The sequence below is a fragment of the Nicotiana tomentosiformis genome, chromosome 6 (assembly GCF_000390325.3).
Source record: "Nicotiana tomentosiformis chromosome 6, ASM39032v3, whole genome shotgun sequence".
NCBI classification, from domain to species: Eukaryota; Viridiplantae; Streptophyta; class Magnoliopsida; order Solanales; family Solanaceae; genus Nicotiana; species Nicotiana tomentosiformis.
In genome coordinates, this window is record NC_090817.1 from 35,594,073 (window position 1) to 35,649,818 (window position 55,746).

At 39.1% G+C, this 55,746-nt stretch overlaps 3 protein-coding genes across 4 annotated transcripts in view; 2 read left to right on the plus strand and 1 right to left on the minus strand.

The window, feature by feature from the left end:
* The first annotated feature begins 9,525 nt into the window (after positions 1–9,525).
* LOC104119591 (protein TIC 20-v, chloroplastic) lies at positions 9,526–11,428 on the plus strand. Of its 2 annotated transcripts, XR_691488.4 has the most exons (3): positions 9,526–10,221; positions 10,914–10,986; positions 11,097–11,428. XR_691488.4 is itself a non-coding variant. In XM_009631141.4 (2 exons), exon 1 carries the CDS (start codon positions 9,607–9,609, stop codon positions 10,210–10,212), a length of 606 nt encoding a protein of 201 aa, XP_009629436.1. In that variant the 5' UTR covers positions 9,526–9,606; the 3' UTR covers positions 10,213–10,221; positions 11,097–11,428. The 2 variants fall into 2 exon arrangements, 1 of the variants encoding a protein (XP_009629436.1); XM_009631141.4 differs by lacking the exon at positions 10,914–10,986.
* Positions 11,429–26,456: 15,028 nt separating this feature from the next.
* Positions 26,457–27,617, plus strand: LOC104119590 (fasciclin-like arabinogalactan protein 1). The gene has a single exon (XM_009631140.3). It carries the CDS (start codon positions 26,555–26,557, stop codon positions 27,365–27,367), a length of 813 nt encoding a protein of 270 aa, XP_009629435.1. The 5' UTR covers positions 26,457–26,554; the 3' UTR covers positions 27,368–27,617.
* Positions 27,618–54,822: 27,205 nt separating this feature from the next.
* The window catches only part of LOC104119595 (nudix hydrolase 2-like), a 3,338-nt gene continuing 2,414 nt past the window's right edge, over positions 54,823–55,746 (minus strand). The window contains exons 7-8 of the mRNA XM_009631143.4: positions 55,289–55,397; positions 54,823–55,037 (exon numbers count right to left, since the gene is read on the minus strand). Of these exons, the coding sequence (XP_009629438.3) occupies positions 54,831–55,037; positions 55,289–55,397 (316 nt within the window). The 3' untranslated portion in view covers positions 54,823–54,830. The remainder of the gene's footprint in view (positions 55,038–55,288; positions 55,398–55,746) is intronic.

The following is a 55,746-nucleotide window of genomic DNA, read 5'->3' on the forward strand; positions in this document are numbered from 1 at the left end:
TGTGAACTTTGAAGTGTCAGGATCAAAGGATATCTCGGCCGTAAATGGAATTTTACCCCAAGCCTTTAATTATTGATATTTTCTAATCTTTTTAGGTTTAGTGTTAAATGAAAATAAAGGTTTCACGGTAAATTGCATTACTCTGTGTGACTTCACCTTAATTTGTATTCCTCACTATTAATGATTATTATAGTTTTATCTTGGGTCGATGTTGATATTACTTGTGTTTAAATATTGAATTGGGCCACATATCTAATAACATTATTTCCTTTTTTAGGCATGTGTCTGAGTTGGGCCTGCTGAGTTCTCAAAAAACTCAGGTCCAAATTTCTAGCCTGAACTTGGAGTCACCTAAAGCTGTTGTTGTTTACTCATTGTCTGCTGGGCCTAATTCCTCTCAGGCCCAAACCATGAGTCCATTTCTTTTTCCCTATTGCTTTATAATTCTACTATTGTTCATATATGTATCAACACTGTGATATTGATTGAGTGTTTTACTTTTATTTTCTTTCAGTTATATTAACTACCTAGGCAAGCCTCAAAAGAACGTAGGTAAAAAAAAGAGTAATACTGAAACTTAGTAGTAATTAATTCTAATTGTTAATCACTTCAGTTATTCAACTTTCGTTATTATTTTTACTAACAATTTTCATGAAGTTTTTAAGCTAAGACAGAATTGAAAAAGAGTCAACAACCTTCTCTTTCTAAAACAAGAAAAAATCGTAAACCAGAAAATGATTTTCAAAAGCGGGCTATTCAAACAAACACTCATGCAATTAAGGTCCTTCAAATGGTTTGAATTGGAATATGAGATTTGAAATCAAAATTTTAAAGGTATATCTAAACCCCATTTTCTCAAATAGTTATTACTTTATACAAAGAGCCATTTTGTTTCAAAAGTCAAATATTTTAACCCTAACCCCATTTTGTTATTCAAGTAAGTGTTATATACACTCTTTCAATTGTATAGACATTTTCAAAGGCATCTCTGTTAAATAAAACTTACACCTTTTCAAAGTATATACACTATTTTTCTTTTAAAATTGATAAGTTTTACAACGTAACATAAGGTAAGCTGCACATTTTAAGCACTAACTAAGTACGATATAGACATCTAAATTCCCCGAACCTAGTCTAAGTCCAATGGAGCTACCTTAGTTAGATTCTAGAGGGTGCCTAACTTCTTCCCCTTAGAAGAACAATAACCCTTACCCAAATCTCACTGGTTAGCAGACTAATAGGATAATTCCTAACCACTAAATAGGTACCATAATATACCTTTAAATATTAGGTGGCGACTCTCTTTTATCATCAACAGAGAAATCACTAGTTGAATCTTATTTTGACTCGTGCAAAATAGGGTATAACATTAAGAATGTTTAGTTTTAACCATAGTTTAGGGATTGCTTAGTCCAAATAAATTTTGGCCTTTGGATTTAAAAATGACACAAATGTCATTAAATTGGACCTGCATTGATGGAATTGGAGAGAGTCTATACAGGTGGTGAGCGGGATCCTTAATCTTCCAGTTGGTATTTGTTTTCTTCATATAGTCAATAATGAACTGGAATTTTCTAGCTTTAGGATTATTTATCATGTAAAATGAGAAAGCCAAGGTATCTAGCAAAAATAGAATGTGTCAAAAGCCTAATTGAGCAGTCAAGGAGTCTCTTATCAATTGGGTAGTTCATATAGAAAATAACTTTGGATTTAGCTTCATTAATTTCTGGCCTGACAATTCACAGAAGTAGTATAAAGTGTTGAGAATAGGTATATTTTCCTTAGTTGCTTTGCCGATAAGAGTGAGGTTGATACGATTCTAGATTGCCTGGGCGGAGCAGAGAATATTTGACCCCAAATTATCTAGTAGACCATTGACTCGCTCCAAGTTCAAGAACGCCTGAGGGATGCACGCTGAGAAGCTACATGATCTTCAATAATTGACTAGAAGATGTATGGAGACACTTTGAGATTTCATGCAAAGAATACCATGTTTGGTGTCTTGAAAATTGAAGAATCAAGACCCCAAGTCAAACTGTGTGACACGGTTTCATAAATCGTTGACTACGATTTAAGAGGGTCCTGAAGAGATGAATAAAATAAGCTTATGAAATTCGACACGGTTCAACTGTATGTTACGGTTGGGGTTACGGTTGAGGTTACAGTATGGCCTAACGAATTATTATTTTTTGTAAAACTAACTTTGAAATTTTTTCTATTTTACCCCTTAGATATTTATAATAGCATAGGATTATTTCATTAGCCACGTAGCATATTTTGACATAAAAAAATTCTTGAGAGATATATGGAACCTCTTGGTTCGAGTTTCACTTTGGTTTACCTATTTTCAAGAATTGGGTTTTTCAGGGTAATCTTCTTTTCCTTTCTTTATATGTAGAGTTTCTAATTTGTCATTTTTGGGAGGCGACCAGATAGTTTTTTGATTGTTTCTTGAGACGTTCACTTAGGGTTCTAGATTTTCCTTCTATATTTTATTATTCAGACTACTGTTTATCTTAATCAAACCTATCTTTAATTTTGCTTTAAATTTTGTTATTTTAATATTCGGATGTTTTGTTTATCTCTGATCGTATCAGTTGGTATTAGAGCGAAGGCTCGGGTATTGTTCTAACAAACCGATGTTCCCCCAGCCTTAAAATCAAGATTCGAACTAGTAAAAAAAAGCAAAAAAAAAGTATAATTCTTGTTTTCGACTAAACCCTAGTCGAGTTACTTACAAATAAATCAAAAACAAATTTGTTCTTGAGTTTCAAACAAATATCAGAAAAAATATTATTTAAGTGTTCTTGTTGATTGTTGGAAAAATATTGCTTTGGGTAAGAAATATTTATTGGGGATTCTTGTTAAGGACGAACTAGTGCTAGTTCGCATTAAATCGTTCTTAATATTTTAACCTAACTATTTCTTTCGTACCAATTCGTTCATGCTTTTCTCGTTATTTTCTTAGAAATTTCTTTGCTCCCCTTCTTAGTTTTTAAAAGTCCGTTCTTGATTACATAAACTCCACTCTTAAATTATTTTCAAGAAAAACTCATTCTTGGATAGGTGATTTATGAATTAAGCTCGAACTTTGAGGATTTACAAGAAGTGAGGCAGAGATTATATACGAGTGAAACATGAGAATTCATAATTGTGAGAGAATATTTGTCGTTGATGATAGTACCAGTGTCACTAAGGCACCGGCTCAAGCTAAAGGAACTAATGAAATGTTGCAAGCTATGATGCAATAGATACAACATCTGACTTTGCAGGTAGAAAACTTGTAGAGGGCTAATCAAACAATACCAGTAACTCAGATACCCGCAATACATCAAGGTCCACCTCAAAATGTAAGGAGGGATCCACCACAAGTTAAGGTACCTCTACAATATGACCTATATGAAGAATTTGAAGATGGAGATTTTGCTGACTATATTGATTATGGTCATCAAGGCTTGAGAGGGGGTAAGAGAGGAGCTAGGCATCACAGAGTATTTGAGATGCGACAATGGAATCAACACAACCGAGATGAAGGAGTTGATAGAAACTTGGGTAGCATTAAGATGAAGATTCCTTACTTTGAGGGAATAACTGACGCGGATGCATAATTGGAGTGGGAAGCAAAGATGGAAAAGGATTTACAGAGTTCATAACTACTATGAGGAGAAGAAAGTTCAAATGACGGTGACTGAATTCAAGGAATATGCCTTTGCTTGGCTTGAAAAAACTGAGCTTGATCGTAGGAGGCTTGGTGACAGACCAATTGAGACTTAGGAAGATTTGAAGAGAGCAATGAGGGGTAGATTTGTACATTTAAATTATCATAGAGAGATTATCAAGAAGTTTCACAGCTTGGTGCAAGGTCACAAAAGTGTTGAAGAGTATTACAACACCATGAAGGTGCTTAGGATGAAGGCCAATTTAGATGAAGTCGAGGAAACCATTATGACTCGATTTCACACTGCGTTGAACAAGTACATTACTAATCAGATTGAACTTTCAGGGATTGACATTCTGTAGTAGAGATGTTGCACTTGGCTACTAAGGTAGAGAGGATACTTAGAGATCAAAACAAGCCGTCCTCTTCTAGTTGGAATAGACAAAGAACTACTTGGAGATCTTCTTCGAGTAAGAGTAAAGAGGTAAAAATTGAAGTCAAGCCATCTCAATCAGTTGAAAAAAGTAAAAATAATGTAGAGGATAAAGAGGGAGGAAACTCTATTCAATCTAAAACTTACAAAATTCAAGTTCTATTATTTGTCATAGATGTCAGGGGAGAGGACATATGCAATATAAATATCTTAACCGACGAGCTATTTTGATTAAGAAGAATAGAGAATATAAATCTGATGATGGTGTGGAAGAATATGATGGAGAGGGATCTACATATGGTATTACTAGTTGTAAGAAGGAAGAGCCCATGAACACACAGTTAGTTGCTAGGAGATTAATAAGGGTTCAAGTGAAAGAGGTTTATTCTGATCAAAGAAAAAAATTATTACATGCTAGATGTAACATTGGTGGAAGAATTTATTTCGTGCTTATGGATAGTGGAAGTTGAACTAATGTGGCTAGTGTGTCTCTTGTTGAGCAGTTGGGTATTAGGACCTTGAAACATCCTCGTCCTTACAAGCTTCAATGGTTGAATGATAGTGGGGAGTTGAATTTGAATAAGCAGGTTCTTCTATTCTTCAAAATTAGGATGTATATGGATAAAATTTTATGTGATGTTATACCTATGCAGGCTTGCCATCTATTGCTTGGGAGACCATGTCAATATGATAGGAATGCGCTACATGAATGGAGGAGTAATATCTATACTCTTGAACTGAAGGGTAAAAAGTATCTCTTAAGCCCTTGACTCTACTTCAAGTGTATGAAGATCATAAAAGTGTTAAATAATTGGGTGGAGAGAAGGTGAGAGTAGAAAAGAGAGAGAATGAGTGTAAAGGTAAATTTTCACTTGTTAAGGTTGAGGAAAGTGAGGAAGCGAAAAAATTAGAGGGTAGCCGAAAGAGGAAGAATGAAAAGAAATCGAGTAATGGTGAGAGGAAAGAGGCGAACGGAAGAGAGTTGAACCTTTTTGTAAAAACCAAGGAGTGTGAAAAGAACCTCAGTGAAGAAATACCAATTTTACTATATGTGTATAAAGGAGTTTATTGAACACTAACAAACTCTCTAACTCTTTGTCTAGTGATTTTATCTCTTTATTGCAGGAATACAATGATGTCTTTCCTGAGGAGCTACTTGAAGGATTGCCACCACTTAGAGGGATTGACTTTGTACCAGGATCTCAGATTCTGAATAAACCGGCTTATAAGAGCAACCCAGGGGAGGCTAAGGAGCTTTAAAGGCAAGTAGAGGAGTTTTTAAATAAGGGGTTTGTGAGGGATAGCATGAGTCCTTGTGTTGTACCAGTCATTTTCGGTACCAAAGAAGGATGGCTCTTAGCGTATGTGTGTTGACTGTAGAGCTATCAACAAAATCACAGTAAAGTATCGATATCCCATTCCTAGATTGAATGATATATTGGATGAGTTGCATGGTGCAAATGTGTTTTCAAAACTTGATTTGCGAAGTGGATATCATCAGATTAGTATGAATCTTGGTAATGAATGGAAAACAATCTTTAAAACCAAAAATAGTTTGTATGAATGGTTAGTTAAGCCTTTAGGGGTTAACTAATGCATCTAATACATTTATGCGCTTGATGGATCATGTTTTAAAGCCATTTAGAGGTAAATTTATCGTTGTCTATTTTGATGATATACTTATTTATAGTTATTTTTTGGATGATCACCGTTTGCATGTTAAAAGTGTGCTTGATGTACTTAGGAAAGAGAAACTCTTCAAATCCTAAGAAATGTGATTTTTGTGTGGATAGGGTTATTTTCTTGGGTTTTGTTGTGAGTGAAAAGGGCATAGAGGTTGATGAAGCGAAAGTGAAAGCCATTAGAGAGTGGCATATTCCGAAGAGTATGTCAGAGGTAAGAGTTTTCATGGTCTCTCTAGTTTCTATAGGAGATTTGTTAAGGGTATTAGTACCGTAGCTGCTCCTTTGGTTGCAGTAATTAGGAAGGATAAGGGATTTAAATGGGATAAGGATCAAGATGAGGCTTTTGAAATATTGAAGAAGATGCTTAGTTCAACCCCTTTATTACAACTACCTCATTTTAGTAAGACTTTTGAGGTTGAGTGTGATGCTTCTAGGGTAGGTATAGGTGCAGTTCTTATGCAAGACCAAAAACCTGTAGCTTCATTTAGTGAGAAATTGAGTGGAGCAACCTTAAATTACTCTACTTATGATAAAGAGTTGTATGCCCTTGTGAGAGCTTACGCCAGTTGCCATCATTAATTGTGGCCTAAGGAATTTGTGATTAGGACTGACCATAAGAGTCTCAGATTTCTAAAGAGTCGGTCTAAGTTAAACATAAGACATGCTAAGTGGGTAGAGTTTATAGAGACCTTTCTATATGTTATCCATTATAATCAAGGCAAAGTAATGTTGCGGCCGATGCACTTTCTAGACGATATGTTCTGATAAATGTATTAACTGCTAATTTGTGGGATGCGAGCATATTAAAGATTTTTATAATAGTGACCCAAATTTTAGTAGTAAGTACAAGGAGTGTGAGTTGGGTGTGTTTGAGGGATTCATTAGGGATGATGGTTATTTGTTTAGGAATAGAAAATTTCGTGTCCCTGGATGTTCTTTGAGGGAATTGTTTGTAAGAGAGGCACATAGTGGTGGATTGATGGGGAATTTTGGAGTTTCTAAAACACTAGAGAGCCTAAAAGAAAAATTTTATTGGCCCTGCATGAGGAGAGATATAGGTAGAATTTGTGGTAGATGTATCGTGTGTCTTCAGGCTAAGTCTAAGGTTAAGCCACATGATTTATATACTCCATTGCCTGTTCCTGAGGGTCCTTGGTTAGATATTTCTATGGATTTTATTTTGGGCTTACCAAGGACTAGGAAGGGACATGATTGCATATTTGTTGTGGTTGACCATATTTCTAAGATGGCACATTTTATTCCTTGTCACAAGAAAGATGATGCGTCTTACGTAGCTACATTATTTGAGAGATAGGTTTTGAGGTTACATGGGGTGCCTAGGTCCATTGTTAGTGATAGGGATACTAAGTTTGTTAGCCAATTTTGGAGAACCTTGTGGTCTAAGTTGGGAACTAAGCTATTGTATTGTACTACTTGTCATCCCCAAACTGATGGTCAGACTGAGGCAGTCAATAGGATTTTGGGTAATATGTTGCGAGCTACACTTAGGGGTACAAGTACATTTCTTGGGATGACAATTTACCATTGATTGAGTTTGCTTATAATAGATCTATTTAAGTTTGAAGCATTGAAGAGGGTTCGTGAGCAAGTGCTGTTGCAATTGGAGAAGACATATGAAAAGGTTGCCAATTGAACTAATAAAGGAAGAAAACAGGTTATTTTCAAACCTGGTGATTGGGTTTGGATTCACTTGAGGAAGGAACGATTTCCTGATAAACGCAAGTCGAAGTTGCATCCTCGTAGAGATGGTCCATACCAAGTTCTTGAGAAGATTGGCGACAATGCGTACACGTTGGATCTCCCAGGCGAGTTTAAGGTGTGTGCAACATTTAATATTTCTGATTTATCTCCTTTTGGTGCAGATATGTTGGATTTATCGACGAATCCTTTTCAAGAGGGAGGGATTGATACGACCCTAGATAGCCCGGGTAGAGCGGAGAATATTGAAGATGACCCCGAAGTATCTAGTGGACTGTTGACTCGCTCCAAGTCCAAGAACGCCCCAGGGATGCACGCTGAGGAGTTGCATGATCTTTAACAATTGACTAGAAGATATTTGGAGAGTCACTTAGAGGATTCATGCAAAGAATACCAAATTTTGAGTTTTGAGAATTGAAGAATTAAGACCCCAAGTCAAATCGTGTGACATAGTTTCACCAATCGTTGACTACGGTTCAAGAGGGGCCTGAAGAGCTGAAGAAAATAAGCTTTTGGAATTCAACACGGTTCAGCTGTGTGTTACGGTTTGGGTTACGATTGGCATAGCGAGTTTTTTTGGAAAATTAACTTTGAAACTTTTTCTATTTTACCCATTGGGTATTTATAATAGCCTAGGGTTATTTCATTAGCCACTTAACATATTTTGACATAAGAAAACTCTTAGAGAGATTTGGAACCTCTTGGTTTGAGTTCGACTTTGGATTACATGTTTTCAAGAATTGGTTTCTTGAGGGTAATCTTCTTCTCCTTTCTTTATATCTAGGGTTTCTAATTTGCCATTCTTGGGAGGCGACGAATAGTTTTTCGATTGTTGCTTGAGACATTCACTTAGGGTTCTAGATTTTTCTTCTGTATTTTATTATTCAGACTATTTTTGATTATTTTAATTAAACCTATCATTAGTTTTGCTTTAATTTTTATTATTTTCATATTTCGTTATTTTATTTATCTCGAATTGTATCATAGGTCATCTGCTAAGAAGAGATGTGCTATAAGAACCTTAGGGAGAGATTTTAATAGGACGTTGTTTACTTGATCCACTTGGTGAAAAATATTTCTAGACAGTATTTTCATGCAAATGGATAAAAAATGTAAGCAGACATAGAAATCACTTTAGCTCGTCTTATGCCTCTAGTTGGTTCAAAATACTAAGTATGTCCTACATTAACTAAAGGGAAAATACATAAAATCCCCCGTGAAATAGGTCCTTTTTGCCCATTAGGACCTTTAGTTATGCGGGAATCTTAATATCTCTCTCAACTCGTTTAAAACGCACCATAGCCTCACTTAATTAATCAAATTGAAAATTATATGGTTTGACCTTGTACTCTGAACTCTTCACATAAATTGGGACAGAGGGAATAATAGTTTTTCTTTTATTTCAAAGCAAAGTACTCTTTACTAACACAATGATCAATATTATAATGGATTTTTTGTTCTTTTCTTTTCATCTATTTTTGTTTAATCATTATTTATTTTAAAAATTGTCTATTTGAATTTCGCAAAAAAAAAAAAAAACCAAATATATGAGTCGTGTTGCAATAAGTTGATATGAACTACAAAAAAAATGTATTCCCTGTATTTTTACTTGTCCAATATACTAAAAGACAAATTATTTTTTACTTTTCAACATTAGCAAATCAAGAAAGAACATTAAGTAACTATTTCCAAACTAATTGGAGTACTATTAGTCTAATTTAAAATTTTCAAAATACTACTAATAAGGATAATTTAGTAAAACATATATTTAACTAATTCTTTCTTAAAAAGGGTGCAAAATAAAATTAGACAAACAAAATTGAGTGTGGGGGGAGTAAATTGTAATGAGTCAATTAATTAGTTCGGGTTGTGAATTGGAAGTACAGTTGAGCTGATTTTTAGCACTGGTGAACTGATGGTTCCATTGGCTTAGGGTATCTGGATCCGAATCGATATAACCCGACCCAGAATGCAATTCAAGATTTTCTCAACTGACTGTTGGAAAAAAATCACTTATAAATCCTCCAATCCAATTCCCATTTTTCTTCTTTTCCCCGAAAGCAAAATATCAGTTGGCCATCCTCAAAAATTCAAAATTCTCAATTCACAGGATGGCCATCACCCATCTTTTATCCACCAATATTACACCCTCCCTCTTTACTTCCCAACCATTTCTTGTACTGAAACCCAAAAGAACACTAGTCATATACCCAAAAAGGCCTACAATTCGAGCTCAATCTAAGAACAATGACTCTGCAGATGGCCCAGATCGTTTAATCTCCGCCATCACTTACTTCTACCCTTTTTTTGACGGTATTCAGTATGGGAAATATGTCATCACACAGTTTGCTCCAATCCAAACCCTTATTCAACCTTTAGTCCCAGCTATAAGGGTTTTCAAGAGCTTCCCACTTAATGGGTTGCTAATTTTCTTTACCCTTTACTTTGTTGTTGTAAGAAATAACAATTTCAGTAGGTATGTGAGGTTCAATACCATGCAGGCTATTGTTCTTGATGTGCTTCTCATATTTCCTGATCTTTTGGAGAGGAGTTTTAATCCAAAAGATGGGTTGGGCTTGGATTTGATGATGAGCTTTGATAGCACTGTGTTTTTGTTCCTTTTGGTGTCTTTAGTTTATGGTTCTTCTTCTTGCTTGTTGGGTCAGCTTCCTAGGTTGCCTATTGTTGCTGAAGCTGCTGATAGGCAAGTGCTATGAACGAACGAGGTTCCTCTTTGTACACTTTATTATTTTTGCTTTAGTTGACAAATAATAGCTACGGTATTTCGTTCGGAAGTAAATGCTTATGCTCCTTTATTTTTTGTCTTTATTGAGATTTCACCATGATAAACTTGTTTATACATATAATTCTGCTGTTTCTAAATGTGCATATGTAAATTCATGTGATGGAATTGGAAACTTTTTTCCTATCTATCTCCCATAACAAACACACACAGAGGTAATGATATTTTCTTATTTCCATTAAGACCAACTTGCATACCCCTAAGCTATTTCACCGGGTACCTAAATTGTCACACCAATATTGACATTGTGTAACTCTGTCCACTAAGATTTAGGCAGCAAGAAGAAACCACCTAACTTTATTGCATGTGCAAGGACTTGAACTCTGAGCTTCTATGGTTTCATTTGTGCTTCATGGACCTCGATTCCACGCCATTGAGTGCCACGGAGGTTTTGATATCATCAACAAGTAATATCATTTTTTCATACGTAGGTAATTCAATCCCCATTTGTAGGTGACATGTTACTTCATCTATTTGTTTGGGTAAGGTAACATGTTACTTCATCATATAGTTATATTGATGCTTAAGGAATAAATTCATGATCCTCCTAAACCATAAGAGATTTGTTAGTTGTATCATGATTTTTAATTAAGTGTTTTGTCTTGTCTTTGAAAGGGAAAACATGTGGAGCTTTGCAAAAGGTTGACATCAAGTGTTACTTCATCATATAGTTATATTGATGCTTTAGGTTCTTCACCTTCAGCTTCCCTTTTGGTGAAATACATACTACTGTCAAACTGCTCTGGAAGCTATAGATAAAATTCACCTTATACATTAATAATATGGCTTTGTCTGCAGACTATGATGAACTGGTGAACTCAAGATGCCTGATTATTTACCCTAAAATGCTAGTGGTAAAATCGACTTTCAATGTAGCGTTACCAGCCATGCATACTGAACATAATATTGTGGGCATTTAGGAACCAGAAAATCATGGATTTTTGTGTTAAGGACGCAGTCTTATGCCGGTCAAACCCCATTTCCTGTTTATTATCCTTTCTAAGTTATATGGTTATTATTCAGCTCAAGGCTAGCATAAATATCTTTACTTATGTATAGCATTCAACGTTGGAGACTTTTGCTTCCTTCAGCATAATTGGTAGAACATGGAGTCATTACTTTGCTGATTATTCTCATGTTTATGCCAACTATTCATCTTTTGCCCCTGTTCTGGCTTACTGTAGTTTCATTCTTTTGTTCCGTCTAAAGTGAAGTGAGAATCTTTTGTCAATAATTTGTGAGTTTTAATAGAATGCCTGTGCTATGTTCCCTTTTACTTTAAGGGGTCGTTTGGTTACCGGGATTAGAATACTAATCCCGGGATAGAATTTGGGATTACATTTATCCCATGTTCGGTTATGGTTATTAGCTAATACCGGTATAAATTTTATACCAAAATCTTTGTATTAACTATCCCACATTGGAGGTGGGATAACAATCCCAGGATTATAATCTTGGGTTTGTTAATCCCTAGATAACCTATTTTGGAACGAAACGACCCCAACTCTTTTTGTGAGCTTTGTTGATATGAATATGGAGCTGGTGAGAAGACAAAGTTATCCATTTGGTGGAAGCTCTTTGCTTGGTTTTGGTATTGTGTTTCTCATATGTGAGCATCATTCTTCATGTGGTCAACCATTAAGAAGGACATATTTTCCAAGTAGTTACCATAGCCGGTTCTATTCCTCCGTGCATGAGCTTCTTAAGTAATGAAATCATTCTATAAACTGCAATAGGTACTTTCGTCCTATGTTGCTCGGACTCTTCAAAAGTGCTGCCGCACCCGTGTCGGATCCTCCAAAAATGCACTAAATTTGGAGGATCTGACACACACCCAACAACATTTTTGAAGAGTCCGAGTAACATAGCTTTCGTCCTCTTGTCACACAACCAGAATTATGTGTGTTAGCTTCTCAGTTCAACGGATTTCCTCTTTCTTCTTGCATCATTAGATAAAGCAACTTCTCTAGTGGATACATTAGATTGTTGCGGAGCCAAGTTGGTCTGGGTCTGGCCTAACAACAGTGAAATGCCACACCTAAGCCCAACTAGTATGCTCACACCGCATCAGTTTACCAGTGTGGTCATCGTGCCTATGCATCGTCTAGTTTGACTGAACACACCGTAGACCTCAACAAACTCCTAAGAACTAAGGATGCAGTTCTATCCCCTTCTCAGCTGCTCCTCCCTTTTAGTGGGGTTGTTGGACACATCCAACAGCTGTAGAAATAAGGGATCAATATCATCCTCAAGGGGGAACTCGAATCAACTCTTTTAATCCCACTAAAATTGATGCTATCAACCACCATCCCTCCTCCGTTGAAGAAGACTTTACTGCTTTTTAACTATTTTTGTCTATTGTTCTTTTGATTTTGTTCATCCTTAAATCACATTATTTACTCTGCATAGGTGTTAGTGAAAGTTTGTTAGTGAAAAATAAGTAATTCTTATTACACTTGAAATACGCGTCACACAAATTTATTAATGTTCCATTAGTACTATTTCAGTTGCAATGCTGATTGAATTGCTGTTTCGTCTGATATATATGTCAAAAGAACAGACATGTATTTACTCTGCATAGGTGTTAAGAAGATTTTGTCCAAAATTTAACATGTATTATTATTATTAGCTTCAAACGTAAAGGTCATATATATATATATATATATATATATATATATATATATATATATATATATATATATATATATATATATTTTAAGATGTGATCAAATGTGGGATTGATTGGGCGTTACAATCTAATCTTTAATCATCACTTGGTTCGGTGACCCGGTGTTTATAACCTGTCGGTGGACTCGTGGCTGATGCATCACTGTCTTCCCTGCTGATTCACGTGGCACCATATTACTGGGACATGCCAACTACGACTACTTTTTTTCCTCTTATTTCTTGGGTGGGTGGGTTTGCTCTCTCTTGTTTGTATAACGAGAGTATCCGATAAAACAATTTTTATTAAATATTCTCTCCGGTTCATAATAAGTGATTATTTTATCTTTTTATTTTTAATCAAAATGTTAATTTACATAATCAAGAAATAATTAATTTTATTCTTTCAAAAATTTATCCTTATTTATATATTCCAATATATCAAGGTAACAATTAATTAAGGTTAATTTAGTGAATATATTTTTTTTTTTTAGGAGTTCGTATTTTCTTAATGAGTGTGTCAAAGGTAAAATTATTACTTATTGTGGATCGGATTGAATATTATTTTCCTCTCTATCACATATTCACATATTCAAGTTTCGGTGCTATCTTTGAAGTGATTCCGGTTAATAATCACAGAAAACAACGGGCAGCTTTGTAGAAATCTACAATAGGATATTTCTGTATTTCCTTGTCTTTGTGATGACAGAATATGAGTAATATCCTGTTTGGCCAATTCTTTTTTTTTTTTTTTTGGGGTTAAAAGTACTTTTAAAAAAAAAATTGAGGTGTTTGGCCAAGCTTTTAGAAAGCAAAAAAAAGTATTTTTGAGAAGCAGCAGAAAAAGTAGCTTCTCTCCAAAAATATTTTTCTAGCTCAAAAGTATTTGGTCAAACACTAATTACTGCTCAAAAGTGATTTATAAATTAATTAGTCAAACACAAACTGCTTATCACGAAAAGTACTTTTGAGAAAATTATTTTTCAAAATAAGCTGATTTTAGAAGTTTGGCCAAACAGACTTTAAGAGTCTAAGAGCCCGTTTGGCCAAGCTGCCAATCGGCTTATTTTGAAAAGTACTTTTTTCCAGAAGTACTTTTGAAAAAAAAACAGTTTGTGTTTGGTTAATTCATTTAAGAAGTACTTTTTGCAATATTTGGTAAACAAATTGTGGTTGGCCAATCTTTTTAAAAAATGCTTTTGAGTGTCAAATTACCAAAAAAGATAGTAACAAGGTCTTATAATTCCTTTAAAGTGAAAAATAAACTTAAATATTTATCGTAAGAGACTTTTATTATTATTTTTATTTTATTTAATTAAAATATTAAGCATAAAGTAAACAAACATATTAAAGATTTAAATCAATTTTACATATATAGTTATACCAAAACATATAATATTATCTAGTATAATTACTTATTGTTACGGGATGATTTAAATAATCAAAGTACATTGTTTACGTGATATTGTTTTACAATAAAAAAAGGTTTAAAAATAATTTGACTTACACTTTTAATGTTTTACTCTTAATAGACTGATTGTTTTAGGCCATAAATTCTTAAAACCTTGTTTACCCGAAAAAGCGGATAACAATTGAATATATATGCGGTTATACGGATATATAGTATAAATTGGTACAAATTGAGAAAATACACAAATGGGTATCGAAATTAACTATAAAGGTAATAAATGCAAACCAAACGGATGAATTAGCCTTGGCCCTCGAGTTTGGTCACCCTCGAACCAAGTGAAAACTCTACTGATGTATGAACAAAGTAACAAGATATTGAAAGCTGAAAGAAGGTAGTGTATTGCTTTGTATTGTGTCAAAACTATTTTTACAAATGATCAAACCCCCCATATATAGTAGGGAAGTCCTACTTGTGATATATTACTAAATATAGTAGGGAATCTCGTGATAGATTAATTAATTGGTCTTTCCTTGATATGTGCCAGGATTTTCGCTGTTATTCGGGCCCCATTACGGATATTTCGGCTTTTTATCTTTTGGCTCGTTAAACCTTCCTCGATCTCGCTCGATCTCTATTTTGTCTGGTCTCGATCTAGGCTGATCTTGGTCTCGATTGGTCCCTTCCTAGCTTGGCCTCAATCTTTTTCGGTTTCGATCTAGGCCGATCTCGGTCTCGATCGGTCCCTCATTAGCTTGGTCTCGATCTTGGTTGATCTCAATCTTGTTCGGTCTTGGTCGATCTTGATCGGTCTATGGGTCATGAGCTTGGCGATCTAACTTTGCATCATGGTTCGACATTACATGGTTTGACATTACATGATCCCGAACCTCGTTTAATTATTTTCCAATTTCGATCGGTCATACGAAAGTGCAAACTCTATTTTGACAATATACAGATAGTCCCCTCGTTTCTCGGAAGGAAAATGGCGAGAAACGATATGAATTTCCGAAACCCCGACTCGATGGATGATGACGTAAGCGACGAGCCCGATCATGACGCATACGACGAAACGTCTCATCGGTCCAGTTACCAAGGCATGTAATTCCCATCAATTGCTGGTCGGCCACTACTGGTTTCGAACCGTCTCCATCAACCTATAAAAACCCTAGCTTTTCTATTCAATCCTATACACTTCAAACATTTCTTTATTCTTGTTTCTCATTCAAAAGCTCTCTTTGCTCCATAGTTTCTACATCTAAATTTCTCCTAACCAATCCACATATCATCTTAGTTCACGTTTCTTCATTCATCAATGGCAAAAACCTCCAAAATAGTGCCGCAAAAAAAGGACGCTTCTTCATCACAACCCGCCGGTGGTGAGGCTGCGGCGGAGCCCCTCCCTACGGAATTTGTTCCGGTAGGGTGCCCAACAGTCTCTGAGCCAGTCTCGAGGTACATGTGCTCAATCACCGAGAAAATCCTCGAAAAAGTTAAAGAGGAATATAATTGGGACAAAAACATGTGGTGGTCTCGTCTCCCAAGAAAGAGATCACTACACACATGGAGGGGGTTCCTAAGTGTTTACACTTACCCTTTCACGATAAGTCCCTTAGACCCTGTCATTGTTGCCTTCTGCAAGAGATACGATGTGACCCTCGGCTAGATCCACCCTTATTTTTGGAGAATAGTGATTCTCCTTCGATTCTTTTCAAGTAAGATCAAGGGGTGCCTTTTCACCCTCGATCACCTCATGCGTTTTTACAGTCCCCGACTCTATCGAGGGGGCTGATTAAGCTTGCTCGCCGAGACACCAAAGCCCCATTCTCGAGCATAGATGAAACCCTGACCGAGGTTGGATGGGCCGATTTGTCCGAATAAAGACTTTGGACCTGATCCCTGCCGAAGATATGTCATTTCCTGAGAAATGGAACATGCATCGTAAGTATTACCTCGCTTTGGATATTTCTTTTTGATATTTTACTTCTTGCCTTCTTTCTTTAATTATATTTTTGATGTTGCAGTTGTGGCCCAAATGCCGGAACCGATTTCAGGACTCAAGCAATAGGTCTAGGGCCTGGTGTCACAAAAAACATACTCTGAGCCTGCTTGGATAGAACTTCAAAGGGTCGATGGGAGGCCCGCAATCACAGTAAGTTTCTCCCTTAGATCGATTTATCGTTTTAGGTTTATTTCACAAAATTGATTATCTTTTTTATTTTTTAGGGCTCGGGAAGGACGTCGTGATGAGACCCCCATATGGTGACGAAGAAGTCCCTCCCCAACTACCTGCTCTGAAGCAGGCTAAGGATAACAAGAGAAAAAGGGCTCCAAGCTCCCCAGGCTCGGAAAAGAAAAAACTGGAAAGGAGGTCTCGCAAGCCAAAGGGGAATACCAATGCTATGACCTCGGACTCCATTCGCCGATTGAGGGATGAGTCTGAAGAAGAAGAGGAGAAAAATATCACTTCGCTTGTGGCCCGTGTGCGGGCCAATATATTGATACAAAAATCCTCCAAATCTGAGGAGGTAGGTGAGGGGGCTCTAACTGTAGTTCCTGAACCAGGAAGGGTTGAGGCCACTCCGTCCCAAGACGAGATGGTTGAAGGGAATATCGGGGGCGAGGCTTCATGGGCAGCAGAAAATATCTCTATGGACGAGCTCTAGATGGCTGATATTTCGGGATCCCCTCAAATTTCAGATGTTATGATCCATGAGGCCAACATGTTATTCAGGGGGGAGACTGATATACATGGCTTTTTGGATGGGCTCGAATCCGCTGCTTCGGAGGATATTAGCGGGTTTGGCGAATTATCGATACCGAAGAAAGTACCGTCATCGGGAACTATCAGATCTTCATCGAGCCCCAAACTGGTAGACCAATTCCCGACCCCGAGTGTCAACCCCGATCATAGGAGGAAGATAGTGCTTTTGGTCCTAGAGGATGCTCGAGTCTTTACTCCTTCTGTGGGGATTGCTAGTTACCTTCGGTCCTTGGTGACCGAGGATGACCAAGCTGTGATGGATGCGGTAGGATCCGCTTGCCTTTTCAACGAGGCCCAACATGGTCTGAATCGGGTAACTTCGAGGGTACTTTTAATTATTTCTTCTATACTTAGAGTTATAGATAATTCTAACATCTTTTTCCTTGTTTGTAGGTTTCGGTGTTACATCACGAGGCTTTCCTCCGAGTTCGGGAGGAGCATAAGGCTAAGGTTCGGGGCCTCACCGAGAAGAGTGATACCTTCAAGCTCCTTAGTGAGAAGCTTCAGGCATATTTGGTAATGGCTCGGGATGAGCATGCTGAGATGGCTGAGCAGGTATTTCGAGTGCTTCATGATAGTAAAGATGAATTGGAGATGACTACTAACGATTCGATTTTGCAGGTCAGACAGAGGCTCGAACAAATCGGATAGCTCCCGACGCAGGTGAATACGATACAGGCCGAGGAGGAAGAGTTTAAAAAGAATATGGACATTCTTGCCTCGAAAAAGGATACCGTCCAAGCTCAGTTGCACTCGGCCGAGGCCCAGCTCTAAGCTGCAAAAGAGAAAGCCTCGGTGCAGGTTGAAAAGATCAAAGAGCTTCAGTCTCGGTTGGATTTGGCCGTTTCTGATAATGCAAGCTTGGCCAATGAACTCGAAGTGGCCAGATCCGAGGTGGTCGTGGCCAACAAAAATGTTGATGCTAAAGTGGCCCAGTTTAGGGAGGATATCAAAACCAACCAAGCCAAGGCCAAGGGCATGGTCGAACATGCAAAATGGCTAGCTCGAAGGGAAGCCCTTGAGGAAGTTCAGGCCCAGGGCTTCCATGTCATGGCTAAGATCGAAAATGCCAGAGTAGAGGAAGCCAGGGCCCAGAAGCTGGCCTTCCCTGAGGAAGACTCCGATAGTTCGAGTGAATCTGAAGACACAGGAGATCCCGAGGATGGAGACGCGACCTCCGATGAAGACCAAGCATCTTAGGATTTTTTCACTTTTTCTTTTATATTTTCTTCCAAGGCCTGTTTTTGGCCGTTTTAAATTTTTGTTTTTAGGCCGATTTGGCCTTTGTAAAAAACTATTATGTATAAATATAAGGCTTTTTCTTTTCCGTTCGGCTCTCGTATTTTTCCCTTGCTTTATTTGTATTTACAAAGGTTGAAAATGCCTTAGTATGAAACTATAAGGTTGTGTTCGAGGGTTCGAACAAACCTTGCTTTTATTTCTTTTCTGGCGAAGAATAAGGTTGTGTTTGAGGGTTCGATGTTATCGAAGTTTTCTCGAAAAACGTTTTAAGTTTGAGATTTTGCCGAGGGTAGCCTTTAGAACCGGTTGTGAATGGATGATTTTTGAAGGCCTAGTTTTGTCACAGATTTCGGACGTCTCCGAGCCGTGTTAGATTAGCCACAACCTTTTAGTTCGGGAGTTACCCGTTGGGCTTATTGTCCCGTTTTACCCGGGCTTCCCCGAGACAATAGTCCCCGAGTGGGATGGCCGTGACTTTTAGTATTCAGAGAGTTACTTATTAGGTATTTTTCTGCAGAGGCCAGATGGCTTAGGCCATTCGAGTCGGACGGCAATCCTCGAGTGAGGGGATGGTCATTCGTACTGTATTTATGTGTTTGCCTTTAGGCTTTTTCGGAAGTACGAAACACTTTGAGGTGTAAAGATAACAAATTTTTACACATAGGACGATTGCAAGAAAATACTTTTCTTTATTCTAGATCGAAACAATCATACATGCATACATGTTTTATGTCAGGGTTCGAACGATCTACGTGGGCACGACTCGTTTTAACCGTTTGGCCCTTACAACAAATTCTGTCAATCGAGACCCTTCCTTCATGACGTAGTTTCTCGCTAGTGCATATCCGAGGGTACCCCCCCCCTCCAGTATTTGAGGTTGATTGCAAAGGAACCTTGGATACTTTTGTATTGATCTTTGGTGCCAATTCGTAATCAGGTTTGATTCTAAGTTAGCACATTTTCATTGTTGCCTCGTTAAAAACCTCGCTGAAAAACCCATTTGGGACAACATCAGTCTGAGGAAAAATGAGTGCAACACGTGCTTTCAGACCTAAAAGACTTCATCCCGTTCACTGAATAATTCCATCGTCGTTTTGTGTCGACCATCTGCAAGTGTTAAAAATATGAACAGAATGAAAAAAGGGCGTACCTTAACAGTGGTACCGTTTTAGGTGAGATATATTCCAATTGCTCGGCAGTTGTTCCCTGTTCATCGTTCCGAGCTTGTATGACCCTTTTCCGGTGATTTCGAGGATTTGGTACGGTCCTTCCCAATTCGGACTCAATTTTCCTTCATTGGGGTTTCGGGTGTTGAGGGTGACTTTTCTTAACACTAAATCCCCGATGTTAAAATATCGAAGATTGGCTCTTCGATTGTAGTATCTCTCGATTCGTTTCTTTTGGGCGGCCAATCAAACGAGGGTGGCTTCACGCATTTCGTTCAATAGTTCTAGACTCGTATTCATAGCCTCGTTATTTGATTCCTCTGTCGCATATCGAAACCGGATACTCGGTTCCCCGACTTCGACAGGTATTAGAGCTTTGGCTTCATAAACCAATGAAAATGAGGTAGCCCCAGTACTAAACTTCAAAGTTGTGCGGTATGCGCAAAGAACTTCGGGCAAGATTTCCTTCCACTTCCCTTTGGCGTCGGCTAGCCTCATCTTAAGATTTTGGATAATGGTTCTTTGGTCGATTCGGCTTGTCCGTTCCGGTAGGATGATAAGGCATTGATAGGATTCTTTTAATCTTATGATCTTCGAGGAATTTGATCACTTTGTTCCCGACAAACTGTTTTCCGTTATCACACACAATTTCGGATGGCATCTAGAATTGACATATGATGTAATCCCAAATGAAGTCGATGACCTCTTTTTCCCTAATTTTCTCGAAGGCATGTGCTTCAACCCATTTAGAAAAATAGTCAGTCATAAATAAAATAAATTGAGATTTACCTGGTGCCCGTGGAAGAGGGCCAATGATGTCCATTCCCCATTTCATGAATGACTATGGTGACAAAATCGAATGGAGCGATTCCCCGGGTTGGTGAATCATTGGTGCATGCCTTTGGCATTTGTCACATTTTCGAACAAACTCTTTCGCATCTTTTTCCATATCAATCCAGTAATAGCTCGCTCTGATTACCTTTTAAACCAATGATTCGGCACCGGAATGATTTTCGTAAGTGCCCACGTGAACTTCCCTCAGAACATACTTGGTGTCTCTCGGTCCCAAACATATCGCTAATGGACCATCGAACATTCTTCTGAACAAGGTTCCATCTTCAGACAAAGCGATTCGTGCTGCCTTTGTGCGCATGGCCCTCGATTCTTTCGGATTCGAGGGACGTTTTTCGGTATTCAAATACTCTATATATTTATTTCTCCAATCCCAAGTCAAGCTTGTAGAATTTATCTCGGCGTGACCTTCTTCGATTATTGACCTCATCAGTTGCATGACGGCCCCCGAATTGAGCTCGTTGTCCTCGACCGATGACCCCAAGCTCGCGAGGGCATCTGCCTCGCTATTCTTATCTCGAGGCATGTGTTGCAAAGTCTACTCCTTAAAATTGGTGTAAAGTTACTTATAACTTATCTAAGTATCTTTGCATTTATTCTTCTCTAATTTCGAAGGTCCCGTTAACCTAATTTACCACGGGGAGGGAGTCGCATTTGGCTTCGATCACCTCCGCTCTTAAGCCTTTGGCTAGTTCAAGACCTGCAATCATAGCCTCATATTCGGCCTCATTGTTAGTCAATTTCACAGTTCTAATAGATTGTCTAACCACGCTGCCTATGGGAGGTTTTAGTATGATACCGAGTCCGGACCCTTTCGCATTCGAAGCACCGTCCGTGAAGAGGGTCCAGACTCCTGAGATCGTACCCGAATTTATCAATAGCTCTCTCTCAACTTCGGGTACTAGGGCCGGTGTGAAGTCAGCTACGAAGTCTACCCAGATTTGGGACTTAATTGTCGTTCGGGGTCGATATTCAATATCGTACCCGCTGATTTCTACGACCCATTTGGCCAACCGCCCTGAAAGCTCGGGTTTATGCAAAATATTTTGAAGTGGATAAGTTGTTATAACACATATGGGGTGATATTGAAAGTACAGTTTTACTTTCCTAAAGTCGCTTATCAAAGCGAGCACTAATGTTTCTAGGTGGGGATATCTAGTCTCGGCCTCACCTAAGGTCCGACTGGCGTAATAAATAGGGAATTGCGTACCTCGTTCTTCTCGGACTAGGACTCCACTTACTGCTACCTCCGATACTGCCAAATATAAGCAAAGTTGTTCGTCCTCCCTTGGTGTGTCAAGTAACGGCAGGTTCGATAGGTATCGTTTAAGCTCTTCCAAGGAATACTAGAATTTCGAGGTCCATGTGAAATCATTTTTCTTCTTTAGCAATGAGAAAAACCAATGGCCCTTATCGGAGGACCTCGAGATGAATCGACCCAGGGCGGCCATGTGCCCGGTTAATCTCTGCACAACTTTTACGCTGTCTACCATCGTGATACCATCGATAGCTTCGATCTTGTCGGGATTAATCTTGATTCCTCGGTTGGATACCATGAACTCGAGAAATTTGCCTGATCCGACCCCATTTTTCTGGGTTCAACTTCATGTTATATTTTCTTAATATAGTGAGAGTTTCCTGCAAGTGCTTCAAATGGTCCTCTGCTCACAGGGACTTAACTAGCATATCATCAATGTAAACTTTCGTAGATTTTCCTATTTGTTCTTCGAACAATCGATTTACTAGGCGTTAGTAAGTGGCACCAGTATTTTTAAATCCAAATGGCATTACATTGTAGCAGTAGGTACCATATTTAGTGATGAACGAGGTCTTTTCCTGATCATCCGGGTTCATCTGTATTTGATTGTACCCGGAATAGGTATCGAAAAAACTAAGGATCTCGTGGCCTGACGTGGCATCGATCATGCGATCGATATTAGGCAAAGGAAAGAATCATTGGGGAATGCTTTATTTAAATCCTTTTAATCTACACACATTCTAACTTTCTTTCCTTTTTTAGGGACTACTACTACGTTTGCTGACCATTTGGGGTATTTTACTTCACGAATGGACCATATTTTAAGAAGCTTGGTTACCCCGTCTTTGACGAAAGCATGTTTGACCTCGGATTAGGGTCTTCATTTTTTGCTTCACCGGGTGAAACTTTGGGTCCAAGCTTAGTTTATGAGTAGTGATTTCCGGTGGGATCCCTATCATGTCAAGATGGGACCAAGCGAAATAATCCATGTTAGCTATAATAAATTGAATAAGCTTTTTCCTAAGCTCAGGATTTAACCCCGTGCCAGGTATACCTTTTGTTCGGGTAGACGTTCGATTAGTATGATTTGCTCCAGCTCTTCGACAGTCGATTTGGTGGTATCGGAATTGTCGGGGACTATGAAGGATTGAGGGACCCTATAATCATCATCCTCGTCAGTCCTATGCTTCCCAAGTTGGGTCGAGGCCGGCGTTTGCGATTGCTATTTGGCCTTCTATTTTTTGTTTGAATTTGACCCCTTCGTTGATGAAAATGACGATATCGAAATCACTTTGTCAATGGCAAACATTTCCTTTGCGGCGATCTGCTCCCCGTAGACTGGCTTAATTCCCTTTGGTGTTGGGAATTTTAGAACCTGATGAAGGGTCGAGGGTACTGCTCTCATGTTGTGGATCCATGGCCTTCCGAAAAGGGCGTTATACCTCATGTCACCTTCAATCACATGGAACTTCGTCTCTTGAATGGTCCCTGCCACGTTTACTGGCAAAGTTATCTCGCCCTCAGTATTTTTGCATGCCATGTTGAATCCGTTTAGCACTAGGGCCCTGGGCACAACCTGGTCTTGTAGACCGAGTTATTCTATGACCCTCGATTGAATAATGTTGGCCGAACTACCTGGATCAATTAACATACGCTTAACTTGAGTTTTATTCATGAATACAGATATTACTAGTGTATCGTTATGGGGTTGCATGATTCCATTTGCGTCTTCGTCGTTGAAGGACAAGGTACTTTTAGGTATGTAATCCTGAGCCTGAGATCGTTTCTCCCTTATGATCGACCTCTTAGTGCATTTTAACACTGGCCCTTGGGGTGCATCGATCCCTTCAATGATCATGTGAATAATGTGTTGCGGTTCATCTTGCTCGTTTTGCCTATTAAACTCCCTGTTTTTAAAATGATTCTTGGCCCGGTCACTTAAAAACTCCCGAAGGTGACCTTCATTGAATAACCAGGCTACTTCTTCTCTCAACTGCCTACAATCTTCTATTCTGTGGCCATGGGTGACATGATACTTGCATACTTGATTGAGATTTATCTGGGCCAAATCGGTTTGCAGAGGTCGAGACCACTTGGTGTCTTTGATGTGTCTGATGGCTGATACGATGGCGGATGCATCAATATTGAAGTTATATTCAGACAGTCGTGGTGCTTCCTTAGGTCCGGCATGCCTATCGAAACCATTCTTGCCTATGAGCCCTCAAGAGCCCTAGCCTCGGTCGCTTATCCTTTCACCTCGTACGGAATTATGCATAGGTCTGTTGCTCTTACAATCTCTAATATATGGCAGGTATCGATCCCTGTTTAACCTTGGTTCTCGATCGATGTCCCTTTTGGTAATAGATCCGGAAGGGGCCCCAAGCTGGTCGTCTTTGACTCTAATCTTCGATTGATATCAATTATGTATATCGGGCCAAGTAACAGTCGGGTACTCAATCAAGTTCTACTTCAACTATTGTGAAGCCACTGAGCTTCGTTCATTTAGTCCTTGGGTGAAAGCTTGAACGGCCCAATCGTCGGTGACTGGTGGTAGGTCCATTCGTTCCATTTGGAAACGAGATATAAATTCTCTAAGCATCTCCTTATCTTTCTACTTTACCTTGAAAAGGTCCGACTTCCTAGTCTCGACCTTTATAGCTCCTGCGTGTGCTTTTACGAAAGAATCTGCAAGCATGGCAAAAGAATTGATAGAGTTAGATGGTAGATTATGGTACTATATCATTGCTCTTTTTGACAGGGTTTCCAAATTTGTTTTCAGCAAAACAGACTCGATCTCATCGTCTTCCAGGTCGTTCCCTTTGATAGCGTATGTATAAGAGGTCACATGCTCCTTTGGGTCAGTCGTTCCGCTGTACTTCGGTATTTAGGGCATACAAATATTTTTAGGGATCGGCTTCGGGGCCACGCTTGGAGGAAAAGGCTTTTGCAAGAACCTCTTTGAATCCAGTCTTTTCAGTATCGGGGGTGCTCCGGGGATTTGGTCTACCCTGGAATTATAGGTTTCGGGGTTAGTCCCCGATTCTTATTCATTTGACCTTACCATGGCTGGCCCCGTTCTGTGAGTGACCTCTTGGGGTGGACCGAGCTTAGCCCTACTCGGCGCCTGTGTTTGGCTCTGCAACTAAGCTATCGCCACTTGTTGAGCTTGTAGCATTTCGAAGATCATACGTAGGCTGATCCCGTCTTCTCCAATATTTTGGGTATTTCGAACTGCAGATCGGTTCCCACCTTGGATGCTGTTTTCGGGACCAGAATGGTGATTCGCTTCGATGGCCACATGTGAATTAATAGCAATTGGATCCACGACTCGAGTACCAACGGGGTCAGCGGGTGGCCTTTCATCCCCGGGCGCCACGTTGTTATTCTCACCTTGATGGCCAGATTCGTTGTCGATATGTAGGGACAGTAATTGAGAGTTCATCATTTTTAACCTGAAATCAAATATACTTCCAAGAGCAAGTGTAAAATAGTGTGTTTTATAGGGATTTGTATCAAATAACCACTATTATTCTTAGCCCCACGTTGGGCACCAAACTGTTTACCCGAAAAAGCGGATAACAATTGAATTTATACACGGTCCTAAGAATATGTAGTATAAATTGGTACAAATTGAGAAAATACACAAATGGGTATCGATATTAACTGTAAATGTAATAAATGCAAATCAAACGGATGAATTAGCCTTGGCCCTCGAGTTTGGTCACCCTCGAACCAAGTGAAAACTCTACTGATGTATGAACAGAGTAACAAGATATTGAAAGCTAAAAGAAGGTAGTGTATTGCTTTGTATTGTGTCAAAACTGTTTTTACAAATGATCAAACCCCCCTTATATAATAGGAAAGTTCTACTTGTAATATAATACTAAATATAGTAGGGAATCCCATGATAGATTAATTAATTGATCTTTTCTTGATATGTACAGGGATTTCCACCGTGATTCGGGCCCTATTACGGATATTCCGGCTTTTTGTCTTTTGGCTCGATAAGCCTTCCTCGATCTTGCTTGATCTCTATTTTGTTTGGTCTCGATCTAGGCCGATCTCGGTCTTGATCGGTCCCTTACTTGGTTAGCCACGATCTTGTTCGGTTTCGATCTAGGTCGATCTCGGTCTCGATCAGTCCCTCATTAGCTTGGTCTCGATCTTGGTTGATCTCAATCTTGTTCGGTCTTGGCCGATCTCGATCGGTCTATGGGTCATGAGCTTGATGATCTAACTTTGCATCATGGTTCGACATTACATGAGCCCGAACCTCGTTTAATTATTTTCTAATTTCGATCGGTCATAAGAAAGGACAAGCTCTATTTTGACCGTATACAAACCTGCCTTTTCAAAAATTAGGTACCAAATTATCAAATGGAGGGAGGGAGTATCATTTACTCTTGAAGCTTGATCACGAGCCATGACATATAGGCAAATCATGCTTCTACATGTTAAATTATCAAAATTATCATGACCTGTCATTAAGCTTTTAAATGTAAAAACATTTTGCAGGTTCCAAATAGATCGGACGTACACATCTTTGAAGTAAATACCCAAAGTTGGTAATTATAATGAAGATTTTGTCCTCAATTTACAAGTTAATCACACTCCTATATTATTAGTATCATCATTACTCTATCTTTTTTACTTTAATTTGGGACAAAATTACACTCCCAAGTTACCTGAACGAGGACAACTGCCAGCTTAGTCAGCAATACCCCACTTGAGTGGCATTATCTGTAAATACAGTTCCATTACTGGTCAATAAAATAGGTATTCACTTCAGATCTAGCTTCTTCCCAAGTACACACTTTTAACTTCAGTAAACATCACTTCACTGACCACTCACACTCCATCTCTACACAGTACCCAAAGCCCCTCTCTCATTTTCCGCTTCAGATGGCATCCACTATAGCCACGCTAGTTATTTTTCTAGCCGTCCTTTTCCCGTATTGTTCATGTGAGACCCAAAACACTGAGATCAGTAAAATCAAACCTTCCGCTGCTAAATCTGAATCTCCTGCTCCAGAGGCAGCAGCACCCCAAGTGAGTTTCACCTCTGTAATGTCAGCTCACGGATGCAAAATCTTCGCCGACATTTTACTTGCTTCACCTGCTGAAAAGACATACGGGGATAATGTCCAAGGTGGTCTAACCATTTTTTGCCCAACCGACGATGCAATGAAAGACTTTGCTCCTAAGTTCAAGAACTTAACTGCTGACGGGAAACAGTCCGTTCTTGAATATCACGGCGTTCCAGTTTATCAGTCGTTGTCGAGTTTGAGAACAAGTAACGGTTTAATGAACACGTTAGCTACTGACGGTGCTAATAATTACGATTTTGTTGTTCAAAATGACGGCCAAGATGTTACATTGAGGACCAAAATAGACACGGCTAAAATTACAGGAACTGTAATTGATAAAGAGCCGTTGGCGATTTTTTCGATTGATAAGGTTTTGGAACCTAAGGAATTGTTCAAGGGTGCTCCGACTCCTGCTCCAGCACCAGCCCCGATCGCTGAGTCCCCCAAGCCGGCGGGAAAGAAACATAAATCCCCGCCGGCGCCTGCTTCTCCGGCGGATTCCCCGACGGATGGTCCCACCGGCGATGTCGCGGATTCAAAGGCAGATAAGAACGGTGCGTTTAGATACAATGCTGGTGCACTGGTGATCCCTGTTTTGTGTATTTGGTTTGGCCATTTGTTGCTGTAACTTTATCTTGTTAGGTTGCCCTTTTCTTTTTTTATTGATTTGCTGTTAAGTCTTAGATTTGAAATAAGATTGGCCAATATGGGTCTCTGAATTGTAATTTGTATTTGTAGTGGTAGGATTGCTTTTACTAGGTTTTGTGAGTGCCTTTCTAAATTGTTTTTCACTTTACTATTTCTTTGATTTTCTTTGTTTATCTACCTCAGAGTGAGATTTGATTTTATATATACATGGAAACACTTTTGCTTGTCAATCATAACTTAAATTAGGCCTCTTTTTAATTGGTCACGAGTCGCTAGAAATTGAAAGAAGTGAAATTAATTACACTTGATACTTTAAAACCTTCATTTTTAATTTAAATTTGGGTTTGTAAGTTGGATACAGATCTGTGGATATCAATTCAAGATTTTCTTTTCCCCTTTTCTTACCACTTGAGCAACCTTTCTTCTCAGTTTTTTTTTGTTTTTTTTAATCATGTGTTTGGCGAATGCTTTTATTACTCCAATAAATAAGGGAGAGGGTAAGAGAAAAAAATTGAGGAAATGGTTCAAAATATTTATCCTTGAGTAAGGGACTAAGGGGTACTGAATTGTGAAATTACTGAAGCTATTTGAGACTCCAAAAACAGGTTTTAAAAATGCAAAAGATAAATAAATAAATTTAAGAGCATTAGTATTTTCTAATTATATGAGTTGGCAATAAATAAATTTAAGAGGCTTGTCGACGCACTTACGTTGTTAAGCAGGCAGCCGTGGGAAGAATTTTTTTATTCGAATTCTATATTGCATTAAATTATATAATAATTATAGAAATTATAAAAGTATTATATCACATATCACTTTAAGTATGATTACTTTGAGGATACATACATTGCGCTCAATTCTATATCAATGAGTATTTAAAATCACATAAATATATTAGACTATGTGATTGAGTTATAAAATAAAATTTTGTAAAAAGTACGCTCTTGAAAATGATAGATATTGATCCTATTTGACAACATAATAAAGGCAAAAGCTATGTCACACAAAAGTGTTTTAATATGATATCATAGCTTCGATATATTTGTGTATTTACTTTAGTAGCTCAAATAAAGTAGAATAATATATTAATTTATACTTAAACATCATGCAACAATATGTTATCTTGGCCTTAAAAATAAATTCTATTTGCTCAAGTACCTAATGAAAGCCCCGTTTGTCCATAATTTTTTTTTCTTTTTTCAAAGTTTTCTGTTCAAAAATGTATTTGTTCATGAAATTTTGCAACTTTTTGAAAATATTTTGAATATGCATTTTTCAAAAACCAAAAAGTGATTTTGACCACTTTTTCCAAAATTTTAGAAAATCTTTTCTCCCCCTCACAAAAGTGCAACATCTTTCCAAGTGAAATGCATGTCCAAATACAATTTCAAATTTCAAATACCATTTTTCAACTTTGTTTATCCAAAAATGAGTAACAATTAAAGTTGTACGCGGTTTAAAGGATATGCGGTTTAATTCAATATGAATAATCAAGAACAACAAATAAATAAGTTAAAGACAAAATATATGATCAACCAATTGCAATATGGTGACCCAGTCTAATCTTAGATTGAACAATAAAATTCGTCCTCAATTGGACCTTCGATACAAGTTCGGTCACGGGCAAAAAAATGAACAAATGAATAATGCTTTGAACAATAGCTAGAAGACAAAAGTAAACATTTTATTACTTTGATTTGCGTGTCACAATGTATCAGATTAAAGAAAACCTTCCTCTTTATATAGTAGGGGAATTTCAATCCTAGTACAAGTCTAAATAAGGTAAAAATTATCTTTTTTCAGTAAATGTCGATCCGCAGTTGATAAGGGACGTGATTCGCGCCGTAATATCCGCTTAAGGCTGAACATTACGGCCCCCTACTCGTCATGCGTAATCGTTCTGCGCGTTTTCCGAGGTCCAGAAGTTATACTTGGTTTGGGTCTGCTATTCCACCATGTCCGATCTTAGATACCTCGTTCATTCCTTTCGGGTTTCGCTACGAGGGGCTCCTGGGCCTCGATTATAATTACATCGAGCCGCACTTCCCATTTGTTTCCTTATCGGGGAATCAGGAAAAAATTTGTCCTCGATTCTACCCGTACACATATAGTCCCCTCGTTTCCTAGAGAGTAGATTTATCGAAATGACGAAAAGCCATAAATTAACCCCGGTTCCTTCTTCTGTACTCTAGAACCGAGTTAACGGGTCAGCGAAATATCACATTAGTCGCGTCGTTCTGACTTCGGACATGTGTTAGCTGCCAGTTGACCATTCCCGAATGCGAAACGTCATGCAATGATTACCCTTTCTCTATAAAAGCTCCGACCTCTTTTTCACTTTTTTACTTTCCTATTTCAGAGCTCCCTTATTTACCCTCGAATTCTTCACTTGATTCTAACCCCTTCAAATCTTCATACATTGTGTTCCAGATCTTCATATCTTTATCTTCAAATCTTCATACTCCTTCTTCAAACCTTCAAGTTAAACCTTCATACCAAGTTTGTCACGCCCCAAACTCGGGGAGCACGACCGACGCTCAACCGAGAGAACCCGGCCGAGCAAGCTTGTTAGATTTTCTTCTACCCAAACTCATCCATGAATAAAGAGGAGATGTACTCCACTAATCAATCACTGAAAAGATTTTATTAACAACTTCCTTTTCATTCCCATTAACAGCTTCATTCATAATTTTCAAAACATTTCGAGTTTATAGAATTAATGAAAAACATGATTTTCAAATACCAACATTTCTAGTTCAATTCCCAACATCAACCGCAACTCACAACCTGTCTACGGAGCCTCTCTAAGTACAATAGAAGAGTAACATGAAAATACCGGCAACAAGACCCCAGCTATACCTCAAAATACAGTACATGAGAAACAAAAGATATATGACCCCGAAATAGGCTCACCAAATCAGCTGAAAGGAGTGTACTGCTATCACTGATCAATGTCGCCTGCTATAGAAACACATGCATCCATTAAAGATACAGCACCCCCAGCAAAAGGGACGTTAGTACTGTCGAATAACACTAGTATGTATAGCTAAAAGTCCTCTTTCAAAATAGAATGCCCATATAAGAAAAGGCAACACATAGAAATAACAAGTCACAATCAACAATATCCAAATGTCCAGTTAAAACATAATAATTTTCAAAATACAAATTTCATATACAAGTTTGGTTGGGAGATCATTAGCACCGATATACCACCGTCTTTGTTAGCACAGAGTCCGATCACGCCCGATCGGCTAGGCCATCTCCCCATGAACAATGTGGTTTCACATGTGATGCAAAAAAAAATTGTTACCAAGAGTAGTACCACCATGTGCGCAACATGGCATCCGATCTCCACCCGATCAAATAGGTCGCCTTCCCACATATGTCGTGTGGGTTGACTTTTCCAATCCACAATTGTTACCAGTTTCATCCTAATTAAGGGGAATAATATCACAATTTCACCAATATTTCAATTTCATCCCAAATAAGGGGAATAATCACAATCTACCCTTACACCGGCACATGTAGTTTCAGGTGTAGGCCTTATGACCCACCCTTCCTCAATTTTGCTAATGATGCTCTCAAAAATATTTTTGATTTGATTTTCACACAAAGGTAACATAAATACAATTGAACTCATCTCAATCTCTTTCACATTGTATAAATCCTAATTAGTATTTCCAGTCAATCACAACAACAATATTTTCTTGGCTCATTTGGACATTCACAAGGTTCTTTATTCCTGGTACGATGGCCGTATTTCATATTCCACACTTTTACCTCTTTCAATTTCAAATATCACCATCAAATATCAACATATAGAATATTTTAGAAATTATATACTTCAAATCCATTTGTATTGGGAATTTTAAACACAAATGGTTTCTTCCCAAAGAATGGGGCATACCAACCAGCAATAGAAACACACATCAAAATTATAAACAATCAATACATCACTTATTCTTGCAATACTCTTCCCCACAAATGACAATGTATAATTTCAACATATGAGTATGTAAGAACTCGAATCACACTGGATATATTTATAAAACAAAGCATTAGTTAAAGCAACCGCTTATGGGCATGAATTGAGTACAAAAGCTTTTAGGCAATTCTATTTTCAAAATCATTTTTAAGCAATTGAGTCGAGGCTCATTTCATATTCTTTATCGCATCCTTTCAAATTATTTTCACTACTAGCCACAATCAGAACTTAAATTCTTGGCACTTTGGCCACACTCTATATCCCCAATTCACTTATTTCACTTCCAACCATCTTTATAGATTATCAACAATAAGACATTTCCAAATCAAGACTTTAGGTACACATATGAGAAACTAAGAGTCTTAAGCATATTGAGTTTTTCTCACACAATTTGGCATACTAGCTTTCATTAGAAACACGATTCAATGCCATAATATTTTAATACACATATCATTCTTGAACACATTCCCGAAGGATAACATAATGTGATAGGAACATTCGGAACAAGTTTTGATTACACAATTCTTATCACTTTGCTTATTCGGGATAATCGAATTTATTGGGAACAACTCGGAACATAGAATAAGGAACTTGAGACAACCATACTTGAAACTTACGGGAATATCATGATATTCAATTCTAAGAGAGAAAGTTTAGCCAACGTACCTCAATGGAGCTTCTTTAAACTCTAAAATATTCCTGAATTCTTAGCAACTTCAATCTATTTTAGAAATATAACAAAATGAACCAAAATTAGGAAGATGATCATGGTTCTAGCTCATTTGAGCATTTTATCAAACACTAGGTGTGCATTAAGGTTTCAAGGTTCTTTTATGGTGGATTCCATCATCCCAAACCCATTTTCTTCCATTCTTAGCTCAACAATCTTCTTATACCCTTTGATAACACATGCATGCAAGATGGACAACTCCCATGCCCAAATATTAACTTACTAATTACCCAATTCTAGACAAAATTTGAAATTGAGGTTTAGGGTGTAAAATCTCACTTGAGGATGAAGACCTTGTGGGTTTTCCTTGTTAATCTTCCAAGATTTGAGCAAGACTTTATGAATAATTACCTAGGGTTTCCTCTCTCTCTAAAACACTCTCACTTCTCTCTAAAACATCAAATTTTAACTCAAAAATAGTCCATTGCGTCTATTTAACGAAGTAGGGTCGGGTTATAAAAACCCAAAACGCAGAATGGATATGTGGTCCGCATATCGGCCGCACAATTTGGCCCCCAAAGCTGATGTCGCTTTCCTGGGTCTGCGGTGATTATGCGGCCCGTAAATCTATTCTGCGGTCGCATAATGCATCGCAGAACTGGTCTGCGATCGCATAATGCACCGCAGAACTGGTCTGCAATCGCATAATGTACCACAGACTTCCTCCAAATTTTTTGCCCCTCATCTGCTTCACTCTGCGGCCATTATGCGGTCCGTAGAGTAATTTTGCGACCGCATAGTGGGCCGCAGAAAATGCCCTCTTCACCAGAAAATTTTTCTTTACTCCCTAGTACATTGTTCAACCAAAACATGTAAGCCTACTCTAGCACCATGAAATCTTGAATTCATTTGCGAAATTTTACGGGGCTTTACACTTAAGTACTTTGAAATTTTTGGGGGTGTTACATTCTCCCATCTTCAAATCTTCATCCTCATCTTCAAACCTTCATCCTTACCTTCAAACCTTCATATTTTTCAGAACCCGATGGAAAAAACCTCTAAATTTGTGCCTCAACAGTCCGTCCCTTCAACTTCAATCCGGCCACGGATGCCGAGGTGGCCCCGGAGCCTCCTTTGAAGAGCTTTATCCCCTGGGGATGATCCATTGAGAACGACTTTAAAGTTGAGAAAGCCTCTAGTGAACATGACCGAGGTGAAGGGGCTTGGAGGTATATATGCTCCGTGATTGAGGATACACTCCCTACAGTTCGGGAGGATTACCACTGGGAGGGAAAGGAAATGGTCATCCCTGGGCCCAATTAAGATATTACCATTCAAGTGGATGGGTATCTAAGTATTTGCACTTACCCTTTCACGCTTGCCCAGGTGGACCCTATAATCCTTGGCTTCTGCAAAAGGTACGAGGTCTGCCTACACCTGTCATTTTGGAGGATCGTAATCCTCCTCCGCCACTTCGTCAACAACACCGAAGCACCTCGGTTTACCCCCGACCATTTGCTTCATCTCTACAGTCCCCGAGTTTTCCGATGGAGGTTGATCAAGCTCGTTCGTCGGGCAAGTAAAGTTTCATTATCGAGCATCAATGAAGATCAAGATCGAGGTTGGCAGGGAAGGTTCATTCAAGTGAAAATTGAAGACCTCATTCCCCCCGAATTCTTACCGTTCCCTGAAAAGTGGAGCTCATCCCATAAGTTTTCTCTCCTTCCTGAGTACTTGGTACTTCCTTTGTTCTTTTTCTTATTGCCTATGCCTACCGTTGTGCAGTGATTGCCCAAGTTCCTAATACAGTCCCCCACTTCAAGGAGTGGATCGAAGGGATCCACAAACAAATGTCTTATTTTGAGCGCGAACGGTGCAAGATTTCAAAGAGCAAGTAGGAGGCTTGTTCCCATGGTGAGTCCTCCTCCCGAACAATTCTATTTTCCTACTTCAGTATTATTTCTACTAAGTCTTTTTTCCTTTTACAGGCTTGCCCAAGACAACTGAGCTCCAGCCATCGGACGAGGACGAGGACGAGGACGAGGTCCCGTGCTCACTTGTTGTACCCGTCGCTTTAGGATAGCCCGGGTTGCTGCACATGAGGAGAAGAAAAGGAAAAAGAGGAAATCCGCTGGCCCTCCCGGACGCCGAGGACAAGAAGAAGACGGTAGTTTTCCGGGTTAGGAAAAGCAATAAAAAGAATACCAAAGCCAGGGTACCGGACCCTGATTCCCTCTTTCGGCTTAGGGATTACCTTGAGGATGATGATTTGGTGTTTGTCGCTCATAAGTCGACCATCGACAAAGGCGAGAAGGTGGCAACCGGGGGAGACGGCCGAGAGGCCGATCCCACTTTAGCTTAGGAGACAGAAGGAGAATCAGAGGCCACGACCTCCCAAGAAACTACCCCTGCCCCGAAGGAAGCGGCCGATGTCATCGATATCACAGAATCGCCATTTCACATAGTGTCTATGATCGACGAGGCAAAAGCTGACAACGAGAAATCAAATGAGACGGCGCGGGGCGCAGAAGAGACCCTCAACATGTTTTTCGACTGTATGGACATGAGCTATTTGGAGGATTATTCCAGGCTTGGTTACATGGAGATCCCAAAAAAGGACGTGCCATCGGGAGCTGGCGAGCCGAGCTCGAGCATGAAGCTAGTCGTGCAGATCCCGACCGTAAGAGAACAGTCGTGCTTATTGTCCTGGCAGACACCCGGGTGTTGTCTGCTCCAGTGGGTATGGCCAACTATCTTCACTGCCTGGTGACCGAAGAGGACCAGGCGAAGATGAACGAAGTAGCCACATTGAGCCTTTTCAACGAGGCACAACAGGCATTGAACCAAGTAAGTTTCCTATTGTTTGTGCCTTTTATGAATCATGCTTAGCTTCATCATACTCTAACGATCTTGTTGTTTTGTTTTTTAGGATTTTGTGCTCTACCAAAAGCTTCCTTCGATCTCAAATTGAAGTCAGCCAGCTCGAGTTCTAGCTCAAAGAGCAGGTCCGGTAGAAGAACATGTACAGGTTTCTCAGTGAACAAAAAGACGAGGCCCTCAAGGATCTCCCAATTCTCTAAGCCGAGTTGGATAAAGCACAGAAGGAAGCCCTATTTGTGAAATGGGAGTATGCCGAACTGGTCGAGAAGGTAAGAATTTTTAGGTTAAAAATGAGAGGTTATGCGTAATGACTAACGACGCAACCTCGCAGGTCCAAGAGAAGATAGACATGATTGACCAGCTTCGGGCCGAGATGAACGAGGTCAAAGCTACGGCGGATTCGCTGAGGAGTACGATGGACCTACTGTCTTCAGAAAATAAGGCTACAAAAGAGGAGTTAGCATCAGTCAAGGACCAGCTTTGGGGTGCAAAGGACAAGACCGACAAGTGGTCTAGGCTAAGTGAAGAACTCCAAGCACAATTGGATTCAGCTGCCTCGAAATATGATGCCCTTTTCCAATAATATACTATGCCGAAGTCCAAATTGGAGGTCATTTTGTCGTGCCTTTGTAAATGTTTTTTTGAGATATATATAAAACAATTCCTTCGGCAACACCGTGTCTTTTATTTTTCAACATTTATTTGGAATTTTTTATTTGTGGATCATCCCTAATGCCTTACAATGGAATCAAACGTAGTCTGAAGCATCTGTTCTCTAGAAGTCTGAATGAGGCCCGGTTTCGATGGTAACTTCAGATTGCTCGTGGCTTCGAAATTTTGATAAAGATCAAAGGCCTTTAAGACACTTAAGTGTTTCAGTCATATACGATGATATTTTGCCTAGGGTAACCCTTTTAATAGGTTTTAATTATACGTAAATACCTTACTTTCCAAGTACGGAATTTGGACGTCTTCGAGCCGTTTTAGGGCGGCCGTAGCCTTTCATGTTCTGGCCCTGCCTAATAGGCTCAGTGCCTCCAGGATTTGATAGCCTGGGCCATCCAATTTATTATCGGACTATAGTCACTGAGTCGCGGTGGCCCGTGGGCTTTAGGATTCAGGATCCATTGTGAAGCGTCGACGGAGCGAAATGCGTAATAATAAAGTATTATAATGACCTGACCGGTCATTTAGAGCTGTAGTGTTTCTTTAGGTGATTCAAGACCTTGGGTAGCTTCACTTCATGTATTATGACTTGCACGTGTAGTCATATTAGATTTTCGGGAAGATTAGAGTTGGTTTGGAAGAATAATTCTCAATACGGAAGCTTTAAGTTGGAAGAGTTGATCATGGTTTGACTTTTAGATAAATGACCTCAGATCTGAGTTTTGACGATTCTGTTAGGTCCGGATGATGATTTTGGACTTAGGAGTATGTCCAGATTTGGATTTGGAAGTCTGTAGGTTGATTTGATGCTTTTTGGCAAAAGTTGGAAGATTAAAGGTTTACAAGGTTGATAGGATTGACCGAGAATTGACTTTGTTGATATCGGATCTGGATAATGATTTCGAGAGTTGGTATAGGTCTGTTGTATTATTTGGGACTTGCATGCAAAATTTGAGGTCATTCTGGGTTGATTTGGTATGGTTCGACATGCGTTTTAGAAGTTTAAAAGTTTATCAGTTCATTAGGGTTGAATTGATGTGTGATTCATGATTTTGATGTTGTTTGGTGTGATTTTAGGCCTTGAGTAGGTTTGTGTTATGTTTTGGGACTGGTTTGTATGATTGGGCGGGGTCCCGGGGGCCTCGGGTGTGGTTCGGATTTGTTTGGGTTGTGTCGCGATCTTATTTGGTGTTTCAGTGTCATTTCTTTGGGCATAAAGGGTACTATATTTAGAAAACGACCTTTGATTTGTGATTATATTGAACCATTATATCCTTATCATAATTATGGAACCATAGCAACAAGAATCGTCGAATTCTGAGGTCGTATGCGAGAGTTATGCCCATTTCTGTGTCGGGAAAGATTGTTGGTTTCTGGTGCGAACTTTTGTTCTTCACGAACGCGAAGAAGGATTTCTGGGTTGAACGGTCAATACGAAATATTTCTCTTCACGAACGCTAAGATCTACCGTGAAGGTGATGAACAAAAATATCTGGACAATGTTTTAAACCGAGAATTTTGGTATTTTGAGCATATCTTGAGTTCTAGAGCTCCGTTTGAGGTGAATTTCGCGACGATGTTCTCATCTCAACAAGGGTTAAATATCTGACCTTTATTTTGATGTTCTTACATGATTATTTTTGTTGATTATTTTTTTTATCCGTCTTTGAATTGTAGAAATTGGGGTTTTGAGCCCCAAAGTTGAGAAATGGTAAATCCTTGATTTGAGGGTCAATTTGTGGATGCAATTGGATGATTTTCTGGATATATACTATATAAGTTAAGGGTAATACTTATTTTTGATAATATTTGGAATTCGGGCATGTAAACCCGGGCGTTGACCTTGTTGACTTTTCGAGCGGAGTTGAGAATTATTATAAATTATTAAATTACGAGTATTGAAGTATATTTTGGTTGGTTTGCACATTGTTTTATTAGTTTCGGATCGTTTGGCATCGGTTATAGGAGATAGAGAGGCATTGGAGCCGGTTATCGGATTTCGAAGCAAGGTAAGTCTCCTGTCTAACCTTTTTAGGGGAAATTTACCCCATAGGTTTTATGTTTATTATGTGCTACATGTTGTGGGAGCTACACATGTATGAGGTGGCGAGTGTCCGTGCGTATGCTAGAATTTCTGATTATGTCTGGGTAGACTTAAACTCACGCTATGCTTTAATTGTACTATTTGAGTTATCCTTGCCTATTTAAATGCTTTAATTTCCATTTAGCCTGAGACTAGACTCGCATAGAGTATCAAACTTGCTATTTTAGATACTTAACGAGCTACTTGATTAGCCGTGGAAATTGTACTTTCCTTTACGGATTTTGTTCGCATTGTGTGTATTCGTCCGATAGTTTTTCTTGAATTTTATAACTCACACATATATTCGTGAGTGGGGTCAGTGGCCCGTCAAAGTTTCATATTCTAATGGGATCGGGCTGAATGCCTCAGCAATGCTCTTATGGGATCAGGCCGTTCGCCTCGGCAGAGTAATACATTCAAATGGGATCGGGTCGTTCGCCTCAGCAGTTCTATGAAACACTCTTATGGGATCGAGTCCTTCCCCTCGGTAGTTTTATGAAACACTCTTATGGGATCGGGCCGCTCGCCTCGGCAGAATCGTGCGAAATACTTGATAAAGAGTCCGCGTACTCATGAGTTTCCTGACTTTAGATGTGACCGTTGGTTTGGTATTGACCATTACGTATTCCATTTGAGGAGGTATCCGATAATTGAAGACTTTGTGATCACTTTTCAGTTGTAGACCGTACTATTTTCCTATATCTGTTCTCATTGTTCATTTACCATATTTCACACTTGTCTACTTTATTATATTTGATTTATTGGACCGCTAGTAAGTGTCAATATCGACTCCTCGTCACTATCTCTTCGGAGTTAGACTAGATACTTACTGGGTACGCATTAATTTACATACTTATGCTGCACTTCTATACTAAATATGCAGGATCTGATAGGTTCATTTGGTGGTCATTTGGGCTCGTAGGCTCAACTAGGCTCAACTGATGAGGGTGCTTTATGGTAAGCTACATTCCATACTACGATTCCCATCACACATATTCCCATCATAATTATTTACTTTATCATATCTATCTTGTATTCCAGACAGATGTTGTATGGTTATTGTACTTCCTAGTAGATGCCCATGCACTTATGACACTGGATTTTGGGATGTTCTAGAATTTGTTTATGGTTTTGCTTACCATTGACACACTTTTACTTTATATTTCATTTAAATTGTACATATCTACGATTTATAATGCATTCATTTAACTATCTAATAAGATTTATGATTTAAAAAATAATAAAATGAATAATTATATTGGTAGTTCACTGTTGGCTTGCCTAACGACGATGTTGGGCGCTATCACGAGCTATAGTGGGTTTAGGGTCGTGATAGTTTGGTATTAAAGCGCTAGGTTCACTTAGGTCTCATGAGTCATGAGCAAGTCGAGTAGAGTCTTGCAAATCGGTATAGAGACGTCTGTACTTATCTTCGAGAGGCTACAAGGCTATTAGGAAAACTTCCCTTCCTTATTTCCTTATCGTGGAGTTTGATTTCATCGAAACTTATGTCTTCATTTCCTTCCTACTCATTCTTATACGATGTTGAGCACTTGTTATCAATTGGGCATTGCGAAGTTGTAGTGGTGCTACAGATATGGTGCCGGATATTTTTCCCTATGTATTTGGGCAGACTATTATCGACATCTTGTGGAGGGGTGTTATGTCATTTCAGCCTAGTGTTAGCATTGCCTATAGTTTCGAGGCTATGCATAATGTATTGTGATGTTCATGCGTTGTTATCGCACAATGTTGGTGTAAATGGTAGGGTGCATATTTATGTGTCGCGGCAGTGAATGTCCCAAGAGGAGGATTTCTCGGTTCATGGTCTAGAGATTCGGCATTTACTTCCAGCAGAGGAGAGGCAATCGGACTATGGATATTTAGGCTTTGGTTGACGGAGTAGCGAGATTGGATATTTTCAAACTTGGTGGAATTTTTGTTTGTGATGTGGTGTCGTTGTCCTTGTTTGAACGCATTTAGTCTCGTCGGTGTGATGACCTTCATTGGTTTGCCTTCGGGGCATGGTGTTGTGAAATGGTACCTAAGAAGCAGGTATCAAAGATGGCAGTGTGTGGCAGCTTCAGGCTCGAATCTGTGTTTCTAGTGCTGATGTCTCCATAAAGATGATCTTTATGGAGGCTTAGAATTGGTGGCAATTCATTAGTTTGGATGCTACAGAGATGGATTATGATTTGAGATAGTATTTTAGTAGCGAAGGATGAGGAATGACATGGAGGGTTATGTATTGCGGTAGATGAGTTGTTAGCAGGTCAAGTGCGAGCAACAAAGATCAAGTAGTTTGCTAAGGAAGTTTGAATGTGACAGGAAGAGTTTGCTTGGAATGTAGAGGGATGTGAAATCTTGATTATCGTTTTGGGATGCAACATGACTTTGAGTTTTAGAACGTATTGTTGGACCTTCAATTGATACTAATGGTATGAACAGACTCTTGCATCTGGCGGATGAGTGTGGACCTAGGAGAATCAACTGATTTCATAATGAACATGGTTATGGCTATGCCGTTGGAGGATGTCAGTGTGAGGTTACACAGGTGGGATATCTCCTATGAGAAGGTTAGGGGTTGCATGACTCCTGATTAAGTTCCTATAAAGAGTTCTGCCTTTTATCCAATGGGATGCGATGTGAGCTTGGATTGCTTGAAGAAGATGGTACGACTATCAGGAGGTCGAGTGTGCGATTGTGGCTGATAATTCGGGATGTGTTATGATCAGTGCAACAAGAACCTAAGAGAAATTTAGCTGAGCAACGGTGCAAAATCATGGTAACTAAGGAGGAGGAGTCATTGTGGGTTCTAGATTTATGTGATTGTAGCTTAAAGTTAAGTGGGAGAGCCTACCATCTATGGTTGGGTCACATGGTGATGTGCCTTTGCAGTTTCGGGTTATCGGTACGTTGGTGGATTAGTTATTACTAAGGGAAGAAAACATTAGGGGTAATTTGATGTACAAGGGAAAGTATTCATCCATTTGCTTCATTGGAGTGCTCATAAGCTATCGGAGCACTGGTGGTTTCGTTAAATAATCGAGATTAGATTAGAGTGGGTGACTCTCAATAATGGTTCTAGTTGATTCTAAATTTAAAGTGCGGTACCTAAGGATTTTGGGTTCGTTATTTGGCTGAGGATTGGGTTTTGCAGCAGAGTGTGAAGGATACTTGGGAAAATTCTACGTTATCATCGGGCCTACGGTGGAGTATTGGAGAAATGGGAGAAACGACGTCAGATTCACAGAAGATCTTTCAGAATGGGTGTATCAGTTGGAGTTACTACTGAGTGTATGAGGAGAGTGTGAAATGTCTTATGGGTGCTGAGGCGATGTGGTCTTGTGGTTTGGGGTCTCTCGGGGTGAGTGTCGATTGAGGTCCGTTATGTGCTTGAAAAGAGGTATTACTCCAGAGTCAAGTCAAGAGTAAATCGAAAGAAGTTGAGTCAGTTAGTAATGGTTTGGATCAGTATGGTTAAGAAGATAATCGGTTCCTTTGGTGCGACAAGGCCATACAGGTGTTTCGTGGCTAAACTTGCGGGCTTAACAGTCTCCGTAATTTGACTGATTTTGAGGTATTTGATTCGGATGGTTTTTTTATGTGTAAATGGGAACCAAAAGAGTTATGGTGGTTTAGGCCACAATTTAGGTTTGTGTTCTCTGCGTTTATGGGAAGTTGGTTGTGTGTTGCGATTCTTCTTCTGAAATGAGTTAAATGAAAGGTTTCTAGTCGATGAAGTGTTTATTCTACTAGTGTTTCAGGATTTATGATGAAATTCTTGTAGCCTCATGTAATAGCATGATAAGGGTAGTGAGCGGTGTGGAATTGGAATTGAAGTATCGAGGCTACGATTCAGTTTGACAAGAATGTCACGGGCTTGGAGGAGCAGGGGGAAGATTTCAGATGTTTAGTGTATGCTGGCGCTACCTTAGTGTCGCCGGATAATGGTTTTTTGTGGGAGTTTGTTTCGGATTTAACGGTTGATCATATGTGTCATGAATAGGATCATTATGAACACTTGAAAGTTTATTGGACCAATATGGGATGATCGGAATCGGCTTGAGGTCTGTTGGTAGATCTAATGTGAATATATGCTCTACATCATGTCATATGTAATCATTCAGCACAACATTGCTTATGGATGAGTCTTCGGGCGTTGGATGTTTTCAGTTTCGTCAGTTATTCTATGTGACACTCTATTATGCCATGTGGGTTATGATCCCGTGTAGCTTGTGATATTATATGAGCAATATAGCTCTCGAGATGCAGGACATTTATTACACCTTATTCGTGCTTGGGCCCTTGTAGCTTGAGTAATGTTATGCACCTGGCATACTTGTTGTTGATATACGTGTGTTTCGTGTGTACAAGCAGTATGGATTGGTGGGTATTTCCTTATTGATTGTTATGTGTGGATCGAGTGGCACGCCTCTACGAGTGTCATGTTTGGATCAGGTTGCACGCTACAACGATATCATGTGTGGATCGGGTTGCACGCCACAACAGTGAGATATTGAGTACGATTCCTTACATTTATTTTGTGTGCCTTGTTTTTTATGTCTGAGATAGATTCATAGTATTGGTTTGGTTATTTTTGTTCGTTGTGCAGGTCGGATAGTCTTGTATTCAGGTTCGTTATTCCTTATTGGTCATATTCGAGTTGTGGCTTGCTGGCGCATTGATGGCGTCCTATGAGATTTTTGACGGTTTTTGAGGTGGCTTATTGCCCGAGCAGCTTGTACTGGGTGAGATGAGGTTGTTGGACCTAGAATTAGTGCAATCAGATTTATATAATGTATATAAGAGGAAAAATTTCACTAATCCGTTCAGAATGAGGCAATAGTTCTCACCAAGCGGAGAGACTCCATGAGTTATTGATTTGGCAGGTAGTTATGAGTTTCTACATATCTCTTACATCATTGCAGTATTGCGAGGGTTGAAACATGGATTATATGCGTTATGAGGTACATTACGGGCATTGGTTTCGTGAATGTGTAGCTATTGTGGTTCGAGGATGTTATTATGAGCATACGAAATATGTCGTGCATTGCATGAATTCAGCATGGGTGCATGATCATGATTGATACGGCGTGTGTATGCTAGAATCAAACTTGGTAGAGAATTTTGGATGTTGGAATTTTGTTCTAAGTCTTGTGGGCTAAGGTAGCAGGAAGGATCTTTAGTCTGGCTTGAGCTAATGTGCTCATATGGGTTGTGGTGGCACAAGTAGGTGCACGAGGTGTTAAGTAGTGATTTTGGGCAACTCTAGAACGGTTCTTGGCACGTTCTAGGATGAACGTATGTTTAAATGAGGGAGAATGTAATTATCCGACCAATCGTTTTGAGCTCTAGTGTGTCGTTCGGTGGTTTGAGAACTTGAGTAGCTTCACTTCATGTATTATGACTTGCACATGTAGTCGGATTAGATTTTCAGGAAGATCAAAGTTGGTTTGGAAGAATAATTCTCAATTCTGAAGCTTTAAGTTAGAAAAGTTGATCATGGTTTGACTTTTGGGTAAACGACCTCGGATCAGAGTTTTGACGGTTTTTTTAGGTCCGGATGATGATTTTGGACTTAGGCGTATGTCCAGATTTGGATTTTGAAGTCCATAGGTTGATAGGTTTGACAAAGAGTTGACTTTGTTGATATCAGATCTAGATTATAGTTCCAGGAGTATAGGTCCGTTGTGTCAACACTATTGGCATTCCTAGTGTTGAATTGAATTTTTTTTGTTAGCATTAGTACTGATTGAGTTACTACATCTATAATTTCTGCTCCAAATATTTCTTAAGTCCTAATAAGATACAACTATATAATATATTTTCCAAGAAAGTAACACAATAATATGAGATAAGTCATAGCATTATACTAAAATATTCAATAACAAAGATAATAAAATTCATAAAGCAAATATTGCTAATTAATAAGCCGTAATGAAAATTAACATAATCTAAAAATACTATATAGGTCATGCTAAAATAAGTACGATTAATTACATAACTAAGCAAAATTTGAGGTCATTCCGGGTTGATTTGGTATGGTTCAGCATGAGTTTTAGAAGTTTAAAAGTTCATTAGTTAATTAGGTTTGAATTGATGTGTGGTTCATGGTTTTGATGTTGTTTGGTGTGATTTTAGGACTCGAGTAGGTTCGTGTTATATTTTGGGACCGGTTTGTGTGATTAGGCGTGGTCTCGAGGGCCTTGGGTGTGTTTGGGTTGTGTCACGCTCTTATTTGATGTTTTCACGTCATTTCTTTGCACATAAAGGGTTATATATTGAGAAAATGACCTTTGATTTGTGATTATATTGAACCATTAGATCCATATCGTAATTACAGAACCATAGCAACAAGAATTATCGAATTCCGAGGTCGTATGAGAGAGTTATATCCATTTCCGTGTCGGGAAAGATTATTGGTTTCTGGTGCGAACTTTTGTTCTTCGCAAACACGAGAGAGGTTCCGCGAACACGAAGAAGGATTTATGGGTTGCCCAGTCAACGCGAAAAATTGCTCTTCACGAACGTGAAGGTCTCCTGTGAAGGCGATGAACACAAATCATTTGGACAATGTTTTAAATAGAGAATTTTAGTATTTTGAGCCTATCTTGAGTTCTAGAGCTCCATTTGAGGTGATTTTCACGACATTGTTCTCGTCTCAATAAGGGGGTAAAAATATGACCTTTATTGTGATGTTTTTACATGATTAGTTTTGTTTATTATTATTTTTATCTGTCTTTGGATTTGTAGAAATTAGGGTTTTGAGCCCCGAAGTTAAGAAATGGTAAATCCTTGATTTGAGGGTCAATTCGTAGATGAAATTGGATGATTTTTTAGATATATACTATATAAGTTAAGAGTAATACTTATTTTCAATAATATTTGAATCCGGGGATGTGGGCCCAGGTGTTAACCTTGTTGACTTTTCGAGCGGAGTTGGAAATTATTACAAATTATTAAATTACGAGTATTAGTGTATATTTTGATTGGTTTGCACATTATTTTATTAGTTTCGGATCGTTTGGCATTGGTTTGAGGAGTTATAGAGGCGTTGGAGCCGGTTATCGTATTTCAGAGCGAGATAAGTCTTTTATCTAACCTTTTAAGGAAAGTTTAACCCGTAGGTGCTATGTTTATTATGTGCAACATGTTGTGAGAGATACACACGTATGAGGTGGCGAGTGTCTGTGCATATGCTAGAATTCCTGATTATGTCCGGGTAGACTTAGACTCACTCCATGCTTTAATTGTACTATTTGAGTTATTCTTGCTTATTTAAATGCTTTAATTTCCATTTATCCTGCGACTAGACTCGCGTAGAGTATATGACTTGTTATTTTAGATACTTGACAAACTACTTGATTAGCCGTGAAAATTTTACTTTCCCATACAGATTTCTTCCGCGTTGTACGTAATCGTTCGATAGTTTTTCTTGAATTTTAAAACTCATACGTAATGAGTGGGGTCAGTGACCCATCAATGTTTCATATTCTAATGGGATCGGGATGAATGCCTCAGCAATACTCTTATTGGATTGGGTCGTTCTCCTCGGCGGTATCATCTAACACACTCTTATGAGATCGAGTCATTCGTCTCAGCATAGTAATATATTCTTATGGGATCGTGTCGTTCACCTCGGCATTTCTATGAAACACTCTTATGGGATCGGGCCGTTTGCCTCGGCAGTTTCATGAAACACTCTTATAGGATCAGGCCGCTCGGCTCAGCAGAATCGTGCAAAATACTTGATAAGTAGTCTGCGTACTCATGAGTTTCCTGACTTGAGATGTGAACGTTGGTTTGGTATTGACCATTATGTATTCCATTTGAGGAGGTATCCGATAATTGAGGACTTTTTGTTCACTGTTCAGTGGCAGACCGTACTATTTGCCTATAGCTGTTCTCATTGTTCATTTGCCATGTTTCATACTTGTCTACTTTATTATATTTAATTTACTGGACCACTAGTAAGTGTTAATGTCGACCCCTCGTCACTACCTCTTTGGGGTTAGGATAGATACTTAGTGGGTACGCGTTGATTTACATACTCATGCTGCACTTCTGCACTAAATATACAGGATCTGACAGGTTCATTTGGTGGTAATGTGGGCGCGTAGGCTCAATTGCTGAGGGGACTTTATGGTGAGCTGTATTCCACGCTACGATTCGCAGCACACAGAGTCTCCATAATAATTATTTACTTTATCATGTCTATCTTGTATTCCAGACAGATGTTGTATTGTTATTGTACTTCTTAGTAGATGCTCCGACACTTATGACCCCGGATTTTGGGATGTTCTAGAATTTGTTTATGGTTTTGCTTACCATCGACACACTTTTACTTTATATTTTATTTAAATTGTATGCATCTACGATTTTTAATGCATTTATTTCCCTATCTAATAAGATTTATGATTTCAAAAATAATAAAATAAATAATTAAGTTGGTAGTTTCCCGCTGGCTTGCCTAACGGCGACGTTGGGCGCTATCACAACCTATAGTGGGTTTTAGGTCGTGACAAGTATAAAGAAAGGAAAAATTTCTTTCATTGTTTTGTATGTGGAGTACATAATCGAAGGCGCACAAGCCTTGTGCCATGGCTAGAATGGTCTACATGGGTACGGTTTATTTGACCATTTAACCCTTACAATGAATCCTAAATGCCAAGCCTTGGCTTTTAATATCAAGTGACTGCACCTTTTAAATATCTTAACCTAGGGGTATTGGCCCCCGGTATTTGAGGCCGAACTTGTGAGGGCTCGAATACTATTGGTTTGGTGCAAATGATCAGCAACTCCGGCTATAGGCTGGCCTTCGAAACAAAGGTAGCACGTTTTACTGTCGCCTCGTTAAAAACCTTGACAAAAAACCCACTTCAAGAAAAAACGGTTCAAGGGAAAAAGAGTACAACACGTGATTTCAAACCTAATAGTCACATTTTCCTTCAGCCGAGTACCTGCGTAAGTTAGTCCGTAATATAACAAAATTAAAAAAGGAATTGAGCTCGTACCTTAGCAGTAGTACATCTTTAAGTGTGTCACGTTCCAGTTATTTGGTAGTTGTACACCGTTTCCCGACTCGAGTTTATACGAGCCTTTCCCAATTATTCTGGCAACACTATACGGTCCCTCCCAATTCGGGTCAAGTTTCCCGTCGTTTGGGTTCCTGGTGTGTAGAGCTACCTTCCTCAACACCAAGTCCTCGACTTGAAATGTCGAAGGTTGGCTCTTTGGTTGTAGTACCTCCCTACTTGCTGCTTCTAGGCGGCCAATTGGACTAGGGCGGCTTCCCGCCTATCATCCAATAATTTCAGGCTCATGGTCATGGACTCGCCGTTTGACATTTTGGTAGCATACTAGAACCTGAGGCTCGGTTCCCCTACCTTGACCGATATTAAAGCTTCCGTTCCATAGACTAGAGAGAACGGGGTCGCTCCGGTACTTGATTTCGAAGTCATACGGTATGCCCACAAGACTTTAGAAAAGATTTCCTTCCACTTTCCTTTTGAATCGGTCAATCTCTTTTTCATGTTTTGGAGTATAGTTTTGTTCGTTGATTCAGCTTGCCCATTCCCACTAGGATGGTAAGGCATTGATAATATCTTCTTGATTTTGTGGTCTTCGAAAAACTTACTTACCTTACTGCCGACGAATTGTTTTCCGTTATTGTAAACGATCTTAGCCGGTATTCTAAATCGACATATTATGTGATCCCAGATAAAGCCGACGACCTCTTTCTCCCGGACCTTCCCGAACGCCTGAGCCTCGACCCACTTAGAGAAATAATCGGTCATGAGTAGTATATACTGGGCTTTACCATGCGCCCATGGTAGTGGATTGACGATATCCATTCCCCATTTTATAAACGGCCATGGTGACAGGACCAGGTGAAGCATTTTTTCCGGCTGATAAATCATCGGGGAGTGTCTTTGACACTCGTTGCATTTTCGCACGAAATCTTTTGCATCTTTCTCCATTTCATTTTAGTAGTAGCTGGCACTAATTAACTTCCGAACCAGGGATTCTGCCCCCGAGTGGTTCTCGCAAGTGCCCTCATTGACCTCTCTCATTGCATATTCGGTCTCTCCCCGACCTAAGCAGCTAGTGGGCCGAAGAAGGATCTTCTGAACAATATTCCCTCGACCAAACATAACCAGAAAACTTTGGTGCACAGGGTTTTCGATTCCTTGGGGTCTGATGGCAATTTTCCTCTCTTCGAGTAGTTTATGTATTTATTTCTCCAACCTCAAGTCAAACTTGTCGAATTTACCTCGGTGTGACCTTCTTCTACCACCAACTTCATCAGCATACCACTGACCCCGAGTCAAATTCATCGAAGTCGACAGAGGACCCCAAGTTAGCCAGTGCATCGACTTCACTATTTTGATCCCGAGACACATGCTGCAGAGTCCAATCCTTGAATTGGTGTAGGGTCACCTGCGATTTGTTCAAGTACCTCCGCATCCATTCCTCTTTTACTTCGAACATTCCGTTGACTTGATTCACGACAAGGAGGGAGTCATATTTGGCTTAAATCACTTCGGGCCATAGGCTTTTAGCCAGTTCTAGATCTGCAATTATAGCCTCATACTCGGCTTCATTGTTAGTCAATTTTACAGTTCTAATGGACTATCTAATTACGTTACCCGCAGGTGGTTTCAATACGATACCGAGACCGGACCCTTTCGCATTGGAGGCACCGTCCGTGAATAGGGTCCAGATCCCCTAGTTACTCCCCGAAGTGAGTAGCAATTCTCTTTCGACCTCTGGTATCAGGGCCGGTGTAAAGTCAGCCAAAATATGAGATTTTATGGCAGTTTGGGGTTTGTACTCGATATCGTACCCGCTAATCTTTACGTACCATTTGGCCAGCCGGCCCGAGAGCTCGGGATTATGTATGACATTCTTCAGCGGGTAAGAGGTCACGATACATATGGGGTGGCATTAAAAGTACGATTTTAATTTCCTAGAAACGCTTAGTAAGGAGAGCGCTAATTTTTCTAGCTGAGGATACCTTGTTTCGGCATCGCCTAGGGTTCTACTAACATAATAAATAGGAAATATTGTACCTTCTTCTTCTCGTACTAGGACATCACTTACTGCCACCTCGAAAATCACCAAGTGGAGGTACAACTGTTCGTCTGCCTTTGGAGTGTGCAGTAAAGGGAGGGCTTGATAGGTATCACTTGAGTTCTTCCAAGGCTTGCTGTCTTTCCAGGGCCCAAGAAAAATTGTTCTTCTTTTTCAATAGTGAGAAGAACCGATGACTCCTATCCGACGATCTCGAGATGAACCAGCCCAACGTGGCTATCCGCCCGGTAATTCTTTGTACTGCCTTGACGTTGTCGACTATGGTAATATCCTCTATGGCCTTTATTTTGTCAGTGTTGATCTCTATCCCCCGATTAGACACCACGAATCCGAGAAACTTTTCCGAGTCGACCGTAAATGCACACTTCTCTGGGTTTAGCTTTATGTTGTATTTCCTCAATATGTCGAAGGTTTCCTGCAAATCTTTCAAATGGTCCTTTGCTCGTAGGGACTTGACCAATGTATCATCAATATAAACTTCCATTGATTTTCCCATTTATTCTTCGAACATCCGGTTGACTAGGCATTGGTATCTCGCACTGCCATTCTTTAATCTGAATGACATTATGTTATAGCAGTAGGTGCTGAACTTGGTTATGAAAGAAGTATTTTATTGATTGTCTAGGTCCATCTGAATTTAGTTGTACCCGAAGTAGGCATCGAGAAAATTGAGTATCTCATGTCCGACCATCGCGTCGATCATTCGATCGATGTTAGGCAAAGGGAAAGAATCCTTTGGATATGCCTTCTTTAAATCCTTATAATCTACATATATCCTCAGTTTATTTCCCTTTTTAGGTACTACCACTACATTAGATATTCAATCCAGGTATTTAACTTCCCGGATGAAACCTATTTTCTGAAGTTTGGATGCCTCGTCCTTGATGAACGCGTGTTTTATCTCGGACTGTGGCCTCATCTTCTGCTCAACCGGATGGAACTTCGGATCCAAGTTTGACTTATGAGTGGTTACCTCCGGTGGGATCCCTTTCATATCTAGATGGGACCAAGCAAAACAATCGGCATTAGCTTTAAGAAAATCAATAAGTTTTTTTCCTGAGTTCGGGGGTTAACCCCGTGCCCAGGTATATCTTTCGACCCGGTAGGCACTTGATCAATATAACTTGCTCCAACTCCTCGATCGTCGATTTGGTGGTGTTAGTGTCATTGAGTGCTATGAATGAATGTGGGACACTATAATCGTCCTCATCGTACGCTCCGTGCTCTTTTTATTTCTCCATCTCGGCTGAGGCCGACATCATTGATTGCTATTTAGTTTATTCTTTTTTGGTCGGCTCCGCGCCTTTTGATATTGAAACCGCGGGAACCGGGATCACTTCATCGACATCGAACATTTCCCTTGTGACTGGCTATTCTCTATAGATCATTTTGACTCCTCCAGAAGTGGGAAATTTCAGCGCCTGCTGTAAAGTCGAAGGCACTACCCTCATGTTGTGAACCCATGACCTTCCGAACAAAGTGTTGTACCTCATAGCCCCTTCGATCACGTAGAGCTTTGTTTCTTGGGTTGTCCCAACAATGTTTACCGGTAAAGTTATATCACCTTTTGTGGTCTCGCATGCCATATTGAATCCATTCAGTACCCGGACCGCTGGTACAATTTGTTCCTGTAACCCCTGTTTCTCTACGACCCTCGATCTGATGATGTTCGCCGAGCTACCTGGATCAATTAACACACGCTTAACTTGATATTTATTGATAAATACAGATATTACTAGTGCATCATTGTGAGGATGTACGATGACCTTGGTGTCTTCATCGCTAAACGAGCTAGCTCCTTCTGGGACATATTCTCGGGTGAGTTTTTCCCTCGTAATAGACACTTTAGTGTGTTTTATCATCGACACTTCGGGGACATCGACTCCCCCAATGATCATGTTGAGTATATGTTGAGGCTCCTCTTGTTCGACCTGTTTGTTGGCGTCCCTATTTATGAAGTGATTTTTGGCTCACTCACTTAGGATTTCTCGGAGGTGCCCATTGTTGAAGAATCAAGCAACTTCTTCTCTTAACTGCCTGCAATATTCGGTCCTATGACCATGAGTGCCGTGATACTTACACATCAAATTAGGATCTCTCTGGGCAGGGTTAGACTGCAATGGTCGGGGCCACTTGGTCTCTTTGATGCGCCCTATAGCCGACACAATGCTTGCAACGTCCACGTTGAAATTGTATTCTGATAATCTTGGCGCTTCTCTACTTACGAGTGACCTGCCAAACCCGCTTTTTCTCATCAGGCCCCGGCCGCTCGGTCCTCGATCATTTCTCTTTTCGTTCCTTATCGGGAGATACCCGGAGCCATTTCCCATATGATCCGCCCTGTGTGGTTAATATCGATCTCAGACCGGCCTTGGCTCTTGATAAATGGCTCTCTTAGATTTGTCATCGGTTATGATAGGGTAAACAGATCCCAAAGGGGCCCCGAGTTGATCGTCTTCGACCCTGATCTTCGATTGGTATCTGTTGTGGACATTGGCCCAAGTGACCACCGGATACTCCACCAATTCTTTTTTTAGCTGCTGAGAGGGCACTGAACTTCGGGCGTTGATCCTTTGAGTGAACACATGAACGACCTAATCATCCGTAACTGGTGGCAGATCCATCCGTTCCATCTGGAATCTCGGCACAAACTCTCTGAGAATCTCGTTATCCCTCTGTTTGACCTTGAAAAGGTCTGACTTCCTGGTTTCTACCTTGATGGCCCCGGCATGGGCCTTTACGAAAGCATTTGCAAGCATAGCAAATGAGTCGATAGAATTCGAAAGCAAGTTGTTATACCATATCATCGCTCCCTTGGACAAGGTTTTCCCAAACTTTTTCAGCAACACCGACTCGATTTCGTCGTCTTCTAAGTCGTTCCTTTGATTACGCATGTATAGGAGGTTACATGCTCATTCGGATCCGTGGTCCCATTATACTTAGGAATGTCGAACATTCAAAACCTTTTCGGGATGAGCTTCGGTGCTGCGCTCGGGGGGAAAGGCTTCTGTATAAACTTTTTGGAGTCTGATCCCTTCAATATTGGAGGCGCTCCCGGGATCTGAATGACCCTGGAGTTGTACATTTCCACCTTCTTATCGTTGGCCTCAATCTTTTTCTCGCCTGACTCCATCGGTTTTGTCAATGCTTCGAGCATCTTCTTCACCTCAGAAGTTTCCCCGTGTCTGTGCTCACCTGGTTCTACGACAACTTGTTCATCCCTTTGAGGCTTTGGTTCTACAACTGTGCTATCGCCGCTTGTTGAGCCTGCAACATTTCGAAGATCAACTGCAGGTCCCATCACCTTCACCCTCGGGCGCTTCTCGAGCCGCTGGCTGGGGTCCCCCACGACCACTATTTTTGGGATTAGTTGAAAAATTGATGTTGATGGCCACTTATGAGTTAGCATCGACCGGGCCGGTGGCTGGGACATCATTGGGCTCAACAGGAGGCACATCATTACTAGGCATCACGTTATTGTTCTCGCCGTGATGGCCTGACTCAGCGTCAACGTTCAATTGAGCAGACTGGGAGTTTGACATTCTTAGGCTAACCTGGAATCAAAATTTCAAAGAACAAGCATAAAATAGGGTGTGCTATGAAGATTCCAAATTACTACTATTATCCTTAGCCCCACGGTGGGCACCAAACTATTTACCCAATAATGAGTAACAATTAAATTTGTACATGGTTTAAGGGATATGCGGTTTAATCCAATACGAATAATCAAGAACAACAGATAAATGAGTTAAAGACAAAATATATGATCAAACCAATCGCAATATGGTGATATAGCATGATCTTAGATTGAATAGTGAAATTCATCCTCGATTGGACCTTCGATACAAGCTCGATCACAATTAAGAAAAAAAATAAATAAATAATGCTTTGAACAATAGCTAGAACAAAAGTAAACTTTTTATTGCTTTGATTTGCGTGTCACAATGTGTCAGAATAAATAAAACCTTTCTCTTTATATAGTAGGGGAATTTCAATCCTAGTATAAGTCTAAATAAGGTAAAAATCTTCTTTTTCTAGTAAATGTCGATCCGCAACTGATATGGAACGGGATTTGCGCTGTAATATCCGATTGAGGCCGGACATTATGGCCCCTACTCATCATGCATAACCGTTCTGCGTGTTTTCTGAGGTCCAGAAGTTATACTTGGTCTAGGTCTGTTATTCTACCATGTCCGATCTTAGATATATCATTCATTCCTCCCGGGTTTCGATACGAGGGGCTCCTGGGCCTCGATTATAATTATGTCGAGCCGCACTTCCCCTTTGTTTCCTCATCGGGGAATCGGGGAAAACTTTGCCCCTGATTCTACCCGTACACAAACTTAAGTTCCAAATACTACTTTTTTTTAAAATTATAATTTTTATGTCCAAACTACTACATAGTAATATGAATTTCATCTTACTACTATTGGAACTCAATTAAAAGTTACCTTTCACTAACTAAAAGTTATTCGTTAATAATATCTTATTAACATGGTTCTTGAATCTAATTGATTGAATATTATTTTACTTATTCACGAATAATATTGTTAACATATATTGTCTTTTATCATTTGGATGACTTTTAATTATAATACTAAAATTATAATATAATTGTTATTTAATTAAATTATTAGTATAAAAGGTAATTTTTTATTTTTATTTTTTCCTCTAGAAGGTACGTTTTTATGATTTTAAATCTTAAGTATTAGGACTTTCTTCCAGAAAGCAAAAGGCTTTATATTTACAGTTTGCCTAAATATTTCATGCTACAAAATTCCATGGAATTTGGTTCCTTTTCGCATATCTTTTAAAATTATTTTAAATAGTTTAAATAAGGAAGAGCGTAGTAATCAAAATTTATATAGTTCTCAACATGTATTTCGTGATTAAAAAAAAAAGGAGTGCTAATTGTGTACTAGAGGAGTTTATATAAGAAAAAATTTAATAACTAAAATTTTAGTTGATTTTAAAGTCCTAAATATTAGGCAAAAAATTTAAATTAAATGACCATTTTGTGCTTGTGAAACTTATTTTTAAAAGATAAAATATGCGAACAATTTTGAGTTTTGCCAAAACGATCCCGCTTGAACTAACTTGGGTCTGCCCCAACAACTAGTCACAGATACTCTTGAATGAACTAAAGGAGTTTCTAGAATACTCTAAACTTGTCATTCTAAAACTCTAATCTAGAGGTCTTTTAGCTCTTCAAAATTCCTTAAACATTTTAAATTTTCCATTAAAATATGTTTGATATTTATGTTGGTGATGACTTTTGAACAAACAAGACAAATTTTATTACTTGCTCATTTTGTATCTTGCCTTCTGAAAAGAGGTAAACGATGCATGTTAAAGGTTTTTCCTTAAAGCTAATTCCAAATCGTTGATAGTAATCTAGCGTATACAGCAATTTATCTATCGTGCACCATGTGGGATTATTCTCTACGCATAATAAGATTGAGTCACAATCAAGCATTCATGTCAGCCCCTTTAATTGAGATAGAATGTCTCGTTAAAATTTATTCGCATCCAATGTTTATATTAAATCATACTAAATTATTATGGTTACCTCGCAAATTAAGAAGAAATTATGTACTATTTAATTATGATTTTGCGATAAAAGTATATGTGAAGATATATATATGTATATCAAGGGCACCACCAGATTAGTGTTGAATTAGTATAAGCACCGAGTGCAGGCAAATTTTTACCGAAGGTCTATGGAGTTCAAAAAAAATCGGTCGAAAATCAAGCATTTTCTAGTAGTGAGTATATACAATACAACAATTGTCTTGCAAGTGTAAATTCGGTGAGACTCCTACACGAAATGAAGGTGGCTAAAAGATAAAGCAAGTCAATTGAAAGAATACATTCTTTATAATACGTTTTATTGGATATTCTAGAGAATAAAGATGCTTAACTATATAAAAAAATAGATTTAAATACACTTTATTATTGCATAGAAGAGGCAATTGAAACAATTACCTCAAAGAATAATTAGAAATTAGGTGAATAGAACTACAGAAGCATTAATTACTGCTAGTCCCCCAGTGACAAATTAATTAAATTGCAGAACTTTCTTGGTCCAGACCATCCTTACTGAAATAGAGGAAACTCATATGATCATCAAAAACTGATGATGTTATTGGCAAAGGAGTGAATCCTTGGTAATCTCCTTCTGCCTTTGCTAAGCATAGATCTTTGATGTAATTGAATAGACCATCTTTCTGAATAGAAGGCTGAGCGGCATATTCTCCAAATGGCATCCACTGCAAGGATTATTATAGGACTTGAGAATACTGTAATATATCTATATATATAGAAATAAATGTTCAAGTTATATCTACTAATAATGTAAAATAACAATGGAGTTTGATTTGTAATAACAGGTTATTTACTGTTTTTACGATGTTACCAAATAATGACTATCATTAAAATTTTACTTGTTATGACCTAATTTTGTAAATATTTTTACACTTTCAGTATATTGAGCTCAAACTCAGAAATAAAATAGACATACCTGGGCTGCCTCAATTTCTAACTCTTGCTTTTGGATGTCAAAAGATAAAGGGCGCATCATGCAAATGAAGAACAGCTCTGACTTGCCAAAAAATGACTTGTGTATTTGCCTGCCCATGAGAAAATTACATGATCACTGAACAAATCCATATATTATATACATTGGCAACATTTCTAGGGTTTTGAAATGTGAAGAATTCGTAGCATCAGTTGTTCTAGAAAATAAATAGAAATTGATCACTGACTTTTAAGTTATACTATATTTTTTAAAAATTATTGGCATATTAATATGAATAGATAAGACAAATTACTCTTTATATTATAATATTTTGCTTAAAGGGTGTGTAAAAAGTGTTGTAAATATAGTTCGCTATCTCACTAATAGCAAGAAGCGAGGCGAAGCGAGGGTCAGTCACTTATTCCAGTTATTGTGTGGCGTTATTCAAAAAGCACCGACAA

What these genes read in the sequence shown, in the direction of transcription:
- LOC104119591 (XM_009631141.4), top strand. Translation starts at nt 9,607, where the DNA reads ATGGCCATCACCCATCTTTTATCCACCAATATTACACCCTCCCTCTTT.
- LOC104119590 (XM_009631140.3), top strand. Translation starts at nt 26,555, where the DNA reads ATGGCATCCACTATAGCCACGCTAGTTATTTTTCTAGCCGTCCTTTTC.